This window comes from Candoia aspera, chromosome 1 (genome assembly GCF_035149785.1).
Source record: "Candoia aspera isolate rCanAsp1 chromosome 1, rCanAsp1.hap2, whole genome shotgun sequence".
NCBI classification, from domain to species: domain Eukaryota; kingdom Metazoa; phylum Chordata; class Lepidosauria; order Squamata; family Boidae; genus Candoia; species Candoia aspera.
The window spans coordinates 51418930-51491018 of NC_086153.1; the positions used below are offsets into that span (position 1 = coordinate 51418930).

At 40.9% G+C, this 72089-nt stretch overlaps 2 protein-coding genes across 4 annotated transcripts; both read left to right on the plus strand.

Annotated features, from left to right (window-relative positions):
* Positions 1-2101: 2101 nt before the first annotated feature.
* MTARC2 (mitochondrial amidoxime reducing component 2) lies at positions 2102-15330 on the plus strand. 3 transcript variants are annotated; one of them, XM_063303752.1, is made up of 7 exons: positions 2102-2416; positions 4805-4978; positions 9807-9969; positions 11141-11281; positions 12624-12685; positions 12766-12837; positions 13759-15330. In XM_063303752.1, the coding sequence occupies exons 1-7, from the start codon at positions 2151-2153 to the stop codon at positions 13883-13885; spliced, it is 1005 nt and encodes a 334-aa protein (XP_063159822.1). In that variant the 5' UTR covers positions 2102-2150; the 3' UTR covers positions 13886-15330. The 3 variants fall into 3 exon arrangements, 2 of the variants coding, with proteins under 2 accessions (XP_063159822.1, XP_063159830.1); XR_010067956.1 differs by lacking the exons at positions 12766-12837; positions 13759-15330 and adding an exon at positions 11683-11877; XM_063303760.1 differs by lacking the exon at positions 11141-11281.
* A 3235-nt stretch (positions 15331-18565) lies between these two features.
* Positions 18566-29881, plus strand: LOC134497837 (mitochondrial amidoxime reducing component 2-like). The gene is made up of 7 exons (XM_063303785.1): positions 18566-18980; positions 21058-21231; positions 22904-23066; positions 24088-24228; positions 24871-24932; positions 25053-25124; positions 29404-29881. Exons 1-7 carry the CDS (start codon positions 18712-18714, stop codon positions 29528-29530), a joined length of 1008 nt encoding a protein of 335 aa, XP_063159855.1. The 5' UTR covers positions 18566-18711; the 3' UTR covers positions 29531-29881.
* The last annotated feature ends 42208 nt before the right edge of the window (positions 29882-72089 follow it).

Here is a 72089-nt window from a genome sequence, read left to right on the forward strand (position 1 = left end):
TAAGGAATTATTTTTAAACAAGCAATGCGCGGAAGTGGAAGAAGACAATAGAATAGGAAGGACAAGAGGCCTCTTCCAGAAAATTAGAAACATCGGAGGTAAATTCCAGGCAAAAATGGGTATGATCAAAACAAAGATGGCAAGGACCTAACAGAAGAAGAAGAGATCAAGAAAAGGTGGCAAGAATATACAGAAGACCTGTATAGGAAGGATAACAATATTAGGAATAGCTTTGATGGTGTGGTCAGTGAGCTAGAGCCAGACATCCTGAAGAGTGAGGTTGAGTGGGCCTTAAGAAGTATTGCTAATAACAAGGCAGCAGGAGACGACGGCATCCCAGCTGAACTGTTCAAAATCTTGCAAGATGATGCTGTCAAGGTAATGCATGCTATATGCCAGCAAATTTGGAAAACACAAGAATGGCCATCAGACTGGAAAAAATCAACTTATATCCCCATACCAAAAAAGGGAAACACTAAAGAATGTTCAAACTATCAAACAGTGGCACTCATTTCACATGCCAGTAAGGTACTGCTCAAGATCCTGCAAGGTAGACTTCAGCACTTCATGGAGCGAGAATTGCCAGAGGTACAAGCTGGGTTTAGAAAAGGCAGAGGAACTAGGGACCAAATTGCCAATATCCGCTGGATAATGGAAAAAGCCAGGGAGTTTCAGAAAAACATCTATTTCTGTTTTATTGACTATTCTAAAGCCTTTGACTGTGTGGACCATAACAAACTGTGGCAAGTTCTGAGTGGTATGGGGATACCAAGTCATCTTGTCTGCCTCCTGAAGAATCTGTATAACGACCAAGTAGCAACAGTAAGAACAGACCACGGAACAATGGACTGGTTTAAGATTGGGAAAGGAGTACGGCAGGGCTGTATACTCTCACCCTACCTATTCAACTTGTACGCAGAACACATCATGCGACAAGCTGGGCTTGAGGAATCCAAGGCTGGAGTTAAAATTGCTGGAAGAAACATTAACAATCTCAGATATGCAGATGATGCCACTTTGATGGCTGAAAGCAAAGAGGAACTGAGGAGCCTTATGATGAAGGTGAAAGAAGAAAGTGCAAAAGCTGGCTTGCAGCTAAACCTCAAAAAAAGCAAGATTATGGCAACCAGCTTGATTGATAACTGGCAAATAGAGGGAGAAAATGTAGAAGCAGTGAAAGACTTTGTATTTCTAGGTGCGAAGATTACTGCAGATGCTGACTGCAGTCAGGAAATCAGAAGACGCTTAATCCTTGGGAGAAGAGCAATGACCAATCTCGATAAAATAGTTAAGAGCAGAGACATCACACTGACAACAAAGGTCGGCATAGTTAAAGCAATGGTGTTCCCCGTAGTAACATATGGGTGGGAGAGCTGGACCATAAGGAAGGCTGAGAGAAGGAAGATAGATGCTTTGGAACTGTGGTGTTGGAGGAAAATTCTGAGAGTGCCTTGGACTGCAAGAAGATCAAACCAGTCCATCCTCCAGGAAATAAAGCCAGACTGCTCACTTGAGGGAATGATATTAAAGGCAAAACTGAAATACTTTGGCCACATAATGAGAAGACAGGACAGCCTGGAGAAGATGTTGATGCTAGGGAGAGTGGAGGGCAAAAGGAAGAGGGGCCGACCAAGGGCAAGACGGATGGATGATATTCTAGAGGTGACGGACTCGTCCCTGGGGGAGCTGGGGGTGTTGACGACCGACAGGAAGCTCTGGCGTGAGCTGGTCCATGAAGTCCCGAAGAGTTGGAAGCGACTAAACGAATAAACAACAAAAAGATACAGCTTTGCATATAAGGGCTCAGATCTCTCTCATCTTGGATTCTGGCGTGCGGGACTTCACACGGCCTTTGTCTTCTTTCAAACGACAGGCGTTCTGGCATCGGCTTTGCTGCCACATCCCTTAAAATCCCAGATGTGCTCACGAGTCGCCAAGCCTCGGGGCAACAAAGACGCTCGTCGTTGCAAAGAGCCAGCCAGCGAACACGGCCTCTCCGGCCCGCTCTACGCTTCTTCGGCCGAGCTCCAGCCACCTCTCCGGCCTCCTGAAGGGTCTGGTAGCCCCGCCCGTCCCAAAGGAGCGGCTCTTAAAACCCTCCGCCCCCGCTAGGGCGCTGTTTTTGCTACTGATCTGCGGGTGTCGTCGCCATGATCGGCTCGGGCTCGTTTTCGCTGATGAAGCCCTGGCTGGGCTGGCTTTCCGCCTCCGCCTCTCTGGCTGTGCTGGTTACGCTGGGGACGGCGGCGGCGGCTTGGTACTGGCGCTGGAGGGACCGCCGAAGGCTGCTGCGGCTGAAGCAGGTGGGGACGGTGTCTGGGCTTTTCATCTACCCGATCAAGTCCTGCCGGGGCATCGCCGTGCAGCAGGCCGAAGTGGCGAAGCTGGGGCTCCGGAATGGCGACCTGCGCGACAGGTAGGGTGCAGGGTCAGGCGGGGCAGAGATGAACTGTCCCCAGTCTGTCGTTTTTGCTGGGAAAGGGAGCAGATCTCCGTGTCTAATGAAGTATTCTTCAAACGAGGGGTTCCTGGCGTTACCAAAACTTGGTGCAGCAGCTGCTCTGAATTTCGGACCACATTCTCAGAAGTGGCTACATTACGCGACATTAAACCGAAACCCCTGGTTTAGAAACCCCAGCGGCTGAGTTCTTGTCAGGCGTTAATCCAAGATCAAGCCACGCCCATTAGGTTTAAAGCTACCCCTATCTTTTTCTCCTTTTGCGGGGGTGGTGGTAAGTATGTAGCGGTTCTTCCAGTCAGGGCTTTTATTTGTTGGGAGCAATTGGCAAGTTTAGAAAAGCCTCTTTCCTTGGCGACTTCTCTGTTATTTTCCTGCCTCTTCTTGTGTTTCTTTGGTTACCAGGAAAACAAAAATCAATTAAGATGATTTCTCAAACTGTGTATACTGTGATTTCCTAAAATGATACATGAATTTGTGCAACCCCCATGAATAAATTAATGATTTCAGTGGGAATATGGCTAGGCAAGAAAGAATTAAATCGTTCCATTTTAAAATTAAATTTCATTATAGGGGTCCTCAAAATTTGTGGGACTAGACCAGGCTCATGCTTTATTTTGACAAGGCTGAAGCTGGTTTCCGAAGCAAAGGGGAAGCATGTTTTGACAGCACTTCCACTTTGTGGGCACAAGCATAACTATTTAAAAACAATAGGTGACCTCCAAGGGCATTTTGGCTCACACTTTGAGAAGACTTCCAATGGTTATTTTAAAAGCTGTCCATCTGGAAGAAAATGAAAAATATGGAATAATAGGAATACTTGAGAAGTTTTTATATGGAAACTGATTATGTTTAGATATCTATAAATTACTGTGACTGAGGCATAGTGATTATATCATAAAAGCTTTATCTGAAAAAACATTGAGTCAGAATTAAAACACTAATAGAAGAATACTTTTTACTATTTCAGTGAATGCTTTTATACTTCAAACTAAGAGTGACTAGAAGGAAATTATCCTCAGTTGTTATGTTATGGGAATCTATACATTGCTTGCTGTAGAGTAATGAATCTTGGGATTTTTACGGCAAGCAAGGGGTTGGATTTAATGCTTAAATGCCCCCTTTTGATCCTGCCTTTCTGTGATTCTGTTATGGTGAATAAATAATATGCTAGGATACTCCATAATAATCCTTACTGATTTGATCAGAACTAAATTATGATAGTCCAAGGGCCTGAAACATTGTAGGTATCTGTGTGTGTTTGGATGCAGAGATTTTTTTAAAATTGCATGTAAATGGACATACAGTAATCAAATTTCTTTCTGGAAAGTTGCATTTAATTTCCTCTTGTTTCTTTTTTCCACAGGTGTTAAGCCTTTTGCAGTAGGGAAACAACAATAATAGAAAAATGTGGGGTATAGTAGGAATTTGACCAAGTTTATTGTTTACAATCCAAACCAGGATAAGGATAGTAGAGTCCTTGGTGCTCTCTGAGCCTTGTTTTCTTGCAGACGTTTCATTGCCAGACTAGGCAACAACTGAAGATTTGGCTCAGAGAGCACCAAAGACTCCACAGTTCAATCCTGAGCTACAAATATTCGCTTCGACAGGGTAAGGATCTAATTTCTGAATGCTTAGTTGCAAGGCCAGCCTCTCATAATTGTCTTGGATTGTCCTCCCCCTAGTCTTACATACTCTGACATACATGCTCTGCTAGATGGATTTCCTTCTCTCTTTTTCATTTTGTTGTATTTCCAGGAAGACAGTTACTCTCTGTGAAAAGGCCTCCAAGACATCTAGTTAAGAGTCTCCTTCCTCTTAAAGCAGGAGTGTGCAATTTACATCGAGCATTTTAGAGGGTTGAGGGGTCAAAGTGATACTGTGGGTAGAGCTGGGTCTTTGTTTTCTAACTGCTATGCCTGTTTTCATCTGCTTCCCCCTCAGAATTGTAGAAAATTGCTGAAAAGTGACCACACATTCATGAATGGGAGGAACCAGAAAAATCTACTAGGCTACTACTGTAGTGCCAGCTCTCTCTTAAGAAGCATGCTCTATTCTCACCTATTTAATGTGTCTCTGGTGGGAGGCAATTGCATTTACACAGGTTTTTCATAGACTTTGGAATGATGTAAAGGCACTTGAGTCCTTACAGGAGAACCTTTTCTTCAATCATTGGAGACAGAATGAAAATGTATTTATTTATTTATCTATCTATCAAATTTGTCACCACCTATCTCCTCCCATCAATGCTAAATTAGCAATCCATGTTTTAGTCTAATTTAGGTTTTGGAAGGTTGGATTGACTTTCAGTAGTATTTAGAATATTTTGATTTGTTTTTAATTTAGGTCTTGGCTTGTGATAAAGGAAGATGGACATATGGTGACTGCTCGACAAGAGCCTCTGCTAGTATTGATCTCTATCACCAACCAAAATGGCTATTTGATTCTGAGTGCTCCAGAAATGAAGGACTGTCATGTTTCAGTCAAACTACCAACCAAAAATCCAGTACGGAATTGCAGGTGCTTTTTTTAAAATGCTTTTTCAGCCTCTTGAGCAACAAGAGAAAAGCAAATTGTATTTAGAAATAGTGCAACATTAAAACTCTTTCCATTCTGAAGTTCTAAACCAGTCCAGTATCCCCATGATTGCTTCTAGAAGATGCTTAAAGAGATGCTGGTCACACATATCTGGCATCTGGTTTAGTTTGACTCTTCCATTAGTCTTGGGCTAGCTGACTTTAATAAGCCAATTTAGGATCTTTGTCCCTCATGGGCACATCAACCACAGAAGGCAACCAAATATATTTCAGCAACATTTACATAGGTGTATTGACTCAAAGTTCCAATATAATTACTCCTTTAATATACTTCTCAATTTTAGCACACTTTGCTTAGAGGTATTGACAGCTGATCAACACAATCTAAACATTTAACTAAGATAAAAATCCATGTGCTGATTGGAGCTGTTAGGAATATGTTCTGCTGTCCTTGCATTCTAGGGAGGCTGTGTACTAAGGAGGGAAGCACAGGAAGTCAACTTGGAATAACAAGAGAAACAGAATCATTTAAGCACACTTACCTATTTTCACCCATTCATACCCTTTCTCCACATAACATTCCTATTCACAGGGTGCCTGAGTGAATGTAATTTATCATTGGAGGGGTAGGTCACAAGACCACTCCAGCCCTTGTTCTTTACATTTCAGACAGGATGGCTGAACCACCACCGATATCCAAGCAGAACTGCAGTAGATTTTCTGGCATGGTGTCTTTCTTTCCTCCCCACTCAATACAGTTTATCGTATTCAATTTATGTTTGAGTCCTATAAGGGTGTAGTTTCTACCCCCTTCTCCAACTCTCCAACAATGATGTATACGTGCATCATTCATAATGTAAGAATGTAAGATGTAAGAAACATCTTATAATGTTACTTTACTTAAAAATTGTTCAGTTAGCGGTTACCCATGTAGAGAAAAATCAGTTATCATTCTATATTTCCTGTATAATTGTTTCTACTAAAAAGTGGTTAAAATAGTGAGGTCCCTACAGGGATAGAGACTGGGACTGGTCATCTTCTCTTCTTACACCATTGGTGCAGGTGTGAGAAGAAAAGATGGCCAGTCCCAGTCTCCATCCTTGGAAAGGAAAAGTGATGAGAAGATGCTCGGGTTTTGAATGAGGAGCTGAATGAAGAGTTGAATTAACTAGCTCTTTCCCCCCTCTGGTCTTACGCTGCTCAGTAGACTGCTGCTGTGTTTGCCTCTGACCAACAATTTTTTGTTAGTCCAAATTTGGCTATTGTTACAATTTTACTCCCTTTTAGGAATGGAGGGGATGTTCTCTTAGGTTTCTCGGGAACACTATCTTCAGGTGCTGGCCATTCCTGATATCTTCATCCATGATTGCTGGGTGTCACTTCTGTGGCCATCTTTGGTACAGCAATGTTGATCTGGAATGGAATGTCTCCTGAAGGGTTGTTCCAGTTCATCCTGGCATGATTTTCCATGAAGTTGATCATTAGTAATATAGTAAACAGCCACCTGATATGTTCACAAAGGTTGCTTGTGCTCAAATAATAGATGCTCTAGATTTAGTCAAGCTCTATAAGTCTCTTTCATATCTGATTTCATGATAGTCTAGATACCACCCCAGCCACTAGTATAGGAGATTTTTATTAGTATTTTTATATTCATTCTGAAGCTTGTGAATTCTTGTTGTTGTTTATTCATTTAGTCGCTTCCGACTCTTCGTGGCTTCATGGACCAGCCCACGCCAGGGCTTCCTGTTGGTCGTCAACACCCCCAGCTCCCCCAGGGACGAGTCCATCACCTCTAGAATATCATCCATCCACCTTGCCCTTGGTCGGCCCCTCTTCCTTTTGCCTTCCACTCTCCCTAGCATCAGCATCTTCTCCAGGGTATCCTGTCTTCTCATTATGTGGCCAAAGTATTGCCTTTGTAAAAGGCCACAGTTTTGCCTTTAATATCATTCCCTCAAGTGAGCAGTCTGGCTTTATTTCCTGGAGGATGGACTGGTTTGATCTTCTTGCAGTCCAAGGCACTCTCAGAATTTTCCTCCAACACCACAGTTCCAAAGCATCGATCTTCCTTCTCTCAGCCTTCCTTATGGTCCAGCTCTTGCAGCCATATGTTATTACAGGGAACACCATTGCTTTAACTATGCGGACCTTTGTTGTCAGTGTGATGTCTCTGCTCTTAACTATTTCATCGAGATATGTCATTGCTCTCCTCCCAAGGATTAAGCATCTTCTGATTTCCTGACTGCAGTCAGCATCTGCAGTAATCTTTGCACCTAGAAATACAAAGTCTTTCACTGCTTCTACATTTTCTCCCTCTATTTGCCAGTTATCAATCAAGCTGGTTGCCATAATCTTGCTTTTTTTGAGGTTTAGCTGCAAGCCAGCTTTTGCACTTTCTTCTTTCACCTTCATCATAAGGCTCCTCAGTTCCTCTTCACTTTCAGCCATCAAAGTGGTATCATCTGCATGTCTGAGATTGTTAATGTTTCTTCCAGCGATTTTAACTCCAGCCTTGGATTCCTCAAGCCCAGCATGTTGCATGATGTGTTCTGCGTACAAGTTGAATAGGTAGGGTGAGAGTATACAGCCCTGCCGTACTCCTTTCCCAATCTTAAACAGTCCGTTGTTCCGTGGTCTGTTCTACTGTTGCTACTTGGTTGTTATACAGATTCTTCAGGAGGCATACAAGATGACTTGGTATCCCCATACCACTCAGAACTTGCCACAGTTTGTTATGGTCCACACAGTCAAAGGCTTTAGAATAGTCAATAAAACAGAAACAGATGTTTTTCTGAAACTCCCTGGCTTTTTCCATTATCCAGTGGATATTGGCAATTTGGTCCCTAGTTCCTCTGCCTTTTCTAAAGCCAGCTTGTACATCTGGCAATTCTCACTCCATGAATTGCTGAAGTCTACCTTGCAGGATCTTGAGCATTACCTTAGTGGCATGTGAAATGAGTGCCACTGTTTGATAGTTTGAACATTCTTTAGTGTTTCCCTTTTTTGGTATGGGGATATAAGTTGATCTTTTCCAGTCTGATGGCCATTCTTGTGTTTTCCAAATTTGCTGGCATATAGCATGCATTACCTTGACAACATCATCTTGCAAGATTTTGAACAGTTCAGCTGGGATGCCGTCGTCTCCTGCTGCCTTGTTATTAGCAATGCTTCTTAAGGCCCATTCAAGCTCACTCTTCAGGATGTCTGGCTCTAGCTCACTGACCACACTGTCAAAGCTATCCCCGATATTGTTATCCTTCCTATACAGGTCTTCTGTATATTCTTGCCACCTTTTCTTGATCTCTTCGAATTATTCTTGTATAGTCCATCAATTTGTAGTAGTTTGTAGTATTAGCTGGAAATGGCATTTAAGACACATATACATATTGCTATTCTTTTTAAGCATCCTGTTCTCAATGACTTTAATGTTTTTTTAAAATTAACATCTTAAAACCTTTATACTTTTTTAAAAAGGTGAATACTATGTTGGCATGCAGTAACAGGTCATAGAGTCCTGTTTAAAGGGAAATAATTGCTTATTTCCCATATTAAAGGGAAATAATTGCTTCATTTCAGTCTGCCCAGGTCAGACCCCACTTAAAGTACTGTATTCAATTCTGGCACCGCAGTTCAAAAGAGACAGAGATAGATTGGAGCAAATTCAGAGAAGGGCTACCAAGGTGGTGAAGAGTCTGGGAACTAAGCACTTTGAGGATACAGTCTTTAAATATCTGAAGGGTTGTCATATAGAAGAAAGAGTGGACTTATCTCTACTGTCCCAGAATCAATGGTTAAAAAAATGTGTACTGTAATGCACTCTACATGGGGCTACCCTCGAAGAGTATCCGGAAGCTACAGCTGGTCCAAAATGCAGCTGCGCGGATGATTTTGGGTGCTTCAAGATCAGCACATATAACTCCGCTGCTCCACGAGCTGCATTGGGTGCCACTATGCTTCCGGGTCCAATTCAAGGTGTTGGTTATCACCTTTAAAGCCCTACATGGCATGGGGCCAGGTTACCTAAGGGACCATTTCATCCCCGTTACATCAACCCGTCCCACCTGGTCATGCAAAGAGGGCATGCTATGGACCCTGTCTGTCAGAGAATTCCATCTGGCGGGGTCCAGGAGGTGGGCCTTCTCTGCAGCAGCTTCCGCCCTTTGGAACATCCTTCCCCCAGAAGTGCCGTTAGCCCCTTCTCTTCTGGACTTCAGAAAACAGCTGAAAACCTGGTTTTGTCACCATGCTTGGAGTAGGGAGAGGAAGAGGCATTCCTGGGGCTGGTTAGTTCCCTAACCCTGCAGGGACCAGCCTTATCCCTTATGGGGTGAATTTGATCTGCCCTTATTTGGATTTTATTGTATTTTATATTTATTGAAATATTAGTATTATTTATAATTTTATTGAATTTTAAATTGTTTTTACTGTGAATCGCCCAGGGTCCCCCGTGTGGGGGAGATGGGCGGTGATAAACATATGATAAACAAACAAACAAACAAATAAAGTAAATAAATGGTTAAAAAAACCAGGATGAGAACCAGTGAGTTAAAACAATAAGGAAGTTCAGACTAGACATGAGGAGGAACTTTCTGACTGTATGAGCTGCCAGCTAGTGGAAATGTGGCTTCTCCTTTGCTAGAGGTCTGCCAATAGAAGCTGGTCGTCTGTCAGAGATTCTCTAGTGGACCCTGCACTGAACAGGCAGTTGGACTAAATTACCTCTGTGGTCACTTCCAACTATGATTCTGTTAGATATAATTGTAGTGACTAGCAGAGATCTTATTTGATGTCTTTCACAATTCTTTTAGACTATTTGGCTTTGATGTTCAAGGCAGAGATTGTGGAGAAGATGTTGCTCAATGGATTACAGCCTACCTAAAGTCAGAACCGTACCGTTTGGTTTGTTTTGAACCAAATATGCTTCCAAGGAATTCAAAAGATTTAATGGAACCTTTTCGTCCCACTGATAAGGTGAGAAAATGCCTCGTGCTGGTAACTGTCTGTGGTACATGTTGCAGTTATATGGATCTGCTTTTCAGCCCATGTCCTCTTGTATCATGTACTTTAAATGATTTCCCTGTGTTTTTATTGGTCATATTTATATATTTATTCACATGCAAACACAGCCAATCTCCAAAAGTTATGCAGGTTAGGACCTAGTTAGTACTTGAATGAGAGACTACCAGGAAATACCAGGGCAATGGGGGGTGGGTGTGGACTGGGAAGTTACAAACATCCCAGAAGAAGGTGATGTCAAGCTATTTCCAAAATGCTGCCAAGAAAACTGCAGTTAAGTTTCACTTAAATGTGTCTTTACTTTTCTTTAATACACACATATGTACCTCTCTCCACAGGAATGGAGATTGGTGCTAAAGACAAGTTTCATGGAATAAGTGTCTAAAAAAGTACCACTGTGTGGGAGATCTCTTTGCAAGGAGAGCACCTTGATAGTCAATTTCTGAGTGGTGACTGGCTGGGTCCTTTGTTGCAAAACCTAAATAGATATGATTATAATATGAGGAATTTGTCCTAATTTTTATTCAGTAAATGGTTGTAGTCAGATACAGTATTTTAATGCACCATTTGATGGGGCTACCAGATACTACAAGTAGTCCTTGGTTAACAACGGCAATTGGGACAGGAATTGCTGTTGCTAATCAACGCAGTTGTAAAGCACAATGTCATGTGACCACACTGCTTAGTGATGGTAGTTCTGGTTGTCATTGTTAAGCAAGGACCACATGGGTCATTAGGCGAGGACCTCACATGACCACGACTTCTGACTTCCTGCCAGCTTCCCCATTGACTTCGCTTGTGTGAAGCTGGCAGGGAATGTTGGAAATCGGGATCATGTGATCATGGCTCACTGTGATGTAATTGTGAGCCGGGCACCAAGTGCCCGGATCACGATCACACAACGTGGGGATGCTGTGATGGCCGGAACTCCAAGGATTGGTCATAACTACCACTTGTTCAGTGCTGTCATAAATTTTAATGGTTGCTGAACAAGTGGTTGTTAAATGAGGACCACCAGACAGACAATTATTTTGGAGCTGCTTCCTTGTGTGTTACAGACTGACCTTCTCTCTGTATTTTGTTTGGATGTTTTGACATTGTTCACTTATGGAATATACCTCCCTAGATTGCTTATTCTGACTGTAGCCCTGTCATGCTCCTCTCCGAAGCTTCTTTAGAAGAGCTTAATTCCAGATTGGAGAAGAAAGTTCAAGTACATAACTTCAGGCCAAGCATTTTGGTCACTGGTTGTGGTCCTCATGAGGAGGTAATGTAGGACATTATTATTTTGTTTACACAAAGAATAACTTTGCACTTACATATGCATGCAGCTGCTTAATAAACTTTCTTAAACTGGTGCCTCTCATATGAATCAGCCAGGTAGTTGGGTGGGAAGTGTAGAAAATGAACATATGGCAGGCACTAGAGTGGGGAAAAGTGCATGTTATTGCTGATTCTCTCTACAGTGAAAGGAAACTTTTTTTCTTGAGTATAATCCTAAGTTTGTTGAAGGGGAGGATGTATCTAGTATAAGTAAAAGTAATAATGCTAACCAGTGCTGAAGAGAACATTTTTTGACATTTTCTTCAACCAAAAGATCTGATGTCAGTTATTTCCCCTATCCTGGTGAGTAGAAATACCAATCTGCTCTTCATTTGGCCACAACAGAGTTCCAGACTCAAGGAGAAATCATACCTAAAATCAGTGGTAAAGCATAACATGCAAGATGAAGCTACACATTAAGGTAGTCTAATTTACCTACACTGAATCTTGAAAGTATATGAAAAATCATTTTTGGAGAAAACCAAGGAAGTTGTTAGGCAAGCAAGTTCCAGGAGTCTGAAGCTTTAGATAGTGTTAAAGGTTAGTTTTAATAAGCAACGTTTACTCTAAAAATAGTATTCTAATATGTAGCGAAAAGGAGTATTTGGAGAAATGACCACAGTAGTGACAGTGAGATTCCTGTATCAGTCAAGTAGCATTTACCGTACTGTGTTTTCTTTCTCTCTCTCCCACACACACATATAGACAGATAGATAGTTCCAAAATTTGCTTCTTTGCTGGCAGACTTGCAGAAGTCTTCTGACCCAGCATGAATTTTTTCTGGTTCCTCTCTTTTCCCAATGCTCTTTATCCAAAATCAACTCTGGAGGGTTAGGAGGCTTCCTGAAAATTGTGAGCTGGAGACTGAAAAAGGTAGGAATTCTCCCCATACTTTCTGCCAGTGGGAATGTTCCAAGTAAAATTGCCCCAAACAGGCAAACAAACAGCTTTTATGAAACAGAATTTCAGGTCATACAAGTAGCAATGCACTGAATAATGTTTTGCAAGTACAGGTGTAAGTAGCTATAATGTACAGACATTAAGTCCCTACTGTGTGTATCACTTTATTTTCAGACTGTATGTAAAATTAAATAGTTAAAACTCAAAGCAGGGAGCAGAATCTGACCTTCACCTATGAAATGCACCACTCATATTCTTCCATTTTATTGGTCTTTTTTATGGCATTTACATTTGTGTCAGAAAGCTCATAATAGTGCAAAATTCAAGTTGAATTGCTTGGGATCTGTAAGCAATAAAATGCAATCCAAACCATTGTATTTTTGTAGGACACCTGGAATGATATTATAATTGGAAGTGTACAAATGAAAGGGCAAATGGCCTGTCCCAGGTATACATTTTTGTTATTGTATTTCATGGCCAAAAAACCCTCAGGCTGCTGTTTCTTCACTCTGCACTTTCTCATTGTAGGTGTATTTTAACGACTGTTGATCCAGATACTGGCATCATAGACAGAAAAGAGCCTCTTAATACTTTGAAAAGGTAATAAAGTATTTTGGCATCTTCACAATTGGTGAGAGCCAGTTTGGTGTAGGGCTAGGAACCGAGAGACTGAGAGGTCTAGTCCTGCCTTTGACCTGAAGCCAGCTGGGTGACCTTGGGCCAGTCACTCTGTCTCTGCCCTAGGAAGGAGGCAATGGCAAACCAATTCCAAAAATGTTGCCAAGAAAACTGCAGGGATTTCTCCAGGCAGTTGCCAGGAACCAAGACTGACTTGAAAAAAAAATCTTATTATGTGCATGACTGTAAATCCTAGTTCTATCAAATGTGGAGGCAATTATCTTTGCACATTTCCAGGGCTGGGATTTTATTGAGAACAACCTTCCACCCCCTGGCACCCTCCATATGAGTTGAGATTGCAGCTTCCTGCCTGGCAGTGCTGGTAGTTACATTCCCAGTGTGCCTGGAGGAATCAGGTTGGAGAAGGTTGGAGCAAATGCATTAACAAAATTGCCTCATTTTCTGAATTTTTGCTACTACAGAGTCTGTTAATAAAATTAGGTCGTTTATCTACAATATTCTGGTTGACTTGCTTAGTTTTCCCCTTTAATGTTCTTAATAATCTAATCCTAATAGTTGAAATAAATATTTAATTTAAAAAATGAAGTACAATTTCAAGTACAGTGCAACTCTTAAGCATACATGTTATGCTAAAGCCCCACTGAGTTCACTTTAACTGTAGCCCTAACGAATACATTTAGTATTGCAGCTTTAATTTTAGGCTTTCAAAGTTAATTGTTACTATTGTGATTGTGAGATTTAGTAACAATCTGGAAATTCAGGTATCTAGGAATCTTATTATTTGTCAGCTTCTTACAATAAAATGTTCCTTTTCTGCTTATTTGAAAACAAGCAGTTAACTATTTTATGGGTGATTCATTGTGATCTTATTTTTTTTAATAGTTACCGTTTGTGTGATCCTTCTGAAAAGAATTTATACAAATCACACCCTCTCTTTGGGTGGTACTTCGGAGTTGATAAAACAGGAACACTTAAGGTTGGAGATCATGTTTACAAGATAATGTGGTGATATAAATTCCCAAATGGAAATGCATTTTTGATGTGTTTTAAATATCTTTTTTGAAGCTGCTATCTTTCTTATGAAAATTTTCTATCTTTCATCTAGGAATACTTTGTGTAACATTTTAAATGCAATTGTATTGGTATAAAGAAATGATTTTCTGCTTTCTAGAATGGAGCATGTTGTTACATGCTCCAAATAAATGGAGCTGACTTTTTGTACATAATAGATACAAAATTGAGTCAAAAATACTGTCAGAATTCAACTTTATACAGTATTAAGACATAGAGATGATGGAAAGCTTGTGAGAGGTAAAACCAAGTATGAGCCATCAGTGTGATGTGGCTGCAAAGAAGGCAAATGCAATTTTGGACTACATCAAGCAGAAGTATAATTTCCAAATCATGGGAGGTAATCAGTCCACTCTATTTCTTTTTGGCTGAGTGTTGTGTCTGGTTCTGAGCAGCACACTTTAAGGTTTCAGAGAAGTTGAAACAAGTTCAGAGAAGGTCTGCAAAGATGATCATGGGACTAGAATCTGAGGTTTTTGAAGAGAGATTGAAGGAGCTGGTATGATTACCTTGAGAAAAGATGGTTGAGGGTGATATAATAACCCTCTTCATATACTTGAAAGGATGTCACATGGAAGAAGGTCAAGACCTGTTAACTCTCATGTGAGTGGATTTCATTAGTAATAACCAATTTAAGTAACAGGAGGGCAGGTTCCCATTAAGTATCAGAAACATCTTCCTAACAGTAATATTGAGGTATTGAGGTGTCTATTGTTGTTTACATCTGCTGCTGTCTCTTTACCTTTAATTGCAATTTTTTAAATTTTCTAGATAATAGTTTTTATATATTACTGCTTTATATTTTTATTGTACGCTGCCCAGAGTCAGTTTTTTGTGAGATGGGCGGCCATATAAATTTGATGAATAAATAAATATTAGTTTGATGGTGGACCCAGTGAACGAGAGGTGGTGGCCACTCATCTGATTGATGTGTTCATGCAGAGAGCCATCTGTCTTGAGATGGTTTAATTCAGATTCCAGCACTGAATAGGGGTTTGGACTTGGTATGGCCTCATCTAACTCTCTAATTTTATTATCACAAGTTCCAAATTCTTCACTGTCAGTTGTTCATATTTTTATATATCTTATTCTATTACTTGGAACTAAATTGCATTGATTTCAATATGATTTTGTTATATGATAATGTCAAGTTGGGATGGGTCTCCTAACTCCTAATACCTTTTATATTATCATTCACAAAGATAGATAAAATATGTATTGATAAGCTACTTTAAATCATAATTTGTATCTCTGATTTATTTTTAAGAGAGAAAATGATTAACATTTGTAATATATGCTCTTGCTTATAAGAATATTAACAGGTCACTGAATGTAAGTGATATGGGAATTACTACCTTTCAAATAAAAATATAAAATATACAAGTGTTTTCCCCCATGTAATTATTTATCTGAAGATATTGAGAGAATGTATATTCTCAGCCACCCAGAGTCACTTGCTGAGATGGGTGGCTATAGAAATCAAACAAACAAACAAATACATATGCAAAAGTTTTAATAAGCTTATTTTGTATAGTTTGATTTAGGGTGATTACTAAGGTCAAATTGTATGTAACATAGAATTTTGGATTTGGTATAAGAATGTAGTTCCTTTTTGGTATGCGTGCTTTCTTTGTTCTTGGTATTACTTTTGGCAAAATGTACTATGAAATTTAAAGGTGAAAGCAGGGCTTCTCAAATTCAGCTGTGCTATAGTCCTCTAAAATGATCAATTGTGTGACTGTCAGGATATACAGTAGAGTGAAGAACCACGCTGAGACCAGAAGCTTTAGCTCTAGTGATTATTGTTCTACTCTACTAGACAAAATCCTGCTAAACTGAAAGGCACTAGCAAGCCTACCGGACAAAACCCCAGAAACCTAAGGCAGTTCTCTTCTGGTCCTCTTGACTGGAAACCGAACAGATTCACTACTGCGCATGCGCTTTTCCCCCTGGAGAGGGCCCCCCTCCTCTTCACCAGCAATCTCCGTAACAGTGACAGCTTCCCGTATATGAAACTTAATGATTTTATTGAGGTTAGCATTGGCCAAGAAACAAATATACTACTTTTAATAATTAAATTTTAATCCATAGATCAAATAAAACGGATAGAACCTTGTAGCTTTAAAAACGAAATGTTTTCACTGGAGATAATACAACAGCCAAATTGATTCTGCCCTTCTGGCCTGAACATTTTAAGAGCCTGATGAGAGTTCCCCCTCCACAAACAGCCTGTGTTGTGTGGCAGGCCTTTTCGGTATTGGCCCCCATGCTCTAGAAAATGCTTCCCTTGAGTGCACATGTAACGCCCTCCTTGCATTCCACAAGATGATTAAAACATTTTTATTCCACTGCAACTTTGGCCCTAACTGACGATGGGCATCCCTCTTGGTATGTATGCTTTGTTTCTATTTTACTTGTTTTTCCCACATTTTTGTATTCAAGACATAGTGATGGGATTGGGGTGGTCTACAAATATTGCAGATAAGTAACTTTGAAAACATTAAAAAAAAAAAAGGAATAATGAGCTTGCTCAGCTTTGCATAATTGGTGAAATCTGGGTTTTACTTTTAAGGCAGCTACTCTAATTTCTCATTCCACCTTTATTTTGGATTAATACTTGCTTTTCATAACAGCAACTGTATTAAATCCTGACTTTGCTATTGGCTTGTTTGCTCAGAGTGGGCACTAGATAAGGTAGTGCATTGCACACAGAAGCCCCAAACAATTTTGGCCCTCCCCATCAAACGTGCTCTCAATTCCCTGGAGGGTTGCAACCCCCCCCCCCCATTTGAGACTCATTGCCTGACCATATTCATCCTTCTGAAACTATGCTCATGAGGAAGGTTGCAAAGCAGTTTTGATTTTATCTTCACACACAAAAAGACATGCAGATATTTATACTTCCATACACAAATGCCCATCATACTTATTGCCTCTGCACTTCATGAAGAGCACCAAAAAGGATAAGAAATATTAAACCAAAAAAATTAAAGACAAGAAAATGAAATGTAATTGAAACCAATTTACACCAACTCTAATCATTACAGAGCGGGCCAGTTTGGTGTAGTGGTTAAGGCATTGGGCTAGAAATTGGGAGACCATGAGTTCTAGTCTTGGGCACAAAGCCAGCTGGGTGACCTTGGGCCAGTCACTTTCTCTCAGCCCCAGGAAGGTGGCAATGGTAAGCCACTTCTGAAAAACTTTGCCAAGAAAACTGCAGGGATATGTCCACGCAGTCACTGAGAATCTGACATGACTGAACAGATTTTTTTAAAAAATCTCTACAGTAGAGGTGTCCATATTCTTGCAAACTATTTCTGCTTCCCCCACTTCTTACACTGCTTTTTGTTCTTTAAACCATCTTGTGAACTCCATCCAACTACATCTTTGTAAGTCCTCCCTTTTCCTTCACGTATTTGTTTTGTGTTTCATTCCTCATTTTGAAATCACTTCAACGTACTTCTTTTATACTTTCACCTATTTCTGAATTCAGTCCACATGCATGTAGCACCCTTTCTTTCTTAACCCTTTGTCTTCTTTTACCACACACGCTGAAGTGTCCCATTCAATTTTTTATTTCTCCTGTCATACTTTCATTTTTCATACCAGAAAGTGGCATAAATGCTCATGTACAGATATGTTCGCTTCTTTCAACAAGCATTCCTTCAAACAGACCAAATACTATTCACTACCTTCCAGCATTTGCTCATCTTAAAATTTCTCCAACAAGCTATTTCTCCAACTGAAGCGATCAGTACAGAATCAGTACAGAAATTCATCGACTTGCTCTAGTTTTTCCCCATTTATGCATAATTTGCAATTGTTCACTCCGTTTTTCCTGTCAAACATACTGCCTTAGTTGGGAGCAGCATCTCCAGGAGCTTGCTGCTTTTACCTGAATGATGAAAGCAATGTCATGGTATCACCTAATTTAGCAAGCTTTGCCTCTTTTGTACACGCATGTGTCATGATCCGCATACAAAAAAGAGGTGGGGTTTACATCGTGTCTCCATGATACCACTTCCATCGTTCAGTCTCCCTGTGTTCGACCTGCAGATGCTGCTGGGCTGTGGTCTTTGAGATGCTTCATTGTATCATTTATGTAACATTCCATGCTATAGATTCTCAATCAACAACATGGCATCATGTGAATACAAAAGTACACGTCCCTTTTCTTTCTCTCTTTTCCCCCATTTTGTTCATTAATTCATACATTCTGCTCCCCTTCGCAGTCAGTCTTCCATATGCTATGATCCTAACCAAATGGGCTGTAGATACTGACCTCTGCCACCCATCATGGCATTGGCCAATTGAAACTTTCACACAACCTTTTTAGTGGGACACCAGCCTTAGGGAAGGAGTATCCGCCGGTTCTGACACGTTGGGGCCGAGTACGCTGTAAGTGCAACAAAACCCGTTTTATTTCAAGCATGCTCAGTTATTCTATGGAAGCTGAGGTCTCGGGACTATTTGCAAGGAAACTTATTGTTCGCCCTTCCCCTCCAATTAGTGTACTAACATTTTTCCCAACTTTTGTCAACTTTTAACGTAACTTTCAATGATTAACTGTAGGAAAGGCCAGGGCGAAGCTCTTCTCTTCTAGCCGGGGAGGGGGGCGCGCGAAACGGCTTGGGGAATGAACTGAAGCGAGCCCCACCTTTCCCGCCCTTCACTGCTGTTAGGAAGGTCAACGGCCTCGCTGCAAAAGCCACCGACTGAGCCACCTCCAGCAAGCGGGCTCGTTTCTCCCCCGTGGACGCCACCATGGCCGACTCCGCTGGCGTTTTCCTTTTCTCGGAGCTGCCCCTGCCTCAGGCACTGCTCGTCTGGCTTTGCACCGCCGCCACTCTCCTCTCCGGGGTCGCGGCGGTCTGGCTTTGGCAGCGGGGTCGTCGAAGCCGCCGGCTGCGGCTGCAACAGGTGGGGACGGTGGCTGGTCTCTTCATCTACCCGGTCAAGTCCTGCCAGGGGGTGGCTGTGAAGCGAGCCGAGATGACCACGCTGGGCCTTCGGAGCGGGAAGCTGCGGGACCGGTAAGCTGGCGTGGAAGATGCAACGCGCCGATAAGAACGGGCGCCTTCAGCGCGCGGACTCACCGACTGAGGCGCGGGTATCTTTTCACTGAACGCTTCTTTCAGGATTGTTCTTTGTGGCTGGGGTTCATCAGCGCCCGATCCTGCTAGCCCTGTCCCCATAGGAATTCCAGGAAACCTCGGAGGGATTGTTCAGAACGGCTCGCTTGTTTATCCGCGTTTATGGGGGCGGTGTTGTGCAATCTAAGCACATGTGGTGCAATCGCAAATAAATAAAAGCCACCCGTCCCGTTCCCAGTTATCAGAAAGTTCAGTCCTTCGTATTGATTACCACCACTCCGAGAGAGGGAGGGACGGGCGAGTTTTAAAAAGCGGAAATAACATACAAGAACTGTCTTCTTGCTGGCCCGGGAATACGGGAGGGATAACCGAACAGAGTGTTTTTCAAACTCGGCAACTTTAAGATAGGTGGATTTCAACTCCCAGAATTCCCCAGCTGGGAGGTGAAATCCACCTATCTTAAAGTTGCCGAGTTTGAAAAACACTGACCTAGCACATCTGGAGGGCAGCAGGTTGGAAAAGGAAGCCACTGGAGGGGGAACACAGTTCAAATGTCTTGGGGCTGTCTGAAAACAAACAGGAAGATGCCGCATTTCACTGCAGGAGAAGCAAAGGCAAAGAAGGTCAGTATGAAAGAGGCTCAGGGCTCACTTTTATTATTGACTGCTTTACTCTTGTTTTGTACCCCAAGGTATAAAAATACATAGTAAACACATGACAAAGAAAAGATAGTTGTACTAGGAAATGGGTATTTGGAAGAAACCTGATGATTTGATTGCTGTTTTAAGGATCCAGGAAGATCTTCAGGCCTGCAACTAGGGTCTGTGTCACCTAAGGCAAACATGGATTCCATGACACCCCCCCCCCCATGGGTTGGTATACAAATACTATTTTGGCGCCCTCCCAGTGCAGCGCCTGGGGCGCATGTCCTGCTTGCCCACCCCCACCCCCAGTTGCAGCCCTGAAGATCTTTACACTACAGTGGAAACTGTTCCCTCTTTTACTTTCTTGCCCCTGATTTCTAGAGGGATGCCCCACTCCTCTTTAGAAGGAATTCCAGATTGCACTGGCCAGTAGGAAATCTCTCTTCCCTTTCCATAGGAAGAGAACCTTGCCTGCCCATCAGTTCTCTCTTAACCATGTTCTGCTGCCTAGTTTGTTAGGGAAATGCTAGCAGCAAAACCCAACACTGAGGCCTTCTGGGTACAGTGTTAGATCAAATAAGGAGGCAAAAGCATTGCTTCAGGGATTTTCCCCCCCACTCCTTTACAAGCAGCCACCACTGGAAGCATCTGCATTTTCCTCCATATGTTCAAGTAATGTGTTCTCTGTGTGTTCCAGTTTCTCCACGGTGCATCTCTGTTCGTGTGCACTGGAAAGCACAGGATGGGCTCCGTATGCCCTGGTCAGAGTGATGTGACCAGCTTTGAACGGAGCAGCATTTTTACCCACTATCCAACTGCCTCTCTTGGAATTTTTCCTGGAATGTTTTCCTACACAACCTCTACTGTATCTGGCCCTGTTTTGAACTTTTTTAAAGCCAACTTTTCCCACCATACCACATTTGGTCCTGTTTTGTTCAGATTATGGATAAATTATTCTGCTAGTACGCAGCTACATGAAGAGCCCCAGATTTGACAAAATCCCATTCGAATATTCTATTGGATTAGAAAGAATCCTTTATATTGAGAAAAAACATGTTAAAAAACAAATAAAAACAAAACAAACCTAAAACTCCTAGAAAAAGAATTCCCTAAGGCCATAGCCTTTTCTCTTTCTTTGCTACTGTATGTAGTAGTGCATCATTAGCAATGTTTAGATTAGATTTTTTGTTTTAATTCTTTGTCTAGAGCAGTGTTTCTCAATCTCAGCAAGTTTAACATATGTGGACTTCAATTCCCAGAATCTCCCAGTCAAGTCGCAGTATAGTGCTGAATCTAGCTGATTGCAAAGGCTGCAGTATATTTTTGTTGTTTATGAGTATGTTTTTAAACAATAAATGCTCTTTCTTATGCAGGTGTTGGACTGTGATAAAAGAAGATGGTCATATGGTATCTGCTAAGAACATCCCTCGCATGGTTCTAATTACTGTATCCTGTGAAGATGACTATTTAATCCTGAATGCCCCAGGAATGAAGACACTTCAAATTCCTGTTGAACTCCCAAGAACAAATTCAGTCTGGAATTGCACGTATTAAAGAATTTTATTTTTCCTTGCTTCCTAGAAAATAATTTTATTCTGATTTTTTTGCATTTATTTATTTCTATATACCTCCCCAATCACTAAAGCTTGGATGAAGCATAATAAGCAAAAATGGGAAAAAATGGAATAACACAAAGAACACAGTATAAAAACTGGTTGTCCAAAAGTCATCCTATGGACCCACTGGAATAAAAGAGCCTTTTAGGCCTTTCTAAATGAAAGGGAGACAACTGAATTTTGGGGGGTACAATATTCCAAAGTGTGGGGAATGCAATCTTTGGGATGTAGGCCGTAGTATCTTTGTGTTTCAGCCTTGCTGGCTGGGGAATTCTGGGAGTTGAAGTCCACATGCCTGAATGTGGCCAAGGTTGAGAAACACTGCTCTAGAGCCTATAATTTAGTCTTTGAATAATAGAGGTACAGTATTCCACTATTGTTCAGCGGAAAATAGGAGAGGAAGGCAGATTGGTAGATAGATGTAACCCTTTTTTTAGGATTAACACATAAAAACCTCTCCCCTCAAAATAACCACAGACCACCCAAACCCAGAAATAGAATCAGGTTCCACCTGCTTGATGGCATCATTTTGTCATTACTTGCTCACTGCAGCCTCATTGATCTCTGTTTTAAAGTGCATCATCCAGCCACTAATGGTTGCAGGTTCATAATTTTAAAAAAAATGCCAAAAAGAATACAAAAGAAAAAAACCTGTTATTTAAAAATTATACAGAAATAATGTATTATGTTTTATATTGAATGTAGTTCAGCAAGCTACTAAATAAATTCTACCATTATTATGACAAATACAAATACTATACTAATCATAAATAATCGATTAACCTCAATTAATTCTATTCATTGTTACATCAATGTATTTGATAAGATTTCTGCTCCAGTACTAAATATCTGTACAGTAGTACAATGCTTTTGAAGTGTTTCTTCTTGCTCCTTTCCCAGTTTACACTTTCACTCATATACATTAATTTCCACATTCTCCATATCCCAATACGTTGAAGAGTTTGTGTTAGCATATAAATACCCATAACTTCTCACTGTCTTCTGTTTTGTTTTACTTATTTCATATTAGTCTGCCTAAGAGAGTTTTGAACGTTACTCCTAATTTGCAGCTATTAATATGATTATAGATACAATCTGGAGTTCCTTTCATTCTATTTAGGTATATTACATTATATAACCCATGAATCTAGAGAGGAGTGTATTAACCCCATTTGGAAAAGCCCTCTACAGTTTTTATTCGCTGAAACTTGATGCCATTTATTCTGGTATGAACAGGAAGATACCCAGAGCTAAAAAAATTATGTCAGATATTCATTAATACTCATTAATACTAACTTCTTTCAGTAAATGTCTTTATACTTTTACTCGATCATAAAGTAGTCTGAATGTGGATTTCTTTCTATCCATTTTTTCCTGCTGATTTAGGTAGCTATTAGATTAGAATTCCAGTGGCATGTATGCGATAGATTTGGGGAGCAAACTTAGGTGCTCAAGGCGGTAAGGTAGTTCGGCTGCTTTATATACAAGCAGAACACAGAAAGCCAAATCAGGGAAGCGCTTGAAATGCTGAAACATCAGTAACTGTATTGAGTGTCTGGCTTCCAAGCAATTCCAAGCAGAAATGTATCTTGTGGTCTTTTAGACGATATGGAGTCCAAGGTCAAGGCAGGGACTGTGGAGATGAAGCAGCTGAATGGATCACTGCTTTCCTGAACATACAGCCTTATAGGTTGGTCCATTATGAAGAAAATATGGTGACAAGGAAGCCGGGAGATTTCCTGCCTGCTTTTCTACCAACAGATGAGGTTAGAAGACAGTTTCCCTCAAAAATATTTATTTTAATATTCGCACTGCTTTTGAATTTCCTAAATTTCTGTATCAAAGGATACTTGTATGGTAATGGCTGAAATGCCTCAGGATGATGACGACGACGATGATGATGATAATTCCTCCTCCACCTCCAGGTGAAGAATGATATGAATTGCAAGATTGAAAACAGAAGAAAAAAGGCAGTTTCACCCTATTGACTTTACGCTTATGATTTTCACTTTTATTTTAACTTAATTACATCTAAAAGCTAGTAACTATGGTTAGAATGTATCCTTACTCATTTGCCTTTGTATCCATTTTTTAACTTCTAATAACAAATGGATACTATAGTGATACTACTGTGTATGTTTTAAATAGTTTTATTGGTTTTTAAATATTTGTTGAGTTATTGTACTGTGTTTTCATTTTAACTGTATATTACCATCTATCCTTAGGAATATGGTGGCATAGAGGTAAAATAATAAAGTAAAATAAAAGTATAGGGGAAAGTCATCATGATCTGTCTGGCTTCAGCTTAGTGTGACTCGGCCACTGTGTGTTGCAAGCTATGCTAAATAAAAGCTTTATTTTTTTCCCCAAGATATACATAAAACTAAAAAAGATCAAACAAAAGATCCTACAAAGAAAAAGAAAAAAACTAAAAAGGTTTGAAAATACAGCAAGCTATGATTTATGATATAGCATTTTGTGTGAAACCTACCAGTTAGGATTACAATATTTGACACATCATAATTAAATAAATCATGGCTTAGTGCAATGCATGAACTTTCATAATTTAAAAATATGAAATAGATATGTCATGTTTTAATTAAAAGCATTTTCTGAAATTAAACTGTAGTTTTCTCAAATTGCAATAGCTCTTCTGAATGAAAAGTATCATACAACTGAAGTCGTACTTTGCTGTCAGCATATGGCAGCACTTTATCTGATTTGCAGACAAATGCTGATCTTTATACCACTATCAATGCCAGACTTTTTTTGTATTTATTTATAAAGGTTGCCTATGCTGAGGGCAGTCCAACCTTGCTGATTTCTGAAGCTTCCTTGGATGATCTAAATACAAGGCTAGAAAAGAAAGTTTCAGTAACAGTCTTCCGGCCCAATATTCTGGTTAAAGGCTGTAGTCCTTATGAAGAAGTAAGTATTATGGGTCTATCTTACTGTGTATTTGAATTGCTGCTTTCCTCCATCTACATTCTAATTTATGTTACTGCAGAACATGCCTCGAGAGTTTTATTGAGATGTTTAACATTAATACCAATTAATAGGTTTTTAAATATGATCTTTTTTTTAATATTTATCAAATTTGTCACCACCCATCTCCTCCCACCAGAGGGACTCTGGGCAGTTTACAACAAAGTAACAATACATATACAATAGATATACAATATAATTACAATATATAAAAATACGTTATATAAAAATGCAATTAAAAGGAAACAATAAATAAAAATAAAAACCAAATGGTGAATGATCTAACTCAGTCCTTGTGTGCGACGAGCACTCTAGGGCACTAGCCATCCCCAAATGTGACTACTTCCCTCCCCGCCCCAAGCCAGGGGGCAGAGCCAGGTCTTCAGATTCCTCTGGAAGGCCAGAAGCGATGGGGCTAACCTCTCCTCTGGGGGTAAGAGGGTATACTGTTTGTGTATATTGCGAGTATATTGTTTTTAAAAGAAAACTGCAGAAATGTTGCTTTAGAATTGCCATGTATTATTGGAAAATAGTTAAATAATGCAGTTGCAAACTGTCTAATGGGATTCAATTTCTTTGATATAGGATACTTGGCAGGATATATTCATTGGAACTGTTAAGTTGAAGGGAAAAATGTCTTGTCCAAGGTAAGAGAGCTGACTGTTGATCTTTTGATCTCATGCTCCCACCCAAAACAAAACATTTCAATTTTTAAGACATTCCTATTATTAAATAATATTGAAAGTTAATAACGTCTATGTCGGTAGGTGCATTTTCACAGCAGTGGATCCAGATACTGGGATCATGGATGAAAAGGAAGTCCTGACAGCCCTGAAAAGGTAGCAGATAATATATATAAATGCTCCCTCTCTGTATGTTTGGGTGTCTCTGTACTAGTTCACAATGTCTCATTCCAGCATCAAGTAGCGGCTTATACACACACAAACAAACCAGCACCGCAAATATGATAGAAATGTTCTTACTGTCTTAGTGTCTTTAAATGCCTTAGTACCTTAAGCTCTCTTTCTAGTAAACCTAGCTCACACATACAATTTTAGGTGGTTAGATTCACATGGTATAAATCTAAATCAGTTAACTTAGTAAGGTCCAGTGATTCATAAGTCAAATTAGTTTCTTCAAAACAATTCCCCACCTCCTTATTATAATTTGAAATACTTTGGACCATTAATTAACTGATACCTCTTAAGGTTTTTTTTTCATTTCCTATACTGGCTCCTTACCTTCCTCCCTTTCTGACTTTGAAGCAGGGCTTCTCAATCTGGAGAATTGTTAGACTTACAATTCTGGAACAGCTGAGAAGGCAGTTCAAGCGGCAATATTTCTAATAACTTATACAAAATTGTAAATCCAGTTTTACACTAGAGAAACCAAGTAACTGCTTTAGCTTGTTCTCTCTCTTGCTCTGTGCATGCCTCTGGCTTAATTCCGTATTATATGGCTGTGACAGCAATATATATTTTTGCGGTGGCGCTCCGGGTTAAACTGCTGAGCTGCTGAGCTTGCCGATCGGAAGGTCGGCGGTTCGAATCCGCGTGATGGGGTGAGCTCCTGTTGCTAGTCCCAGCTCCTGCCAACCTAGCAGTTCGAAAACATGCAAATGTGAGTAGATTAATAGGTACCGCTTCGGTGGGCAGGTAACGGCGTTCTGTGACTGTCATGCTGGCCACATGACCACGGAAGTGTCTACAGACAAATGCTGGCTCTTTGGCATTGAAACGGAGATGAGCACCGCCCCCTAGTGTCAGACACGACTGGACTTAATGTCAAGGAAACCTTAAACCGTGACAGATATCTTTACATGAAAACATTCCATTCAAATAAAAAATTCTGCTATCATAAAACTGCTGATAAATATTAATTAGCTCCAGTATTACAAAATTGGAACTCACTATTCATGTATATCCTGGTTTGTATTGTTGTTTATTCGTTTAGTCGCTTCCAACTCTTCGTGACTTCATGGACCAGCCCACGGCAGAGCTTCCTGTTGGTTGTCACCACCCCCAGCTCCCCCAGGGACGAGTCCATCACCTCTAGAATATCATCCATCCATCTTGCCCTTGGTTGGCCCCTCTTCCTTTTGCCTTCCACTCTCCCTGAGTGAGCAGTCTGGCTTTATTTCCTGGAGGATGGACTGGTTTGATCTTCTTGCAGTCCAAGGCACTCTCAGAATTTTCCTCCAACACCACAGTTCAAAAGCATCGATCTTCCTTCTCTCAGCCTTCCTTATGGTCCAGCTCTCCCACCCATATGTTACTACGGGGAACACCATTGCTTTAACTATGCGGACCTTTGTTGTCAGTGTGATGTCTCTGCTCTTAACTATTTGATCGAGATTTGTCATTCCTCTTCTCCCAAGGATTAAGCGTCTTCTGATTTCCTGACTACAGTCAGCATCTTCAGTAATCTTCACACCTAGAAATACAAAGTTTTTCACTGCTTCTACATTTTCTCCCTCTATTTGCCAGTTATCAATCAAGCTGGTTGCCATAATCTTGGTTTTTTTGAGGTTTAGCTGCAAGCCAGCTTTTGCACTTTCTTCTTTCACCTTCATCATAAGGCTCCTCAGTTCCTCTTCGCTTTCAGCCATCAAAGTGGTATTGTCTGCATATCTGAGATTGTTAATGTTTCTTCCAGCGATTTTAACTCCAGCCTTGGATTCCTCAAGCCCAGCACGTCGCATGATGTGTCCTGCGTACAAGTTGAATAGGTAGGGTGAGAGTATACAGCCCTGCCGTACTCCTTTCCCAGTCTTAAACCAGTCCGTTGTTCCATGGTCTGTTCTTACTGTTGCTACTTGGTTGTTATACAGATTCTTCAGGAGGCATACAAGATGACTTGGTATCCCCATTGCGCTAAGAACATGCCACAATTTGTTATGGTCCACACAGTCAAAGGCTTTAATAGATGTTTTTCTGAAACTCCCTGGCTTTTTCCATTATCCATCGGATATTGGCAATTTGGTCCCTAGTTCCTCTGCCTTTTCTAAACCCAGCTTGTACATCTGGCAATTCTCGCTCCATGAATTGCTGAAGTCTACCTTGCAGGATCTTGAGCATTACCTTAGTGGCATGTGAAATGAGTGCCACTGTTTGATAGTTTGAACATTCTTTAGTGTTTCCCTTTTTTGGTATGGGGATATAAGTTGATTTTTTCCAGTCTGATGGCCATTCTTGTGTTTTCCAAATTTGCTGGCATATAGCATGCATTACCTTGACAGCATCATCTTGCAAGGTTTTGAACAGTTCAGCTGGGATGCCGTCGTCTCCTGCTGCCTTGTTATTAGCAATGCTTCTTAAGGCCCACTCTTCAGGATGTCTGGCTCTAGCTCACTGACCACACTGTCAAAGCTATCCCCGATATTATCCTTCCTGTACAGGTCTTCTGAATATTCTTGCCACCTTTTCTTGATCTCTTCTTCTTCTGTTAGGTCCTTGCCATCTTTGTTTTTGATCATACCCATTTTGGCCTGGAATTTACCTCCAATGTTTCTAATTTTCTGGAAGAGGTCTCTTGTCCTTCCTATTCTATTGTCTTCTTCCACTTCCACGCATTGCTTGTTTAAAAATAATTCCTTATCTCTTCTGGCTAACCTCTGGAATTTTGCATTTAATTGGGCATATCTCCCCCTATCACTGTTGCCTTTTGCTTTCCTTCTTTCTTGGGCTACTTCTAGTGTCTCAGCAGACAGCCATTTTGCCTTCTTGGTTTTCTCTTTCTTTGGGATGTATTTTGTTGCCGCCTCCTGAACAATGTTGCGAACTTCTGTCCAGAGTTCTTCCGGGACCCTATCTACTAAGTCCAGTCCCTTAAATCGATTCTTCACCTCCACTGCATATTCCTTAGGAATATTAGTGAGCTCATATCTAGCTGATCTGTGGGTCTTCCCTAATCTCTTTAGTCTGATCCTAAATTGTGCAATAAGAAGTTCGTGATCTGAACTACAGTCAGCTCCAGGTCTTGTTTTTACTGACTGTATAGATGTCCGCCACCTTTGGCCGCAAAGGATGTAGTCAATCTGATTTTGGTGTTGTCCATTTGGGGAAGTCCATGTATAAAGCCGTCTCTTAGGTTGTTGGAAGAGAGTGTTTGTTATGCAGAGTGAGTTGTCTTGGCAAAATTCTATCAGCCTGTGTCCTGCTTCGTTTTGTTCTCCCAGGTCATGCTTACCTGTAATTCCAGGTGTCATTTGACTGCCCACCTTAGCATTCCAGTCTCCCGTGATGAAAATAACATCTCTTTTAGGCGTGTTGTCCAGTAGGTGCTGCAGATCCTCATAGAACTGCTCTACTTCAGCTTCTTCAGCATCTGTGGTTGGGGCGTATATTTGGATCACTGTGATGTTAGATGGCTTGCCCTGAATTCGAATTGAGATCATTCTATCGTTTTTTGGATTGTATCCAAGCACTGCTTTAGCCACTTTACTATTAATTATGAAGGTTACTGCATTTCTTCTGTGGTCCTCTTGTCCACAGTAGTAGATCTGGTGGTCATTTGATGTGAAGTGGCTCATTCCAGTCCATTTCAGTTCACTGACGCCCAAAATGTCTATCTTTAATCTTGACATCTCACCAGTAACCACATCCAATTTGCCCTGGCTCATAGATCTTACATTCCAGGTTCCAATGGTGTGTTGATCCTTAGAACATCGGATTCGCCGTTCACCACCAGCACCGTTGGCCGCTAGCCATCCTTTCGGCTTTGAGCTAGCTGCGTCATCACATCTGGGGCTAGTTGAACTCATCCTCTGTTCCTCCCCAGTAGCATTTTGACCATCTTCCGACCTGGGGGTCTCATCTTCTGATGGTATACTGACATATCTCTGGTTGTACTGATCCATTTAGTTTTCACGGCAAGAATACTAGGGTGGGTTGCCATTACCTTCCCCAGGGATCGCATTTAGTCTGACCTCTCTGTCATGACCTTCCCATCTTGGGTGGCCCTTCACGGTTTAGCTCATGGCATCATTGAGGTGCTCAAGCTCCAGCACCACGGCAAGGTAATGATCCTTTGCTGAAGCCTGGTATGTATAGGATCCATTTTATTCCAAAATAATTTCTGACCAATTCTGTTTTTCCATTTATTTTTCTTTGCTTCTAGTTATCGCAAGTGTGATCCTTCTGAACAACATGACTTTAAGTCTAATCCTCCCTTTGGATGGCTATATGGAGTTGAAGAAACAGGAATACTTGAAGTTGGGGCTCCTGTGTACAAGATAATCTCATGATGGGAGGCACCTGTGCAGTGCAGTGTAATTTCTCTGTATATGGATTCTGTATACATTTTGTTAAGATCATTTTTCTTTTCTTTCTAGTTAATTGGATATTTAGTTCGCTAATTCCACTGCAGTCAATAACATGTGGTCACTAAGAGTTGACACCAGCTTGATGGCACATCATCATTGTCATCATCATCACAATTGAAACATACAGATATGTCCCTTTATTACTTTAAGCAAAATTTGGATGAAGGGATGAAGGGAAAATTTGGATGAATAAATAAATGTTATTATATATATTAATAATTAATTAATATAATTAATATAATATATTATATAGATAGAATAATTAATATTATATATTATATAATATTATAATATATATAATATAATATAATATATATTATATATTATAATATAATATAATTATATAATATAATATTATATAATTAATATAGATAGAATAATTAATATTATATATTATATAGATAGAATGCAATGCTATTTTTAGAAACATGGAGGAAACTGATGTAAAACACAAACTACTTCTGGGATATGCTTGGGTATACTGTATTTCCTAAAAAGACTAAATGTAAAATTAAAATGTAATAAAATTAAAGTATTTGGTATTTTAATGTATAGCCAAGAGAAGAGAAAATCCTCTTCAGCAAGCTTGGATCACTGATTGCTACATGACTAATGACTGACCATTTGTAAAAACAAGTGTATAGATTTTGAGCTTCCTAGAATTATTAACATCTGTAAAATTGAAATGAAAATCCTTTACAGGAGGAATTTCCAGTCTTTTCTTTTTCAGCTGTAGGGCACATGTGGAATTTTAAAAACATGCTGTGAACACTTTAAAACATAACTCCTATGGGGGAGGGACTTAATTATTCACAAAAACTATTCAGGTGGGTGTGTTCAGTCATGAAACATCTATTTTTTTAAAAAGGCAATCTGGTGAAGTATTTTTTTTTTTAAAGGCAGGTGGCTTAAGGCATCTGTTAAAAACTGCAGGGATTGTTCAAATATATCATTCAAGGTATAGTGGTACCTCTCACATAGCTGGCTTGCAAAACGCCCACTATCTCAGTGAAATGTATTCTAGACATTGACCTACCTCAACATATTTAGTTTGGTTAATTGATTGGTCAGGGTGCACAGCATTCAAACGATTCACCTTAGTGCCACATTGGCAACATTTTCAGCATTTTTATTTGTTAGCAACTAGCAATGTTATGGACACAGCAACAATTCAGCATTTTTTAGGAGGGGAAAAAAATCTCTTTATGAATGCAAGAAGTGAATGCGTTCTAAGCACTTCTTACTATGGGTAAGAGAAGCTCATATTTGTTAAACCTTTGCCCATTAAGAAACGTACAAGATTCTGCTACCTCCTAAAATGTGGGGCCCTCCGAGTTGGGCCAGGGGGCCGATCTAAAGCCACCAGTGCTGGAAACGTCAACAGGGATGAAACGCATCTGACTCAAGCACTGCGGCACCATCTGGGGAGCTGCCTTTGGTGCTGGAATGGGGGAAGACGCCTTCACCTCCTGCTAAGTGGACCTGTGAGGGCAGCTCTGGTGAGAATGCAGCAATCACAGAACTAGGGAAGATCCACAGCACCCAGGACCAAAACCTTTAGATGAACATTATCCTTCATTATTTCAGCCAGGTTTGTTAGAGAAGAGAATGAAGAGTAGCTGCAAAAATATAGTAAAATATAAAACACACACACACACACACACCTGAGATTCCTTTCTCTGGGAAGCAGAATGATGCTCGACTTCTGACAGACTTCGGGTGTGGGTACAAATGCTTGCTTCAAAAGGTCTTCCCAGAGCTGCCTAGCAACCAAGAGAGGGGCTCTCGGGGAAACATTCACATACAAGACAATAAAGGCATTTATACACAATAAATGCAGGAAGCCAGAAGCTGGCGGCAGCAGCAGCAACAGAAGAATAGGGGAGACTGCGCGGTCCGTGGCCCGGCTCCATAGACCTTCTGCGATACCTCGCCTCAGCAGCCCCGGGCGTGCGGCTCCGAGGCTGGCGGCGGTGGCCCGCTCTCGCCTTGCTTGGCTGGCGATTCCGCGGCCTTTTTGACCCCGGGGACCGCCGGGCCTGGCGCGGGTGTCGTGGGTCCCCAGGCTGGAGAAAACTGGTGCACGCGGAGCCTCTCTTCTTCTACCCGCTCAAGTCCGGCCGCGGGTGCCCACTGAGCGCGCCGAAGTAACCGACCCGGGCCTCACGAGCAGAGACTCGCGCGGCTGGTACCGAGAGAAGCCGGCGACTGCAGCGCGTGGGGAGCGGGTGGAAAGGTGGCGAGGAGACTACGGCAAACTCGTTACCTCCCAGAATTCCTAGCCAGCGCGCTGACAGGGAATCCTGAGCAATGGAGTTGCGCCGTGGCTGGAGGGCAGCTGGTAGCTGAAGTTAGAGGCTGGCTTTCCCTTCAAATGCTGAGGAGGAGAAATGGGAGGCGCCCTCTTATTTATGCTTCTGTGCTTGCAGCCCTCTGGGGTTCGACACTTCGTGGGCGGAAAAAGTCTTGCCGCTCTTAAAAAACTACTAAATGTCCTGCAGTACGTAAACTTCCGAGATTTACAGCCCGCTTCAGGTACTTTGATCCCTAGCCAAATACGCTTGCGGGAGCATTTTCCCCCATGTAACAAGAACTGTTTGTGGCACCTGAGAACATAACAGATGTCCAAGTTTTCTTGGACTAAGATCCGTCAGAGGTACTTACTGGTGGTAGGTACAGGATTACAATGTTAGTCAATTTGAGCCTTGGACAGTGGGGGTGGTCCTGTTGGTGGGAGGGAAGTTAAAAAAAAAACTGGCCAGGAGGGCAACAGACTTCTCCCTTTCCATCTCCCAACTAGTCTGTTGCCAGCAGAACGTGAATTTTCTTGGAGCACTTTCACTGGGCTCAGTAACTACTAAATAATTAAAGTAAATTTAAATTAAGAAAACAGATGGAAAAAATTAACTTATCTACCAGATTCTACTTATCTTAAGACAAAAACACTAGGTTAGTAAAAATTTAGCTTTGCACAGCACGATACTTCTCACTATACCAGAAATACCTGAGTGCTGAGATGTAGAAATAGGTCTCCTACAGCAAGCTGAGCAACCAACTCCTTAATTGGATTGTTTGCACCCTGTCAACAACCTCAGTGTAAAAGATAAAATACTTCTCCCTGTTTAAATATAGGTTTTGGCTTGGAATGAAAGAAGATGAACACTTGGTTAAAGTGTGACAGGAGCCTGCTTGCTTCTACTTTTTGCAGACTGTGAAAATGGCAACCAAATGCTCTGGAAATGGAGGGACTCCCTGTCAAAGCCTCAAGGAAAAACCCCATGAGATTTGCAGATATTACAAAAGGTTTTCAACTCTGTATGTTTGACTGTTCAAAATGATCTTTTCACATATCGTGTTTCTTTTTGCCTAGGCTGACCATATTTCCTTGAGACAAAAACGGGACATTGGGATGGCAAAACGGGGCAGGGCTGGGCGACAGACTGGATTGGCAGGCAGGAACTTCTCCCATTTTCTCGGACTGGGAATCTTCGGATTCCTTGGTTTGTGAGAGGCAAGGCTGGGCTGGAGAATCTAGTGAATGGTTGTCCCCGACAAGACATTCCTCCTCTGGCTGTGCTTTTACGTTCTTTTCTTCCCGCCGTTTCAAAGCAGGAGCCAATTGGCTTGCCCTTTGATCACCGCCTATCAGCTGATCAAAGCTGATTACTTTTTAGGTTTCCTGCCGGGCTGAGCTCTGCAGCTTTTTTCCTGCCGTTTCTGCCGAGCTCCCCCTCCTTCCACTCAAAGTCAGGCTACATTCTGACAGGTTCACGGGAACTTTCACATTTTTAAGTAAGGTTTTTAAGAAAACAGGACAAAATAGACATTTATGTTAAAATGACGGGATGGTCTGGAAATGTTAAAAAAACAAGACTGTCCTGTTCAGAATGGGATGTATGGTCAGCCTATTTTTGCCTCATTTTCGGGCAACCGAGCTTTTCTGTTTGAGGTCAAACAGGATGGGTCCTGCTGTTAGGCAGAGTGAGCCTGGTGCCTGGGGTGAATAGAGGGGCAGCAGTACATGTCCCAAGGAAGCCACTCAGGGTCAGCCTTTTGCTCTCTGATGCAAGGAAGGGTGCTGTTTGTGGCAAGATTCAGTTGGTAGAGCTATCTGGCTGGAGTTTCCTGTATGTCCAGTGTGGGCGGAGATGGTCAATTGTCAGTTGCCTCAGACAATAAAATATCTGGAGCCAGCTTTGGAGTCAAGCATCTCTCAATGTTCGTGATGATACATGATCTGAAAGTTTAGTAAATGCAACATCATAATTTGTGCTATCAGGGGGCTGTTAGGAATCCTCAAATAATTCTGTGTCAGCTCTGCTCTCAGTTATGAAGGTTGGGACAACATAAAGCCTTCCAATAGCTTCATAAATAGAAATTACAGTGTGAAAATGCTGGTGGTCATTATGTTTAGACATCCCTTTTCTTAGATGTCAAGGGATATGATGGAGTTGGCACCAGGTTTTATTTCAACCAGCAAGATATATTGCCCAGTCCCCAGGGCTTTTTCTTTGCTGTGGATTGCACGAACAGTGAATGCTTTGTGAGTCTGGGGCGATGTCATCCCAATAGTCTGTCGTTTTAATTTTTCAAGGTATAAGCACATATACATAGATTGTGTTCTGGAAGGCCTTAAAAAGTGTTATGGGCAGGCTAGAATAAGGATTGCAAAGAAAGTGGCTGCTGTTGATTTACACAGCACTCTCAGCAATTTTGATTCTATGGGAGTTATCCCACTTTTCTACCCATCCTACTTGTGATTAATTATGACATTGCAATTCTTCACCAAATAGGCCTTGGCCATTTGTGGCATGACTTCTGACCCTGGCAATTAGGAAATAGATGTATGATTTCCAGTAATTCCTTTGCTTACTTATTGTCACTTTCTTGATATCAAGCAATTGGCAACCTCTTTTTTCAGGGTTAAGGAAAGCATGCCTGGTTTAATGCTATTTATTCAGAGTAAGCTGGTTGATATTTTATCATGTAATACCAGGGTAATTGGCTTGATGGATATTGTGTGACTGTGGTGATGAAATGGCCAATTGATTAACTGCCTTTTTGAAATCAAAATCCTATCTATTGTTGCAGGTTGAAACCCACATGATACCAAGAAAATGTCAAGAAATTAAAGTGACTTTTTGAGCTACAGATGAGATTTTATAGTGGAAAATATTAATCTTTTATTTAAAAAAACTTGTGCATCTTCATATCCAAAAGACCTAGAAAGCCTCAACATCCAACTTTCCATGGTAGTCAACCATAAGCCTCTTGAAAGACCCACACATAGAGTATGACTGCACTAGGGCCCTCTTGCTGTTCAGAGGGAGGCTGTAAACAACCTTGAGGTAGCCTATAATCACCACACAAAAAAAGTGAAGCCTCCTTTGCATCGAGCTAGGCTAAGTGGCTTCATGTCCATGTCCATTTCTTGGCAACAGTATGGGGGTGATTCACCTACAAACTGAGTGATAACTGAGGCTGAAGGAGCATTCCAAGGATTAAACCTTTTAGTTTGGCAGAAGGAAAAAAATATTAAATAATGTGGAGTCCTTGGTGTTCTTTGAGCTTGGTTGTTTGCTTGTAGAAGTTTCATTACCTAGGTAACATCATCAGTGTGAGTTAAATAATGTTAAATAGTGCATTAAATAATAATATTAAATAATGTGCTGAATAATAATATTAACTGTATTTCATTACATTTAAATTAAATCAATTTTAGGTTTTGTCCTGAGCTTGTGAACATTTTGGAATGCGACCCCCAACATAACTACTAAAAAATCGTGTGTACTCCAGACTTCTGGGGAAGAAATGGTGAACTGAAGACAGCTCTGCTAAAAGTGGAGCCAATGACTGTGGCAGAACTAAGAGCCAGCAAATAGACCGGCTCTTTGTAATTCCTCTTCGGACAAGGAAAGGACTTGAGATCACCCACAAATGCTACAGACAGTTGCTCCTCATGAGGATACTGCAAGACAGCGGTCTCTGGCGGTTTAGAACTCTGGGAGATGAGGGAGTAGCCATCTTGCTCAAACAACAGTTGGCACCTTCAAAAGGACACTGAGTTGGCATACTTCCTTTTCTAATCATTTTTGGAAATTGCTTGTTAACTGCTTTTCAGCTATTAGAAACCTTTGGATCAACAAGTCTGAAAACACCAGGTGAGTTTCCTTCAATGCTTGGCAAAAGACGTTTTAAATATAAGTTTAAGGATTTTAAAAAAATTAGAATAAACAGCAAAAGGGTGATGAGAACTTTGATTTTGGAAAGTTACAAATGGGCTAAGGGTCCAGATAAATAAGATTTTGGAATTAATTATAAGAATCCTTCCCATCGGAAAATGCTTTTGTTCTGAATTCCTTTAAAAAAACATGAGAGGATGGGACTTTGAAGGTTGGACTCTAGAGACAACTAAAACTAAAACTAAAGTGAGTTCCTTGGGAAAACATCGAAGTTAGAACCCTGTTCAGGAGAAAATGTGGAGCTCAAACTGAATAGAGGAGGTTCAGCTAGAAGTCCGAAGGGGAAATAACACTGGTGTCACCTGGAGCGCATGTCCTCCTTTACAGCCAGGATTTTGACTGAGAAGGGTCCCAGACCATGCCGAGAGCTGTACTTGCTCATTAATTATTGCCGCAAAGTTAATAAAACAAGCTAAAGTTAATGTTTGTATAACCCAACGAAGTTTCAGCAGATAATTTATTAGAATTCGCATCCTTTAATAAGATAGAATACCAGTGCACTATAGCTTTCTATGTTAGCAGGTGGCAGCTATGGAAGTCTAAGGCTTAGAGAATGTCCTAGAGTAAAACATTGCTTATAAATGCCAGCATAATTTGAGCTGACCTGAGTTTTATTCTGCTTCATTGATAAGGCTAGTGACTGATGCTGTCCTTACAGTTCTGATTTGGGATGATTTAAGGGCAGTGATGGGTGAATTTCCTTAGCTCTGTTTCCCGTCCAACCCAGCATCACATGCTGGCAGGAAAAAATCCACCGGTCACGTTCTTTAACATGTGGTGGTGGGGCTTGAGCAATGGGGGGAGTGGATGGCTGGGCCAGAGGCTTTAGCCACATTTCTGGCTCCCTGAGTAACATGTCTTCAGCATGGAGATTTTCCATGCCATTGATCTGTCACTTGGGCTGTTTCTGAAAACATGTCATGTGATCATCCAGAAGATTGGTAAAATTGTGTCCAAAAATAGCCCAGCTGATAGGTTTGTGGGGTGCTGGATGAAGCAGGATGGAGTTCTCCTGGGAATCAGCAGTCTCCCTTTCACTTCATCCCGTGGCCCTCTTCTACTCCACTAACCTGTCAGCTGGGCTCTTTCTGAGCATGGATTTAGCTGTCTTCCAGAAGATTGCTAAACTCATGTTCAGAAAGAGTTTGAGTAATAGGGCCCTGGCACACTTTGCTTGTGCATCAGCCACTAGTCTTCCACTGCATCTGTGATCTGTCACTCGGATTAAGGGGAAACAGACTGGTCTCCAGTTAATTTTACTGCACCTCCCATATATCTCAAATCCACATGTGTTCAAGGGAGGTCAGTGCTGGCAGCCCATGGAGTCCACAAAATGACCCTGGAGTAAGAAAAATGATGCTGCTGCCTAAAGAGTACAGGCAACGGAAACCTTGTCAGCAGAAGCAGAGGAAAAACTATGATGTGCATTAGTAACAGAACCAGCAATACTTAGTTGGCAGAACCTCTCTTTCCTGGTTTAAATTGACCAGAATGCCAGTGTTTTTTTTTTAAAGACAGGTCTAACACTGTTTCACTGTCTAACACTGACACCCCCCCCCCCCGAAGAGTGCTACAGCTGTGTATATAAGGACCTGACATAAAGCCCAGTAGGCATTACACTGGCAGATGCATCTGCAAGAGAGAGGAATCTGATGTCTGCTCTGTCCAGCAGCCCAAGTCAGAATGGTCATGGAGGGCAACACAAGTTGTTGCTGTGTTATCTTCAAAATGTTTTGAATCAGGATAAATCAAGGCTTTCCAAGGCAATATAAAAGGGTGTGGGCCAAGAGTTTACACTGCCTTACCACCCCAAGTTAAAGGGAGGAGGGAACAAAAATATAGGAAAGCCTTAAGCAGATGAGTAGGAAAGATGGCACCTTGAGTTGAGAACAGGCTTGTCCTTAGATATAGAGAACATTTGGAGGCTAGATGCAGACAATAAGGGCGCGAAGAAGGGCACATATATGCAAGATTTTAAAAGGTAGGTCAGAACAAATTTGGACGCATTTCTAGCCCATTTAAGTCATGGGAAGCGAACCCACTACTTCCTGTTAGTCTAGATCTTGTTTTATGGTGTTTGGCTGGTTGCATACCATGTGTACCAAGAGCAATGTAGGACAAGGCAGGCCCAGCAATTTTGCTCTTTTCATTTTCAGTTATTTTTCAGTCCAAAATGGCCTATTCATCAGAAGATTGACAGTTTTAAAATATTTAATATCTAATATTTTCTAATATATTATACCTAATGTGATATTTTCTCTGGGTGAATATTTTAAAAATGGGTTTGAAAGACCTCTCTGTTACTGGAGGCGGTATACGCTACGGTGCAATACTGTTCTTAGATTAAAAGGTTGACGCTACTGTAATTCCACAGCTGACGTATACTGGAGTGATACGAAATGAACCGATACGATAATTTTAAAATCCTATTTTTGATTTTTTAGAAACATGTATATTGACACTTGCAGATAGAGTTGATTTATACAGAGGAGTAATAGAAGGGTAATATTGCCACCTTGTGGTGAAGTGTGTAAATAAGCATCTTTGGTTTCATGTTGAAGTGTTCTAACTTTCAGCTAATAGAAATGGAATAGAAATTAATTGATAGAAATAGAATCAGGCAGAGGAGCATCCAGGGGGTGGAGGGAAAGGAAGATGGGAGGTTAAGCAGTGTTAAACAGGTGAATCAGTGTGACCCTGCTTCAGAAACTAAGGCTATTCAATGTGCTTAGGTAAAGGTAAAGGTTTCCCTTGACGTAAAGTCCAGTCGAGTCCGACTCTAGGGGGCGGTGCTCATCTCCGTTTCTAAGCCTTGGAGCCGGCGTTGTCATAGACACTTCCGGGTCATGTGGCCAGCATGACGACTCGGAACGCCGTTACCTTCCCGCCGAAGCGGTACCTATTGATCTACTCACATTTGCATGTTTTCGAACTGCTAGGTTGGCAGGAGCTGGGATTAACAACGGGAGCTCACCCCGCCGCGCGGTTTCGAACCGCCGACCTTCCGATTGACAGCTCAGCGGTTTAACCCGCAGCGCCACCGCGTCCAATGTGCTTACTTAAAAGTATATCTGTTTAAGTCCAAGTGGACTTCCTTCCAAATTCATCTGAATGGAACTTACCTGTGCATTGCCTTTTAAAAGTTACAAAAAAGACTTGCATATTTCAGATTAAACTCTATGAGTGTCCAGCAGTGAATCAAATAAAAAACCAGTTAGGATAATGGATGCCTTACTTACATCTTATTCCAATCATCTCTTCATAGTTCCATCTTTGAAGAATGCTTAGAAACCTGTAGCTGTCCAGAATGTGGTGCCCAGAAACATGTGACTCTTGTACAGCTGGATCAACTTCTGATCAGTTTTTTTGGCAGTGCTAATGATGACCTTTAGAGTGCTCCATGTCTGAAAGTCTTCTAAGTAGTCTGATCCACATGGGTTGAGATGCTACAAATGTAACGGGAAACAATGCACATTCTTTACTATCTGTCTGATTTGCTGACTGTTCTCTTTGATGTGAGAGACAGCACAACAAAGTCCAGTGTTATTATGCTATGCAGCAGGGTTAACCCATTTGGGAAAGATTCTCTTTGGAGACACTTGCAGACTGAAGTGGGTAGTGGTTGGCTGGGAGAAGCAATTTTCATTTCCACAACTGTGGCTGGAGTTTCTGCAGTACCTAATCAATAGCTAGGCATTCTTCTCTGACAGTTGCTAAATGTGATTTTGTTTAGCTATGCAACCAGGTTGCTTCTTGGTCTTAGCTGGTCTGCAGCAGGACCAAATTTGTCATAGTTAGGGGCCTGCAAAATGAGGTGGTAGCCTCAAAGGTTTGTAGATCAGAGCTTATTTGGTTGAGGGTTTGGACACAGAATAATAAGTGGGCAGTTGTTTCAGAGTTTAGTCATTTGATACTGGATTGTCCCTGCTGGTGGTCTAACTAGATAAATTCATCTAGGCCAGGGTTCTCCAAAGTGGTAAATATCAACCTTTGAGAGTTGATGGGCCTATCCATTAATGTTGTTGTTATTATTGTTCATAGTACTATTAAAGAATAGGGACGCGGTGGCGCTGCGGGTTAAACCGCTGAGCTGTCGATCGGAAGGTCGGCGGTTCGAAACCGCGCGGCGGGGTGAGCTCCCGTTGCTCGTCCCAGCTTCTGCACACCAAGCAGTTCGAAAACATGCAAATGTGAGTAGATTAATTGGTACCGCTTCGGCGGGAAGGTAACGGCGTTCCGTGAGTCATGCTGGCCACATGACCCGGAAGTGTCCTATGGACAACGCCGGCTCCAAGGCTTTGAAACGGAGATGAGCACCGCCCCCTAGAGTCGGACACGACTGGACTTTACGTCAAGGGAAACCTTTACCTTTACCTTTTTACTATTAAAGAAGTATTTATTAAATTATTTTCATATAATAAATGTTTGGGGGTCAATGAACAATCTGAAAATTCATGAAGGGGATGATGAGCTGAAGAGTTTTGGGACCCCTGATCTAGGCCTACCAAACATTTGTGGTTAGACTCCTATGCAGAACTACCTGGATGTCTTGCAGATAGTCAGCCCAGGGGCTACTGTAGATTGTGAAATCACTAAAATACAGCATTGCAAAAGTTTCAGTCCATTTAATATGTTTTAACTGCAGAGATATTGTTTAGTCCACTGGAAGGACTGTACCTACATTCAAACAGACCCAGGTAGGTGGCAAAAGCTGTATTAGTTCATGTGTGATACCCCTGACAGGCTTACGAGTACCCTTCTGTCAAATCAGTAGTGTTGCTATGTTAGGCTCATTTATCTAAGATACTTAGAGCCTTTCCCCAGTACTCATTTAAAGGATTATCCATCCATCCTTGAGATGGTTACAGAACAATTCTGGCATAACATTGACTGTCCCAGTGTTTCTGCTTTCTCTGTTGCATCTCTTCCAAGTCACTGCATTGTCCTGACTTGTGAGTGTACTGGACCTTATAGGTAAGGTGATTTGTTTTCTCTTCTGGCTTTGTTGCCATCCCTTTTCAGCATGTCATCAGTCAAGGGGGAAAACACATGTCAGTCAAGCTCTGCAGCAGGAATGGCAAAGGTCTGGGCTTACCCAGGCTAGTTTGTCTGCCTTTTCTCCCACATTTCATTTGGGCATCTCCCAAATATAATTAACGTGACATAAATAAATTACGTGGGAAGAAACCAGGACAAAAATAGTTACAAAAAGGAGGGAAGCAGACTTGCCATGATTATGCAGCTAGGTGGGTCCTGTAAAGCTGAGGTTGACTAGCTGCTCAGCAACCAGGCCCCTTGCTTCAAGGGGAGCATGATAGAAACTGACAAAGGTAAAGAAAGTGGCAAATAACCAACAACCCTCATTATTTTCTGAACACTGCAATGAGTAAAAGCAGGACTGTTGCATCTAAAGAAAGAGATACATTTTGGAGTACTTGTAAAGCAGAACAGTGCAAAAATGTCCCTTGATTTTCTCAAATGGAATAGCAGCAGTCTGGTCATTTCCAAATGTTGTTAAAAAGCAATAGTACTCATATTTGTTCTTTATTCGTTCAGTCGCTTCCGACTCTTCGTGACTTCATGGACCAGCCCATGCCAGAGCTTCCTGTCGGTCGCCAACACCCCCAGCTCCCCAAGGGACGGGTCCGTCACTTCTAGAATGTCATCCATCCATCTTGCCCTTGGTCGGCCCCTCTTCCTTTTGCCTTCCACTCTCCCTAGCATCAGCATCTTCTGCAGGGTGTCCTGTCTTCTCATTATGTGGCCAAAGTATTTCAGTTTTGCCTTTAATATCATTCCCTCAAGTGAGCAGCCTGGCTTTATTTCCTGGAGGATGGACTGGTTTGATCTTCTTGCAGTCCAAGGCACTCCCAGAATTTTCCTCCAACACCACAGTTCAAAAGCATCTATCTTCCTTCTCTCAGCCTTCCTTATGGTCCATATGCAGCCATATGTTACTACGGGGAACACCATTGCTTTAACTATGCGGACCTTTGTTAGTGTGATGTCTCTGCTCTTGACTATTTTATCAAGATCTGTCATTGCTCTTCTCCCAAGGATGAAACGTCTTCTGATTTCCTGACTGCAGTCAGCATCTGCAGTAATCTTGGCACCTAGAAATACAAAGTCTTTCACTGCTTCTACATTTTCTCCCTCTATTTGCCAGTTATCAATCAAGCTGGTTGCCATAATCTTGCTTTTTTTGAGGTTTAGCTGCAAGCCAGCTTTTGCACTTTCTTCTTTCACCTTCATCATAAGGCTCCTCAGTTCCTCTTTGCTTTCAGCCATCAAAGTGGTATCATCTGCATATCTGAGGTTGTTAATGTTTCTTCCAGCAATTTTAACTCCAGCCTTGGATTCCTCAAGCCCAGCATGCCGCATAATGTGTTCTGCGTACAGGTTGAATAGGTAGGGTGAGAGTATACAGCCCTGCCGTACTCCTTTCCCAATCTTAAACCAATCCATTATTCCGTGGTCTGTTCTTACTGTTGCTACTTGGTTGTTATACAGATTCTTCAGGAGGCATACAAGATGACTTGGTATCCCCATACTGCTAAGAACTTGCCACAATTTGTTATGGTCCACACAGTCAAAGGCTTTAGAATAGTCAATAAAACAGAAATAGATGTTTTTCTGAAACTCCCTGGCTTTTTCCATTATCCATTGGATATTGGCAATTTGGTCCCTAGTTCCTCTGCCTTTTCTAAACCCAGCCTGTACATATGGCAATTCTTGCTCCATGAATTGCTGAAGTCTACCTTGCAGGATCTTGAGCATTACCTTACTGGCATGTGAAATGAGTGCCACTGTTTGATAGTTTGAACATTCTTTAGGGTTTCCCTTTTTTGGTATGGGGATATAAGTTGATTTTTTCCAGTCTGATGGCCATTCTTGTGTTTTCCAGATTTGCTGGCATATAGCATGCATTACCTTGACAGCATAATCTTGCAAGATTTTGAACAGTTCAGCTGGAATGCCGTCGTCTCCTGTTGCCTTGTTATTAGAAATGCTTCTTAAGGCCCATTCAACCTCGCTCTTCAGGATGTCTGGCTCTAGCTCACTGACCACACCATCAAAGCTATCCCCAATATTGTTATCCTTCCTATACAGGTCTTCTGTATATTCTTGCCACCTTTTCTTGATCTCTTCTTCTTCTGTTAGGTCCTTGCCATCTTTGTTTTTGATCATACCCATTTTTGCCTGGAATTTACCTCCGATGTTTCTAATTTTCTGGAAGAGGTCTCTTGTCCTTCTATTCTATTGTCTTCTTCCACCTCCACACATTGCTTGTTTAAAAATAATTCCTCATCTCTTCTGGCTAACCTCTGGAATTTTGCATTTAATTGGGCATATCTCCCCCTATCACTGTTCCTTTTGCTTTCCTTCTTTCTTGGGCTACTTCTAGTGTCTCAGCAGTCAGCCATTTTGCCTTCTTGGTTTTCTCTTTCTTTGGGATGTATTTTGTTGCCGCCTCCTGAACAACATTGCGAACTTCTGTCCAGAGTTCTTCCGGGACCCTGTCTACTAACTCCAGTCCCTTAAATCGATTCTTCACCTCCACTGCATATTCCTTAGGAATATTAGTGAGCTCATATCTAGCTGATCTGTGGGTCTTCCCTAATCTCTTTAGTCTGATCCTAAATTGTGCAATACAACTACAGTCAGCTCCAGGTCTTGTTTTTACTGATAAAAACAAGTATATATCCTAACAGTCAGGAATCACGCTGAGAGGAGGAATAGGTCTCTAGTGTTTATTACTGCTACATTGAACAGAATCCTAACAAACTGAAGAAGCGTGGGAAAAACCCGGACATATAAACCCCAAAAGCTAAGGCGGGTCTGATCTGTGTCTCTTTGAATGGCTGCTTAATTCCTCAGTCCTACGCATGCGTTTTCCACCCTGGATCGAGGCCGTCTCCTGCTCGCCATCAGTACTCATGACAGTATAAATGTCTGCCACCTTTGGCTGCAAGGGATGTAGTCAATCTGATTTCGGTGTTGTCCATCTGGTGAAGTCCATGTATAAAGCCGTCTCTTAGGTTAGTACTCATATTACTCATATAGTAATCTTACCCAACTAAAAAGTGGGACCTTGCTGTCTTCTCTTCTGCCTTTTTGGAAGTTGTGAGAGAAGCTGATTTCGAAAATTGAGTGTGTGTGTTGTAGATAGATATGAAAGGAATTCAAGAAACTGAATCCTAATAAAGAAGGCAAACTCAGGGAGAGAAATTGTTGTGTCAGAGCTGGGAAGTTACCAGGAGGGAGGGGGCATGAGCCTTAAACTATTATTTTCTTCTGTTAAGCTGACAGCAACCCATTATATCTTCAAGGTATGAAAAATCTCTATTGCTTGGTGATACATTATCTTGGAGGTGAGGTAAGCTGACCTGTTGTGGGGCGGGATCAGAGGGGTTGGAAAACATAGGCATGTTGGACAACCACTAGATGGCAGCAAAGAGATATAGAAAGCTCTAATACTTTGCTGCTTTCTAGTGGTCATTGGGATTTTTTGCCATCTGCCTATGCTTGCTAGAAGATCCAGTTTGGTGTACAGGTAGTCCTTGCTTACAGACTGCCTCATATAGCGACCATTTGAAGTTACAACAGTGTAAAAAATAAAACAGCTTTGTGACCAATCCTCACATTTACAACTGTTGCAGTGTCCCGCAGTCACATGATCACCATTTGGGTGCTTTGCAACGCACACATTTATGACTGTCACAGCATCCCATGGTCATGTGATCACCATTTGCGTGCTTCCCAATTGGCTTGTGACAAGCAGAGTTAATGGAGAACGTGGAAGTAAAATCGCAAGTCACAGTCATATGATGTCTCGCTTAACAACCATGGTGACTCGCTTAATGACTGCATGGAAGGTGACGTAAATCCATTATGGTCACGTGATTTTCTGCTTAGCAATCGCGGCACTTAGTGACGGAGTTGCCAGTTCCAATTGTGGTTGCTAAGCGAAGACTACCTGTAATGATTAAAAGTGCTGGATTAGAAGTCAGGAGTCCATGAGTTCTAATCCTGTTTTAAGCATGAATACCAGCTGAGTGACTTTGAGCCAGTTGCTCTCTCTCAGTCTAGGAAAAAGGCAGTGGCAAGTCCCTTCAGAAAAATGTTGCCAAGAAAACAACATGGACTTGTTCGTGAAGACATCAGGCATCAGGATTAACTTGAAGGATCATATCAACAACAACAACAAATGTTTACTATAAGATTATGGATCTTGTCATACCCAGCTGAGCTTTTGTTTGGATAACCCAACATGTAGGCCTGTCTCACAGTAAAGTTCAACGGATTCTAGTATGCCTGAAACTGCTTTTGCTGGGTTTACATTTATTTCATACAACATTGCCAAGTGAAGAACAGCATTCTTAGCAGAGTGGAATATCAATAGCCCTTTGCAGCAAAATCACAGGAAAGTTAACAAGTTCCCATCTCTGAATAAAAATAACTCACACTAACTATGCATTAATTCATTACATTTCTTTATTCCTCCACAGTAGGGCTTAAGAATCAACATGTTTTATCAGTTAATTCAGTAAATATTTGTGTGTGTTTTAAAATCTAATTTGGTTCTGGTGGATTACTGTAATGTAAAAGAATGTATTAAATATAGTAGTTGTAACACTGAGTGGTAACTTTGTTTATTGCATTGCAAGTTAATTTACTTTACTTTTCACCAACTCAAGAAGGCACTGGTATTGGAGTTTCGGTAATATATGGATTTATTTAGTTTTATTAGTTACTTAATCATCAGTTTTAAAATCTGTTAAGCCACTAATAACTCTTTGATTGGTTGACAAGTCTAATGATAACACAGAAGATCTCACAAGCTCCCTTCCTTGTCATCTGTTCCCTAACATCACAGCATCCATCCTCATTTTCTGTAATAAAGTTTGAGGATCTTAACACAGCAGAGTCAATGTCCAGGTTTTTACAGAGCCTTTAAGCCATTATAAATATAACTAAGTGTAAACTTTTCAGGGGGGCACCATAAATTTGGGTGGAGGAAGGCCTTCCATAATCATCCCAAGAGCTCTTCTGGCAAATGCAGAGTGCTTTCCATGCCTGTGTGGGAAGAGTTTAGCATGACAGGATACTAAATCTCAGCTGAGTAAATGGTCAAAAGAAAATAATTCTTCTACCACTCTATCTCCAAGATGTCCAAATAGCAAAAGTTATTCCCACCCCACAACCTCATCACTTATTTGACAACAGTGCAGCAGCCATGAAAATAAATTAAAATGTAGCCAATATAATTTAAAAGCAATTTTAGTGCTGTCTGCTCTAACTCGAGCCACCCAGAAGAGTCAAATGAGGCACTACTTTATGAATCCAGCCATTGTGATATATAAACCTTGGTATATGGCTTAGTATATTTGTAAATTCAGGCAGATATGACTTACTCAAGAACTGTGGTTAAGCAAACCATGGCTTAAAATGTTAGATGAAATATTAGACCCAACACACTGCTGTCTTCTTCTATCTCTGTGAGATTTCAGTCCCAATTATATTTACTAGGTCTAAACTGTTTGGATCAATGTAAAACTAACTTGTAATCCATGAAGACAAATCATTTTCCTTTGGTATCTAATGCAGTCTTCAGCTAGTTGAGATTATGATGAGGTTCACATTTGCTAAGCCATGGCTTGTTTAACTATGGTTTATTGAATAAACCACAATTGGGTTAGTTCACTAGGCCACAAACCATAGCTGACAAACCACAATGACTGGGTTCACTTAACACATTGATTTAAACTGCAGCAACTATATTATGGCTGAGTGTGGGGTAGAACCTAGCCCTTAAGTCCATGTACTCTGGTACTGTATCCCAGACAAAAATCTTTCCAGAGCCGATCCTTTTAACTAGAGTTGGCAGAATTTGAACTAAGTGTACAAAAATAAATGTATATTACTCCTGATTTATAATCCTTTTTTGGAAGAATGGCAGTATGCAACTGTCTGAATTCATGCATAAGTGTTTGTGTATGTCTATAATGGTATCGTAGTTTTTTCCAATATTTTCAGTAATAAACCTCCTTTATTCTTTGCAATTGTAGTATGTGTGATCTGATTCTGAAACACTTTACAAAACAGCTCCATTATTTGGAAACCTGGAGTTGATAAAATTGGAATCATTAAAGGTCAGGATACTAGATTATTAGGGAGGGCAGAACTTCTAGCTGGAGATGATTTGTTTTTTAAAAGTGTGCATGCAACAGTCATATTAATTTATAGTATTGTAGAGCACACTCCTGTAAGTGCTCAGTTGCTGGGAGAAATGTTAACACATAGATTCTGTATAAATCATTTTAGAACATAATTTGGCTTCTTTGAATATTTTGTATCTTGATCTTACACAAAGTTATATAGTATTAGAATTTCTTAGTACAGTACGAACATGTAAAGCTGATTTTCAAGACAGCTGAAATTATTTGGAAAAGAGTACAAAAAGTCCTGTAGGGCTAACTTCATTTACTGTGGCAAAGGGCTAAAAGTCACTCCTTGATCCATTCAGAAATGTATTTTTGATAGCTTATTTTTAACAGTATTTTGTTGTTGTGGGTCATATGCAAACTACTTTGAGACTATTCTGGAGAAGGGATATTCATTTAGTATAAATCATACGAAGACAAGCATACACACATACAATTTTTGCACAGCCTTTGACATTATTATATTATATTACAATATTACAATATTATTATATTATAATATTATATTATAATATTTGACATAGCCTAGCCAAAGGTTCTTACAAGAAGGAGTCCAGAACCATGCACTGTGGAGGAGGACCACCTGGGTTCTGGGATAAATAATAAACCGATACAGTGCTCTTGGTGAGACAGCGTATAATCACAGAAACAGATGGCAAACGTTCCCAAGAGTAGTAGTATTGATGTAATGGCAACATTTAAAGAGACTGGGATTTGATGTCAAAACAGGTCATTCCTGCATAATATAGACTGTTTCAGACCATTATTTGTTCCTCTCTATCCATCCATCCATCCATCCATCAATCATCTCTCTCTCTTTCTCATTGAGGGCAGTGTGGCTTGTCCCTTAGAAAATGGGTTCAGTATGAATACCCACTGTCCTAGGAGTAAGCACCACCTTCCCAGAAGTAAGCTTCTGAAATGCAATATAAAAGAAACCTAAGAATGATGCCTTAGTAAACACACATCAGATTGTGCTCTAAGTTATAGCATTTCCTTTAGTTCCATGTAGTTGCTGGAATCTATATAGGGCTAAGTCTTTAGAGGTGAGACAGACAAAAGAGAACAATGAGTTCACAAGCAAAAGGAGATGAAACATTTAGCTGCACACCCAAAATGTGTCTTAGGGCTGTAATGAGCAACCTGCATCGTATGGCCCTCACAGGTCCCTTTCCAGTAATAATAGTTGAAAATGAAGCATATTTTCCTGTCATTTTGAGATCGGAAACACAGGGGAACTGTAGCATAACTCCTCAAATAAGCACTAAGTTGTTTTAAAAATGCACAAAACACAATTTTAAAAAAAAGCCAAGTGTTGCCCACATGGTTCCAACTCTTTTGCAGCCCTTAGCCTCCTAAAACTATTAAGTGCACGTCATCCTCCAAAGTTTGCCAGCTCCCGTCTAATGGCATAGGCGTTTGAAAAGTGTAAAGTAGGCAAACCACTTTGTAACATCATTTTAAGATCTAGCTGCATCATGTTGAATCTGATAACTTTATATGTGAAGTTGAAGAACTTCTTTCCTTTGTGCCCGTAACTTTAGATGTGACATGCACTCAATTGTGGGGCAGGATAAGAAAATTGGAGCATCAGTCAATCCCATCCATTCCTGCATCTTCCGCTGGTGGCTCATTTGAAATGCTAGTTTGAATAAAACTGTCATATTAGCCTCTGAGCACATGCTCTGAGAGCTTCCTATGACAGCCTCTGGGATCTTCTTTCTTGCCTTGAGCTCTGGTTAGCATCACTTAAGAAAGCTTTTGGTAAACAACAGACTAATTGATCGTTTAGCTTTCACATAGCTACCGCCATGCTGTACTCACATCTGTGTACCATTTCTGTCATCCTTATGCCATAACACTGGAGAAATGATGGCTGTTCCTTGCAGATTCTTCTGTGGGCCCAGTTGCCAAGACCAAAGCTGTAATGGTTTGTTATTATGACCTTTTGTTATTCCATTAGTGCTCAATTGCTTGGGGAAAAAAAAAAGTGGTGTGCACATACTTTAGGAAAGTTTTCACCCTTTCCATTGACCTGACATCACAGTTTATACTACAAAATGTATTAATGACAAAGTCGTGTTTTCATGTCAGGAGGACCAACTTTAACAGCTATAATCTGCCCTTAGGCATCATAAATATAAATGTATTGGTAAAACAGATCTTGTTAATGTAGCCAAGATAAATGCTAGGCTATATTTCAAACCAGCCGAAGCACACAAAGTTTGTGTATGCTTATGTGTTTGCATGAGGGAGAGAATGTATGAGTCAGCTGAAACACATTGTTGTCAAAAGGCTGTTAATATGACCTCCCTCCTCTTCACCCTGCATTGCTTGTTTTTCTTTTTCTTTTTGTGGAACAGTAATTACCTCCTTTATAGTTCTTAAAGATGGATACAAATCTGTTGCAATGCAACCAGGGCCTTCACTGGATCACTAGCATAGCCAAAAGGGCAGAGCATCCAGGAATACAGATAGACCTTCTAAATTAATCCCTCATTGAATAAATACAGTAATTGGCAATTCTTTATTACTAGTTGGAGTCAAACTAAGCAGGATTTAGTTCCCACTATGCTAATTTTGCTTTTGGGTGCCTCGCTTGGTATCTCTGCTTAAAAGGTAAGAATACTCTTGAATCAAGTTTCACTCCTGGTGACTTCATGCAAGCATCCAAGAAGTGTTCATGGCAACAATACTGTCTTCCATTGGCCTTTCCCCAGTATAGTTTTTTCCTCCAGTCTAGCCTCTCACTCTTGGCTTCTTATCCAAGTGCTAAACAAAAACAGGTTCTTATAAGCATGTTCTAATCCCACCCCAACTTTCAGGTTTCTGATGTGTTTTTCCAGCCATCTCCAAACTACAACTTCTCTGTCTGCCTGACACCTCATTGATGAACAGCCACCCACCCACACTGTGAGCTTGCCTGCCTTCTCTCTTCAGGTAGAGTGTCATTGAGCTTTACATGCCAAACTATTTCAACACTTAGTTTCCACACAGAGACCCTCCATGATCAAGAGAAGTTATTATTGTGCAGTTTATTTACTACTACCTGTTGCTAAGCTAGTGGGCAGTATAATACAATGATACAGAATGAACTTCCATTTACAATTCACAAAGTACCCCCGTGGTGTGAGACAATTTAAGAGGTGCAGTTTTGGTCTTTCTCACACTGTAGTTTTATCACATAATGGGTTGTTCATCCATCTCAGAGTATGCTCATTATGAAAATTGTCACAACGCACTTTTCATTTTATGCTCATGTACCAAATGTACCTTCAGCAAAGGATCGTTACCTTGTCATGGTGCTGGAGCTTGAGCACCTCAGTGATGCCATGAGCTAAACCGTGAAGGGCCAGCCAAGATGGGAAGGTCATGACAGAGAGGTCAGACTAAATGCGATCCCTGGGGAAGGTAATGGCAACCCACCCCAGTATTCTTGCCGTGAAAACTCAATGGATCAGTACAACCAGAGATATGTCAGTATACCATCGGAAGATGAGACCCCCAGGTTGGAAGATGGTCAAAATGCTACTGGGGAGGAACAGAGGATGAGTTCAACTAGCCCCAGACGTGATGACGCAGCTAGCTCAAAGCTGAAAGGATGGCTAGCGGCCGACGGTGCTGGTGGTGAACGGCGAATCCGATGTTCTAAGGATCAACACACCATTGGAACCTGGAATGTAAGATCTATGAGCCAGGGCAAATTGGATGTGGTTATTGGTGAGATGTCAAGATTAAAGATAGACATTTTGGGCGTCAGTGAACTGAAATGGATTGGAATGGGCCACTTCACATCAAATGACCACCAGATCTACTACTGTGGACAAGAGGACCACAGAAGAAATGGAGTAGCCTTCATAATTAATAGAAAAGTGGCTAAAGCAGTGCTTGGATACAATCCAAAAAATGATAGAATGATCTCAATTTGAATTCAGGGCAAGCCATCTAACATCACAGTGATCCAAATATACGCCCCAACCACAGATGCTGAAGAAGCTGAAATAGAGCAGTTCTATGAGGATCTGCAGCACCTACTGGACAACATGCCTAAAAGAGATGTTAATTTCATCACGGGAGACTGGAATGCTAAGGTGGGCAGTCAAATGACACCTGGAATTACAGGTAAGCATGGCCTGGGAGAACAAAACGAAGCAGGACATAGGCTGATAGAATTTTGCCAAGACAACTCACTCTGCATAACAAACACTCCTGTCCAACAACCTAAGAGATGGCTTTATACATGGACTTCACCAGATGGACAACACCGAAATCAGATTAACTACATCCTTTGCAACCAAAGGTGGCGGACATCTATACAGTAGGTAAAAACAAGACCTGGAGCTGACTGTAGTTCAGATAACGAACTTCTTCTTGCACAATTTAGGATCAGACTCAAGAGATTAGGGAAGACCCACAGATCAGCTAGATATGAGCTCACTAATATTCCTAAGGAATATGCAGTGGACGTGAAGAATCGATTTAAGGGACTGGACTTAGTAGATAGGGTCCCGGAAGAACTCTGGACAGAAGTTCGCAGCATTGTTCAGGAGGCGGCAACAAAATACATCCCAAAGAAAGAGAAAACCAAGAAGGCAAAATGACTGCTGAGACACTAGAAGTAGCCCAAGAAAGAAGGAAAGCAAAAGGCAACAGTGATAGGGGGAGATATGCCCAATTAAATGCAAAATTCCAGAGGTTAGCCAGAAGAGATAAGGAATTATTTTTAAACAAGCAATGCGCGGAAGTGGAAGAAGACAATAGAATAGGAAGGACAAGAGACCTCTTCCAGAAAATTAGAAACATTGGAGGTAAATTCCAGGCAAAAATGGGTATGATCAAAAACAAAGATGGCAAGGACCTAACAGAAGAAGAAGAGATCAAGAAAAGGTGGCAAGAATATACAGAAGACCTGTACAGGAAGGATAACAATATCGGGGATAGCTTTGACAGTGTGGTCAGTGAGGTAGAGCCAGACATCCTGAAGAGTGAGCTTGAATGGGCCTTAAGAAGCATTGCTAATAACAAGACAGCAGGAGACGACGGCACCCCAGCTGAACTGTTCAAAATCTTGCAAGATGATGCTGTCAAGGTAATGCATGCTATATGCCAGCAAATTTGGAAAACACAAGAATGGCCATCAGACTGGAAAAAATCAACTTATATCCCCATACCAAAAAAGGGAAACACTAAAGAATGTTCAAACTATCGAACAGTGGCACTCATTTCACATGCCAGTAAGGTAATGCTCAAGATCCTGCAAGGTAGACTTCAGCAATTCATGGAGCGAGAATTGCCAGACGTACAAGCTGGGTTTAGAAAAGGCAGAGGAACTAGGGACCAAATTGCCAATATCCGCTGGATAATGGAAAAAGCCAGGGAGTTTCAGAAAAACATCTATTTCTGCTTTACTGACTATTCTAAAGCCTTTGACTGTGTGGACCATAACAAATTATGGCAGGTTCTTAGCGGTATGGGGATACCAAGTCATCTTGTCTGCCTCCTGAAGAATTTGTATAACAACCAAGTAGCAACAGTAAGAACAGACTATGGAACAATGGACTGGTTTAAGATTGGGAAAGGAGTACGGCAGGGCTGTATACTCTCACCCTACCTATTCAACTTGTATGCAGAACACATCATGCGGCATGCTGGGCTTGAGGAATCCAAGGCTGGAGTTAAAATCGCTGGAAGAAACATTAACAATCTCAGATATGCAGATGATACCACTTTGATGGCTGAAAGTGAAGAGGAACTGAGGAGCATTATGATGAAGGTGAAAGAAGAAGGTGCAAAAGCTGGCTTGCAGCTAAACCTCAAAAAAAGCAAGATTATGGCAACCAGCTTGATTGATAACTGGCAAATAGAGGGAGAAAATGTAGAAGCAGTGAAAGACTTTGTATTCCTAGGTGCGAAGATTACTGCAGATGCTGACTGCAGTTAGGAAATCAGAAGACGCTTAATCCTTGGGAGAAGAGCAATGACAAATCTCAATAAAATAGTTAAGAGCAGAGACATCACACTGACAACAAAGGTCAGCATAGTTAAAGGAATGGTGTTTCCCATAGTAACATATGGCTGCGAGAGCTGGACCATAAGGAAGGCTGAGAGAAGGAAGATAGATGCTTTGGAGCTGTGGTGTTGGAGGAAAATTCTGAGAGTGCCTTGGACTGCAAGAAGATCAAACCAGTCCATCCTCCAGGAAATAAAGCCAGGCTGCTCACTTGAGGGAATGATATTAAAGGCAAAACTGAAATACTTTGGCCACATAATGAGAAGACAGGACACCCTGCAGAAGATGCTGATGCTAGGGAGAGTGGAAGGCAAAAGGAAGAGGGGCCGACCAAGGGCAAGATGGATGGATGATATTCTAGAGGTGACGGACTCGTCCCTGGGGGAGCTGGGGGTGTTGACGACCGACAGGAAGCTCTGGTGTGGGCTGGTCCATGAAGTCACGAAGAGTCGGAAGTGACTAAACGAATGTACAACAACCAAATGCACATGAATCCATATTTATACTTGTATATGTACTAATTTACAGCAACACAATTTGTTATACCACACCATAACTTTCCGTTCTTGCAAATCATCCTCACTTCCATTACACTCATGCATAGTTTCATATGCGTGGGTGTAAGGCATTTGCTCTTTAAATTTCTTACCTGTCTGAGGATCACATCAACTCCATTTAACTTTTTCAGTCTCTCCTTTCTTCTTGATCTACTCACTCTTCCTTTATATGTTTTTGTTTTGTGACTGAAACATAATTAATTCTTTCTATATTATTAAACAGAGCATAATATACTTCTTTTTGCTGGTCACTCGCTTTTCTTTCTATTATGTCCATTGAGCATTCATTCTATTCCTGACCTTCTCTCTTCTTGTTTTACCACACACATTCTTTAAGTACCCCATTTAAGTACCCCATTCCCATTGCGTTCAACTTACTTTTATGTTTCTCCTAACATACCCAACTCTCACTTCCGTATAACAAAGTGGGTAGTGGCTAGAAGCTTACAATTATACAGAGCCATTTTCGCTTGCTTCAACAAGTGTTCATTCTTGCAATAGACCACATGCTGCACCCTGTCTTTCTACCAGCATTTGCACATCTTAAAATTTCTCCACTTCCCATCTTTAGTAAACATTCTGCCAAAATACACAGATTGATGTATTTGCTTCAGCTTTTTGCCAGTTAAGTATAGACTGCAATCATTCACTCCATTTTCTCTGCCAAACACAGCTACCTTGGTCTGGGATACTTTAATTTTCAGATCCATGCTTATTGCATCATGTTTCACTGCAAATGATTTGGGTTTTCAGCCAATGGCATGTCACCTTCTCCCATTCACGCCCCCCAACCAACATATCCCTGCTGTCAACCCCAAATATTTCATATACATTTTTCCATAAGTACATGAAATAATCAAACTGACATCACATGCCCTTGTCTTATTCCCTGTTCAAAGTTGTACCATTTGTGAAGCATTCATTTCTTCTCACATATACTTCATCATATACCATGCTAATTGCATTCAGAAACCAACTTTCAACTCCACAATCCTAACCTATTCATTTTATCATATGCTCTCTCCAAACAAATATGCAATAGACTTTCTTTCTCACATTCATACTTTTCTCAGTGATCTGCTGAAGAGCTGAAATCTCATCTGCACAGTTCTTGCCTGACATAAAGCTATACTGTATTTCTCAAATTATGCATATTGCCACCTCTTGTACTCTTTCAATCAGAATTCTGCCATGTACCTTCTCAAGCAACTAATCCTCCTGTAGTTTCACTAATTTTTTCTTTATATAGGAGAACAATAATGGCATTCCTTGAATCATGTGAAGCCAAGGTGGACTTCATAAAACAAACAGACCTATTTTTAACATTTCTCCAGTTAATGCCATCTATTCCCACAGACTTCCCTTTCATCATTTTTAATTAAGAGTAACATTTATAACATTTATTTCAATTCTGCTCTTTGACACATTGCTATTATTCCCATACAAATTCACAAATTACTCCTTCCACACTCCCTAATTTCAGTTTCATCCCAAATCAGTTGATCACCTTGTTTCGTTTTAAGTTCATTCATGCAGAATGTTGCACAATTTTTCCCAAAACTCATCTCAGGTTCTTCCATTATCATATTCACTAGAGTACAACGTGAAACTATCACCAGCCTATGGATTCCTACTTTAATTTGTAACCGCAACCACTTGATTGATTATATACTATCATGTCAGTGTCAACTCTTAGCAACCACATAAATTTTCTCCATGGCACAACCGCCTATATGACGTCGATTCATGCTTTCTGACATACATTTTAGCCTTTTCATTTATAATCAAACCAACCCTTCTACCTCTGTTCATGTATTCATCAAGTCTATTCCACAAGTTCAAATAACTTCCATTGAGATCTATAACATTCTTCTTCTTTCTCTTAGTTTCAAACACAACCAATCTATTTTTCTTGCTTTTTTTTCATTGGTTAATTTACCCTCATCTTCTACTGCTTACTCCTCTTAATCCAAAATTGTAGTATTCCATAGGCTATGGTCATCACCAAATGGGCCCATGGCATTTTTTGCCACTGCCCATCATGACTTTGGTCAATCAAGACAATCACACAATCCTATTTAATAAGATAGAGGCAGAGTAGACTAGATTATCAGCTTTAGTCATACTGTGCCAGTTGCAGCATTTAATGCTAATGTCAGTTGTAACAGTGTTCTTCCACATCAGATGTGGTATATACAGGCACTAAATGTGGGTGTGGCAAAATAATGTGACTGTTGTCTCAGGGTTATCACAGTTGCTAGGAGAAGCCATCACAAGGACTTTGTTTCAAGAGGTTTCCTCGTGGTAAAAGAAAATGTACAAATCAGCCATTAGTAAGCCTAAGACCCTGAGATTGGCTCAAGAGGCAATAGAGTGTAATGCTGGAGCAAATAGGGGGGGAAATTACAAATGGGCCTTTTATTTGCTGAGAATGACAAAGGACATATTTAGAGGTTTAGTTTTTAGACCTTAATCCCTTTGGAAAACAATATGCCTCTTAGGAATCCTGGAAGTAGAATAATGGGACTCTGTGTTATTTAACTGCTCTATTATTTAACTATAGTTACTTATGTCCCTGGAGGGAAGGATGTAATAAATCTTTAAGTATTTGTTCTGGTTTATGGCTGAAGGGAAACTGTATGACTCTAAATCAGCTGTTGTAAATATTTGCAATGGCATATTTTTCCTACAAGGGAGGGGGGTGTTGGGTGTTGGTATAATGTTTGGGAAGCTGGGCTTCCAGGGCCCAAGCCCCTTTAACATTTGCACCAACTTGTCACTTGATGTTTTTAAGGTGATGACTGTGCACAGATTTGTGTGGTAGGAACAATAGGTAGATCTACATCTATTACCAACAGAAGACATGCATAAGTCATGACTGTGAAACAGCAACTGGAAGCAAGCTGGAGTTTGAAAAAAAATGCTGAGCAACATAATGGTCACAATCAATCAGTGAGCAATGGTAGCTCCTGTCAAGTTGCTATGACAGCTAGAGGTTCTCCAGAAAGAAGAGTGTATATGTATGTGCACGGCACTTCTGAAGGCATCTGTTGGTCAAACAGAGAGAATCTCCATAAGGAACTTTTCTTTTGCATTTATATAAAAACTGTCTGAGTTGCTGAGGAAAATTTAGAACCAGGGTCTTGAACCCTTTTGGCCAATTGGTCCATTTGATATTACGAGAGCATATTGTGGCCATTATGTCTGTATTTTTTTGTGGGGTGGGAGTGTTGCCATTAAAGTCTGGCCACAAAATGGCTGCCACAATGACATGGCCCGTTACAAAACCAGAGGAAAATGATATGACATAAAGCCTGGAGCTTGTCAAGGAGGAGGTACCTGGGCCAATTAATGCCCATAGGCAGCATACTGGAGACCTCATTTTTAGGAAATATAAAAGTTCTGGCATACAGATGAGGGTACCAGATCTTAGCTGCAACAATTCAGACAACCACTAGATAGTGGGAAATACAAAAAAGGTCGAAAAATTGGGTTGGATTTGCTTAATGACTGCTTCACTTAGCAACTGAAATTCCAGTCCTAATTGCAGTTGTTAAGTGAAGACTACCTGGGACTCTCTACAGAGTATTGCATAGGTTCAACCACAGATTTCTGTGGTTTCTCTTTCTCTGTACAAGTACATATTTATACTGTTAAATTCTGTTCAAGAGAGCAATTTGTATGTGAGAGGATGATCTGGGTATGTAGATACAAGTAGGGGATCAATTAATTTTACAAATGGGGTGTCTTATTTTACAGGCAAGTAATTTTAACCAATAGTCATTTATTGAACTAATATTAATTTAGTTTTTGTCCTGTCCTGCCTGTTTTTGGACTGTGTCCTGTATCTGTGATAGACATATACAGTACATGCAACTATTGGGCAAAAAATATTCCTCAGAATTGCTTTCAGTTGGAACTGGCAATCTTAGCTGACAAGGAAGAAAGGCTGGGCAGGGTACAGGCTTTCTGTATAAGTTTATAACCCATTAGTCTTTAAAATGGCAAAATATTTTTGTTGCTAAGGTTTTTTAAAAAAAAAACGTGCTTGAATTAACAGTGTGTTTCCCTTATTTAGTTGCAGAGGGCAGTCAAGCCCTACAGAATTTCCTGACATCAGGCAGAAATCATGTCTTCAGATGCAGTTGCTTTTTATAAAAATTCAGCAGAGATTTAACTGGAGACAAATTCCAGGTCTTATGTAAAAGACAGCTCAATACAGAAATCGGACAAGATTATTTTAGGGTTAGAAAAATGAGAATCGGAGTGAAATCATACTGAGTAGATTTTGTAGGGAAAATGTTTAGGTAATATTGGTGGGATCCTCTAGTTCAGCATTTCTCAATCTCAGCAACTTTAAGATGGGTGGACTCCAACTCCCAGAATTCCCCAGTCATCTTGCTTGGGAAATAAATAAAAATAAAAAGAGACTGGCTGTGAGGTAACAAAAAATCCAGTGGAATACTCTGGACTTTATTCAAAAGAATGTAACAAAGACATATTTCAAAACAATGATAATAAATCATGGAAATAAGTAAGTAGTTGGTAAGAGAATCTGGCTATAGAATCACAGTATGGGGCAACCCTTGGCTGATCTCCAAGAAGTCAAGCAGGGTCAGCATTGGCTAGCATTTCAATGGGAGACCATCAGGCCCTAACAAAGTTATAGACTAGATGGGGAAGTCAGAAAAACATTTAGGAAGAAAGCAATTGCAAACCATTTCCATAAAGCTGCCAAGAAAACTACATGCACTTGTCCATGTAGTCACTAAGCTGATCTTGATTCCAGGGAGACTTACTTTATAAGTTATTGAATTCTGTGTTCTATAGAGCTACTAGATTTGGGCTGCAAAGATGTGGATGACCAATAGATGGCAACAATGAAATACAGAAGGCACCCACTCTATGCAGCCATCTAGAGGTCATCCAAATGTTTGCAGCTCTGATCTGGTAGCCCTAGTTTCCTGTAACTTTCATGCTATCCTTAAAAGAATAAGACTACACAAATCCAACTTGCTGAGACTCATATCTGAGATTTTTTTTTTTAATGGGCAATTTCAGGACAAAATCTGCAGAATATCTTAGAAGCAGCTTACCACCCTATAATTTAGCAATTAATTATGTAGCTATTCATTTGATACTAATGTGAGAAATAAATGCTCCAGGGCCTTTCTTGGACGTGGAGGTACAGTGGAATTAAAACAGAGTGTCTAATCTTTCCCCAATCTGCGATTTGCATGAAAACTCCCTTTTCCTTTGATAGGTGTATTTGCAGTTATGTAGATACATATCCATAGGGTGTGGTCAAAAAAGTCAAAATGCCGGCCATGACAGTACAGTTGGAGCTCTGCCTATTTTGGTGCATCACCACCTGCTAAATCTTTTAACTCATGGCCGCACAGCCTGAAACCCCAGATCTTTTCGCAGCCCCAAAAGCTTTGGCTGTAGTCCCTAGAGAGCTTCAAAATTTAGCAAATGCTGATCTGAAGGTGAGACACAGGAATAATCCAAGGACCATATTTAATTTTAATTAAATGTAAATGTATAACAAATGACATTTTTGTTTTTGTCCTGACCTACCCATAGCTTTTTCAAATGAGGCCTTCACTTTTCACTCGCAGGGCAAGGATGGTCTTTGAATAAAACAATTACAATAGTGCAGCCCTGTTTTAACTGAAAAAGTGAAGGACTGTTAGTGATACTAAGTTGTTTCCTGCAGTTTCCCCCGCCTGGTGTCCTTCAGTTTAGCTGAACTTCAGTGCTGAACCAGCTATGTTGGCAGTGTATTTTGGGAGTGTCTCCAAACTGTTAGGCTGGAAAAGGCTGATCTAATCCAAGGCTTCTTCCTAAAATCACTTACCTGGACTAAGCCACACTGAACCTAGAGCAACCTCTGAGTAAACATATAAGGTGCCTTTTGAATTACTTCTCCAAATTCAGGAAGAAATTGCAGGGTAGAGAATACATGTAAGTGTGTAAATCCTATATAATCTGACAGATCTTCTACTGTACAACCTTCATTCCCAATTATCTTTCTCATCTCTTTTGGATGGTGGTATTGACATGACGGTGTGGAGAAGCTTTGGTCTTTCTGTGAGAAAGAACTTTTGCTGCTGTGATCATTGAATGAAAATTGAACGCTGGCTTTACCTTGATTGATTGATTACGTGTCATCCAGTCATTGTTGACTCTCTGCAACCACACAGATAGATTTTTTCCATGATGATCTGTCCCTTACCTGGTCTTTCAAGTCTCCCAATGGCGCACCCATCACTACTGTAACTGACTCTGTCCACCTTGCTGCTGGTTGTCCTCTTCTTCTCTTTCCTTCTACTTTTCCCAGCATTAGACCCTTCTCCAGAGAGCTGGGTCTTCACATAATTTGTCCAAAGTAGGACAATTTGAGCCTGGTTGTTTGTACCTTGAGTGAGAAGTCTGGGTTGGTTTGTTCAATGATCCATATGTTTGTTTTCTTGGTTGTCCATGGTATTCTCAGGAGTCTTCTCCAACACCAAAGTTCAAAAGTGTCAGCACTTTTCCTATCCTGCTTCTTCAAAGTCCAGCTTTCACTTCCATAGAGTGTCACAGGGAGTACCATGGCTTGCACGATTCTGTTCCTTGTAGGCTTTATTTTACATAATATTACGTATTATCTTACGTAATAAAAATAAGCCTCTGTGAAGATGTGTGTCTGTATAGTTATAACTGTATGTATATACAGTAGACTCTCAGTTAACCAGAACTCAAGCAACTGGCACTCTCAAGCAACCGGCACAAAAATCGAACTGGAAAAAAAGCGGCACTCTCAAACAACCAGGAAAAAACCCCGGCAGTCTCAAACAATGGGCAAAAAAAAAAATCTGTATCTCTCTGTTGCCATCTAGTGGGTATTAGGGTTTAAAAGTGACTCTCAAGCAACCAGAAACTACATTTATCCGGCATCTACCAATCCCCATGGGTGCCGGTTAACTGAGAGTCTACCGTAGTTACCTTTAAAAGAGACCAGTTCTTGTGCAATAAAATGACTCTGGATGGAGACCTTTATATAGTCCATTTACTCCATGTGCTATATAAACACAAAAGAAAGGTTATACTTCTAGCTCTCATCTTTATCCAGGAAACAAGAAGCATGCCTGTTGGCTCAAGGAACAGTAGATTTATTCCACTAAAAATGTCGATTTTACTGTTCTTTTAAAAACACATGATGCTTCCAGAAAGCTCTCAGCATAAGAATTTGCTGAATGGACCTCGTATACTATTAGAAGTTGACAGTCTGTGGAAAGTAGTCTCCAAGGACTATAGGCGATGGTGAGATTCATGGTCCACCACATCTGGCAGATCAGCTTTTCACTGGTTTAAAAAAATCCTGGCAGGTTTCTTCCAATTGCCTACTCTACTCCTCTTATATCCTTGCCAGAAAAGGAAGTTATTTCTCCCCACTTAGCAAATGAGAACATTTAAACAGCAGAAAATGGCTGGGTGACTTACCACCCCATATGAACTATCTGCATGTGCCCATAGTAATAATGATTATTTCTAGGGGAAAAAGAGATTGATGTAACTTTTCCTAGTATTCCAACTTTATGGAGACAGGTTATAAAAAGATTTGAAAACAGACCCGTCACTATTGCTAAATAATTCTTGAAGTAATGAATCACCCTCAAGGCACACAAGCAAGTGGGAGAATGAAAGAAGACAATTTCCATTCTAACCACTGCTAATCAATGTAAATTACCAGATTGGAAGGAGATAAAGCCTATAACAGGATAGACAGTTCAGAGCCCATGAGTTATATTTGACTCTTGGCTCCCCTGCAAAAAAAATGACCTCCACCCCATCTTGATCAGCTGTCTGGCAGAGAAAATAAAATTGTTTCCTACTGCTAAAGGCAGTGAGAAACTAGCAGTTTTGAGCAGGATCTCTGTTCCTACTACTATTCCTACCCAAGATCACTGGGAGAAAGGGGAATGAGAAAGGGAAAGGATAAACATGACATAGATGTGGTTATGAAAAAGTATATTTGCATATGGGTATATCTGCAGCTTTAGTCATATATAAGCCGTAGTTACACTTGAACAGTATTGGCACATGTCCTAATAGAAAGTGATTCTTGAAATAAACTGGATTCAGAAATGCCAATCCTGTTTGGGGTGGGCGGTGGGGATATATTTGTTTATTGTTTCAAAAACATATAAGATCTGTGCTACCAAATATGATGGTGTGAACAACACAATGATTGTTCTGCTAAGAAATGGAGCTTTTCCACCTTGTTGGCATTGAGGCAATGAGTTTCATCACAAAAATCACATTATTCAGATTTTTCTGTGGTTCCATTCTAGCAGGGAGCCTGTTAAAGGTCCATAGCTAAAAGGGGTAGAAATGATGCTTGATTTAATCCTGGTCATAAATGACTAAAAGGCAAAAATAGGCATTATATGTTTGCTTCTTCTATGATAATATGTAAGGCATGTTGATTGCTACATATGCTTAACATATATGAACTTAATAATTTTATGTTATAATTTATCAGTGATGCTTTCATTAATGCCCAATCATTTGTTAAATAACCAGATAACATTGAAGCAATAATCTATGTTTGTGGCAGCAAAGTCAGGAAAGAATCTTACAATCTGCTCTTCATAAACTAAAATTCTAATAATTAAGGAACAATCGGCTACTAATTAGTCAGCTAAGTTTAATAACTAGTTGGAAAGGTTCCCTGTAATCTTATTTACATTGAAGAAGTCACAGAAGTTGCTATTCAGCAAAGTCAGTCTGTCTAGCTAATCTCTGTGAGGACAAGGCCAACACAATAGCTCTGTCTTGTTTATCTCATTGTACTTTTCCTCCATGCTTAGACATCTGGCAGCCAAAATGCTATTTGCAAAGAAAATAAAGTCTCAGTACTATCGGTTCCCTTTTATGTGTTTAGAAGGAGAATCCTGCTGGCCTTGTGAAAAATAAATGGGAGGAAGTTCCTCAATGCTGGCCTCTCCTAACCTGCTATCCTTCTTGTGTGTTAGGATAATTACTAGAATTCCCAACCAACGTGCTGAGAATGTTGAGAACTGGAGCCCCAATACAGGTGCACAAATGAAGACAGCTGATCAAGACAGTCACCTCTTCACAGAACAAGTGACAGCTGACAATCTGCAGTAAAATAGACCTTTTCAGTTTTAGAACTGGCTGGTTAGAAGCTCCTTCGGGCATAGCAAAAGGGTGTTACCACTCTTGTTGGGAATTGCTGTCCCACCACCTCTGGGGAGAGGGCAAGTGCCAGATTGGGGAAGGAATTTATTGGAATCATTCTTAAGCAGCACAGCATTTAACTGAAAGTTTGGATGGAGTTCATTCTTTGCTTGGCTCATTCTTCATTAATTATGATGGCTGTTATAAGGAAAGAGAACTATATCTGTTCTTCATCCTGTACATGCCTCCTATTTTGATTTCTACATTTGCTTTAAATCTTTGTATGTTCATAATTTCACTGGAAAATTTAGATTCCTTAAAATTTTTAATTCTCCAAGGGAATTAACATTTTTGGAATAATATCAGCATTCTAAGTCAGAATTAAAATTCCATCCATTTGGGATGGCCAAAGGACATAATATCATTTACATTATGTGCTGAACCTCAGCTTCCTATAACCTAACACATTGGAGGGCAGCAGAAAACTGATTTATATACTTGCATATTTGATTGACTAGGAAGGTCATGAATAAATGAATTAATTCAGATAGTGAGATGAGACATTATTATTCACCACTTATGCAGACTCTCTTTTATCTAAGAAGCTCAAAATCATGTATACAGACTGTTTATATGAGTCTATCCTTATGACAACTGGATGAGGCAGCTGAGGTTGAAAGAGCAAAAATTTCAACCTGGACCTTCCTAAGCTCTTGAGACATCTTGGACCAGACAGCTTGAGCCTCTTTGCCTTTTTTTCCATTGCATCTGATCTCATTTCCCCCCCATTTTTATTTATGCTGTGTTAATTGAAATCCAGAAAATGAGAAGGTGTGGAGAAACTCCAGATATTTGGGATTATATTACCTTCACAAATCCCAATTAGCTTCATTGCTAGTGAGTGAAATCTTTCTATCCATATTTATTTCAAATACTGAACTCTCTCTTTATGGGGCTTCTCTGTATTTGAGGTAAAGGGTCAATTGTTCTGCCTCAGTAAAAGGAAAAAAGAGTTCTGTTCTCAGTCCTTGGAAGAAAGAGCTGCTCTGCCTCATGACATTTTCACTCAGAAGAAGACCCTCATCTTTCAGGTAGGTTGGGCTTTAAGAAATATTGGACTGCAGTATTTTGTGCCAGGTGAGCTGAAGTTTTTGCCTCTGACAGCAGAGTAATAACTGGGCCCATCTGACAAGTAAGATAGTGCTGTGCTGGGGTTCTAGTGGATAATCTTTATGATTCTCAGAATTAAGGAAGACATACCTCCCTCTTCCCAGACACCTGCCACATTTGGGGAGACTTTCATTTTGTGGGGGAAACCACATGTGGCTTGTTGTTCTTTATAGAAAACTAGCTGTTTGGACAACTGCTCCACACTTTCTTCATGTTCAGCATGAAAGAAAAACAGTGCCTCTGGTGGAGGTTTTCTATGAAACTATACCATGTGAGTCAAAAACAGACTTTGGGGAGTTGTCAAGGCTGAGAAAGTGCTCATTTCCACCCTTGCTGCACTCCAAATAATCTACAAAATCTAGCAACTTGGGAGCCTCTGGAAGAGAAGAGAAATGGAATTGCATTGCATTACAAAGGAACATTTACAGGCCCAACATAGAGTCTGTGGCATTCCTTCTCTGGATATCAGTAACTTCTGAATAAAGCAATGGTGAAAGCAGTATAGATATCCTTTTTATTCAATGAACCCTCCCCCAGTTAGACCTTTGAATGTTTGGATATATCTTCTTAACCATCTGTTATATCCTTAGTTCTGTACTTTACTTCAGACTATAACCCAAAATGTGGCAGTTGCCTGCTGCCCAGCTGCTTTTACTGATTTCCGAAAGGTCTACACAGTCTTGCAATATTTCTAGCTGTTACCCACCAGGTAACTCTGGTAAAGAGAGATTAAGGAAAGCTCCTTGCCTAACAGAGTAGTTTAGATAATGCTGCATCATCCATAGAAAGAGACCTGATGTATGAGATCAAAAATCCATCCAACCTAGCATCCTATTTCCATCAATGAACAGGCAGATATCTTCAGGAAGTCTACAACCTATCATTCTAATAGGGTGGCAAACTTACGGCTCTTTAGATATTATTAGACTATGGTACCCATCATCCCTGGTGAGAGGTAGTTGCAGCTGGAGCTGATCAGAGTTGGAATCCAGGAATGTCTGAGAGGTCATAAATGTCCTATCCCCACTTTGATATTTTATCTAGGATTAAATCCCCTTGGATGCAATGGGATGTATTTTGAGTATGCATGAGTAGGATTGATGCCTTTTGACTAAAACTGACCAAGCAGTAGCACCAAATGCTAAGAGAACCAACACCATTATACTGAGCAGCATTAACGGAACAATCAGCCTGATACCAATTTTATTCTAACTTTTTGATCCAGGGACCTAAAAGGCGACAGTGATACATCATTGAATGGTGTGCTCATTTATTTGGGAGTAAATGCTATTACCTTAAAAAACAAACAAATTATAAATGATTTAAGGTGGAAAGCGTTTGTCAAGAGCTGACACATTTGGAAAGTGAGATGGTTAGTTGGAAAAGTAGCCCTCAACCCTTTTTTCACTTCTGTTGAATAGATTTTGTTGAGTTTGGTGTCTTTGCTTTCCAAAAATGTGCAAAACCTATGTGAGCAGAAATGGCAGGAGAAAAAAATCTCCTATTTGTCCACTCTGTTAATACTGCTCTCTAACATCCAAGCAAAATACAAAAATTGTTTTGATGTTTTTCTTTAAAAGCCCAGCAAGAGCCAGCTTTGGCTTGATTCAGAAGGGAAGAACTTTCCAGAATGAGAATGCCACTGTTGTGATGGCCCTACTCCTTCTGGAGGCCATTAAAATAATTCCCAAGAAGAACGGCTCTCCAGAGCAAGACCTAACAGTCTTCAAACCTGATACTTTCTGTGAGAGAAGAGACTGCCAAGGCAACTTGGCCAAACGGTACACACATTCAGCTTAGTGACATTTACAACAAGCTTTTAAATTCAAAAGCTGTGAGAAACATGTCCTCAGATATGAGTTACGTAGCAGAGTTTTTATTATTTCCCCCCCTGCCAAAGACAATAATTACACTCCCCCCTTTTCAAAATAAACACCACATTGGAATGTGCTGCAGCAAATGGTTGGAGCTTTATTATATTTCATGTAGCTTTCTAAACAATTTTCAACCCTGCTGGCACTCGGTCAAACAGAAGGCGATCAACAATAGCAAAATCCCATTAAAGCTGAGAAGGTTCCTTCCTGAGGTGAACATGGCCAGAAATAGCAGTCTTGGCTTAGCCTCTCTATTTGGCACAGGGGACTAATAATGCATGTCCTGTTAATGGAAATTATCTCATTTCATCCCAAGCGCAGCTCCAGAGAGAGCTGGGCTGACGCACAAACAATCAATATAACAGCATTCTTCTCGAAAAGCCAAACAATAGAAGCTTGGTGGGATTGTGGTGAACAGCGTCACCCTGCAGAACAAACAGAAGATATAAAAATAGGCTTCCACCACAGAGGCACAACAGACTGTTTTTCCTTCAGTGGGAAGAATGGGTTTTGAGTTTGCTGCTTGGCACACTTCATCTGATGTACAAAGTAAGGCCATCAAGAATGAAAAAAAAACAAAGCCCTCTTTTCCATCTGGGCCTGAAGGGACCAAGAATCTTGTGCACAGGACTCCTTCACATCCATCTTTGCAGTTCCCACTGGTCATGCACAATTATTTTCAGCCAATAATTAATATGTCAGGACAGATTGAAAAGAACTTAAAATGCCTGCATGGGTTGAAAGAAGGATTAAATAATCCAAGCATTTTAAGCACATTAAAGGAACAAAACCAAACTTCCCTTCCATCCCATAGCATATTTCATATTGTTCTGGACGATTCCCCAAATTTAAGGTTTGAGATAGGGGCTAAAGAACTGTAGTGGAAGGGTGAATTGGTGAAGACCACTGATTGACTCTTCTCCGCATTCATGGAAGCATTTTTGAGATCTGTTCCAGAAATTCTTCTGGCAACTGTCCAAATAAAAGCAAGTACAGCTGTGAGAACTAAAAAATGTGGTGCAGTGCTATCCTGTGGACTATGGCCAGGCAGATTATAAAATGAAATTTATTTACAATTAACTATTTACAACAGATAATAATAAAGATGGGCTATAAATAAATACATAAATAAATAAGGGTCTCTTAATTAGGCAATACAGTTCAAGTCCACCCAGGCAGTGGAGGAAGGTGAGGCAAGGCTGCAAGATCAGGAGCAGAGGAAGTTCGTGGCAACACAGCAAGGCAGAATTCGGCTAGTCCTTGCAATGAGGCAGCAAGACTGGGTGTAGCTAGAGCACGTGGCAAGAATGAAGCATGAGGTTCAACTGCAGGGCATGCACAGAGGCAAGACTAGACTTAGCTATGGAGGCAAAGCAGGACTCTGATGGAGCGGCAAGACCAGGTTTGACTGTGGATGCAAGGCAGGACTCAGCTGGGGCGACAAAGCATGGCTTGGTGCTGGAAACAAGACAAGACCTGGCTGGAGCGGCAAGACAAGGCTTGGTTCTGGAGGCAAGGCTGGACTGCTGGAGTGACAGGACAAGGCTTAACTGTGGATGCAAGACAGGACTTGGCTGGAATGGAGTGCAAAATAGGTAAGTCTGCTGTGGTGGAAGGCGCTGGTGCTGGTTCTGTGTCAGCTACAGGCAAGGCTCCGGGTTCTGGCGAGGACTCTCCTGGAGGAGAGGTTAGCTCAGTGGATCAGTTGTCTCTGGTGATTTGCTTCTTGCACTGGTGCCTTTTTATCTGATTCTTTCTGTGCCATTTCTCCTCTGGAGCCAATCGGGCTGCCTTTTGCTTGGCTCGCTTCTCAGCTCTCGTTTCATTAACACTGATTGGAGGATTCAAACCTATGTCCAGTTTCTGCCCAATCAGCTGCTCAGGATTTTCCCACTCTGCTGAGTCACTCCTGGTTTTGATTTCCCCAATTCCTTCCAGATAGGTTTTGTTTTCCCCTTCTGGCTCAGCAATGGTTTTGATTTCCTCTTGTTCAGAGTCAGAGTCAGACTCAACCCTTACAAGTGCTCACAGCAGGAGTCCCCTAAATTTATTTATTTATTTGACCAGCAGGTACATATGGAATTTTAAGAAAGTGTTGTGGGTGCTCTGGCAAAATGGTTACCATTGGTAGAGCTACCAGCTCTGGGCTGCAAAAATCCAAATGACCACTAGATGGCAGCAAACAGCTATGAAAAACTCTTTGCTGCCATCTAGTGGTTGCTTAGATTTTTGTAGCCCAAATCTGGTAGCCCTAGCTATGGAAGACTTGCCTGCTCCCAAAATAGCTGCCATGATAAATGAGGTCATGGGTAGGCTGACCATATGTCCCATTTTGAACGGGACAGTCCTGTTTTTTTAACATTTCCTGACTGTCCTGTCATTTTAATATAAATGTCAATTTTGTCCTGTTTTTTAAAAATGTTGGAGCTGTTTTTGGGAAAAGTGGGAAAAAAATGAAATTGAAATTGAAAAGGAGGCTGACTTGGCAGTAGTTCTCAATCCAGCAGGAAACCTAGAGCAGAACTACAGGAACAGCTGATCGGTGGTGAGCAAGAGGAAGAGTCGCTGCCACCAATCAGTGCAGTGGAAGACGGTTGGAAAAGCGCGCCCAGCAGAAAAGAAGCCAATTGGTTCTCAGGCCAAAATGGTGGGAAGAAAATAAAATAAAAGGGCGTGCCAGAGAGGAACAGGTTGTTGGGGACAACCATTCACTAGACTCCTCCATTCCTGTCCTCCCGTCCCAACTCATCGCCGCCCTCAGCCCTCCTGAAACCTCTCCGCCCAACGCCAACCCTGCACTAGCCTCTCCGGACCCAACCATTGCCACATCTCCCCCTCCTGCACCTTCCCAGCTTACTGTCGATAACTTTTTAAATGTCTTTTTCATGAATACGGAATATTATGTAAGTTTAACACCATCCCGTTTTGCCATCCCAATGTCCCGTTTTTGTCTCAAGGAAATATGGTCAGCCTAGTCATGGGGCCATGCTCATTTCATAGCTGCCATTGTGGACATGCTTATAACATCTTCCCTCTCTCTTCTCTGTGTATTTAACAAGTAGTTTCAGGAGTACTAAAGGGGGCTTTTTTCTGAATGAAAGAATTCTGTCCCAAGAATTTTGTTTAAGAACTAGAACTTTTCAGGACCACATGAAATGCATCCCAGGGCATCTAAGGAACTAGCTGATGGTCTGGCTGAACCCTTATAGTACCTTTGAGAAATTCTGGGAAACTGATAATGTGCCAGATGACTAGAGGACAAGTGCTGCAAGGATCTCTCCTGAGTCCTCTACTCTTGAATATTTTCATTAGTTTTATGAATGAAAGAATGGAGGGAATACTTAGCATATTTGCGCATGGTATAGTTTTAGGTGAGACAGCCAATATCCTAGAACCCTAGTTGGCAAATTGGAAAATAGGCTGGAAATAAATAAATTAAATAGAAACAAGTAAAGTATGTTTTCCCCTTAAGATCAAATACATAGGTATAGGATGAGGGACACCTGCCTTAGTAAGAGTACTTGTGAAAATGATCTTGGAATAATAGTTGATTGCAAACTGAAGATAAGCCACCGGTTGATTGCAGAGAAGGCAAATGCAATTTTAGGCTGCATCAACAGATGTATAATTTCTAAAATACTGGAAGTAACAATGTCATTCTATTCTGCATTGGCCAGATCCACCCACCTCAAGCACTGTGTCCAGTATGGACATTAATTGTAAATTAATTGTAAGGATTCAGACAAATTACAACAGGTTCAAGGAAAGATATCAAAGATGATCAGGGCACTAGAAACTGAGTCTTGTGGACAGATTGAAAGAGCTGGATAGATTTAACATGAGAAAAGAGGAGTAAATTCTATATGTATCACTCTTCAAATATCTGAAAGGATATGTCTACCATTCCAAGTGTGCAGGACATGGAATAATGGATTTTAGTTACAGGGAGGCAGATTCAAATTGAAGGTTAGAAAAAGCTTCCAAACAGTAAAAGCAGCTCAACAACAGAACAGATCCCATTATCCAGAGAGGCAGTGGGCTCCAGTGTCAGAGATGCTTTATTTTGGAGCAGGGGATTGGACTCAGGCAACTCTAAGATTCGATGAGTCGATGAATGGAGCTCACATTCCTTCCACTAAAAGAGTCCACTCCTAGATGCACAAAGCTTTCTTTCTTCATTTCAGCACCTTATTTTCTATTAAAATAGAAAAGGTCACGCTATTGTTGCTACCAATAAACAGTTGGGAGTCCAAAATCCTTTTGCGCATCTGCAAAATTCCCAGTAGATCCAGAATGAGCTTTCTCCACACCTTTGCTCTATGAAATGGCATCCTCAATCTCAGGGACAATCCATGCAGGTAAGCAAATTAGGCGGTTGCTTTTGGTGCCAAGTTAAGGAGCCAAATTTTCAGAACAAAATACAGACATGTGGGGTTGCCAGTTGCATGGCCTGCCTCGTGTGTTAATTGCTGGCAGCTTGTTTAGGGCTGCCACTAACTTAACAATGGGTGACGTATCTTTTCTTACGTATATAGAGGATCAACCAAGGCTCCTGCTGCCCTTTTTGGCACTGGAATTTGGCTATTCTATTCATGAATATTTGCACAGGCAGGACACCAGACCAATGGATTATGCAGCCATTCCCCAATCCATTCTTCCAATGCGGGGGCTCCCAGGAATTTGCTGTTGCTGCATTTGGTGCTGCCTGGTGAAGAAAGAGGTTGAGCATTAGCATCAGGACAATTGCTTATAATTTATAAGCAGACCAAGGTACGCTGACCACCTCAACAAGATGAGTGTTAGGTGGCTCAGTCTACCTCCCAGCTTTATCCCAGCAGAGAATGAAATCAAATCTGAAAAGGCCCAGAGGAGCTTGACAAGAGGAAACACAGAGCTGTCCAAGGAGCTGAGATCAAGGTGGCAGACAATTGCTGAGGGCGTAATCAGAGGACTTCTTGGATTTGGCTGGCCTAGAAGCAGCCCTAAGGAGGTGATACAGGAGCTACACAGCCAGATGGTTTATTAATCATGGCATGTGAGTTCCATAGCAGGCAGTTCCATGGCCTGAGTCTGTTTTGAATTGGATGAGGCAACAGGAAGTATTAAAAGGCTAGTGCTACTTGTTTTGCAGTGTGATGGTTTCAGCTAATTGGTGGGAAAGATCATTGAACACAAAATGCAGCCTCTTAGGACCAATTCACATTCCACAAGCCACATTGGTGCAATCAGTAATGATCACCTTGTGCATAGATAAAATGCCATCATCTGCCGGTAACTTGCAGGGCCTCTTGTGCTTCCAACACTTTTGGTTAACCACTTTTGGGCAGCTTTGGACAGTTCGTAATAGTGAGTTGCACAGTTGGCACAAGCCATCTGCAATAAATGCATGAAGAGCTAAACCCCCTGCATGAATTGATGAGGGTCAGCCAAATCAAATACTCAAAACAGACCATCAAACTCTGGGTGTTTCTGCTCACCTTGCCTTGGGATAAAACCACTTTTGGTAATCAATTCCACTTATTTGTCCATGATGCCAGCCTGGTCCTTAGAATAGTCCAAGAGGCCCTTCAGGTCAAGACATTTTACTACCTGAGGCAAAAGGCAAAATGGTGTCTCCCACTCCTTCTATCCATATGCAAAAAAAAAAGTAGTAACAGCTGAATCTTCCTTAAATACTGTATTGGTGAAAGAGAAGGGCCTTCCACAACATGAAACTAGGACGGAGGTTAATTCAAGAGGTGCAAGATAGGCTGTGTAGCATAGAAAAGCATTGGTCAGGAAAATGGGTGGGTGGGATTTCAGGACAAAAGGCTGGGGAGCTCTTCCAATAATTGCCATTTGCTAACTCTGCCTAATAACAGAGCCAACCACATCTCCCTTGGATCTATTGTTGTGGTTTGAGTGTTGAAATGCAGTTGTCCCTTTTTATGTAGTTCAGCTCCAATCCAATTTTTTTTTGCTGCCTAAATCAATGGATTAGATATGCCTGTTCTTTCACTTCTAGGGATTCAGAGCACCACTTCAACTTTCCCAGCATTAACATGTGCAGGAGACTGTTAATATGTTTTCTACTACAGATTAAGGTTACTATGGTAACTAATCATTTTGGCCAAATTGTCCCCTTTTCACGTGTTAATGGTTGCATTGCCTAAGGGAGGAACTTGCCTGAACTTGTTTTAGTTTCAGTTTCCCTTCTGTGTAGGCTTGCAGAGAA

Coding starts and splice junctions, on each gene's coding strand:
- MTARC2 (XM_063303752.1), top strand. CDS start 2,151: ATGATCGGCTCGGGCTCGTTTTCGCTGATGAAGCCCTGGCTGGGCTGG. Junction 4,979..9,806: donor AATCCAGTACGGAATTGCAG/GTGCTTTTTTTA, acceptor CAATTCTTTTAG/ACTATTTGGCTTTGATGTTC. Junction 9,970..11,140: donor CTTTTCGTCCCACTGATAAG/GTGAGAAAATGC, acceptor ATACCTCCCTAG/ATTGCTTATTCTGACTGTAG.
- LOC134497837 (XM_063303785.1), top strand. CDS start 18,712: ATGGCCGACTCCGCTGGCGTTTTCCTTTTCTCGGAGCTGCCCCTGCCT. Junction 23,067..24,087: donor CTTTTCTACCAACAGATGAG/GTTAGAAGACAG, acceptor TTATTTATAAAG/GTTGCCTATGCTGAGGGCAG. Junction 24,933..25,052: donor GGAAAAATGTCTTGTCCAAG/GTAAGAGAGCTG, acceptor CTATGTCGGTAG/GTGCATTTTCACAGCAGTGG.